This window comes from Cannabis sativa, chromosome 8 (assembly GCF_029168945.1).
Source record: "Cannabis sativa cultivar Pink pepper isolate KNU-18-1 chromosome 8, ASM2916894v1, whole genome shotgun sequence".
NCBI lineage: Eukaryota > Viridiplantae > Streptophyta > Magnoliopsida > Rosales > Cannabaceae > Cannabis > Cannabis sativa.
The window spans coordinates 26,409,285-26,481,373 of record NC_083608.1 but is presented as its reverse complement, the minus strand read 5'-3'; the positions used below and the strand labels follow the sequence as shown (position 1 = coordinate 26,481,373).

At 31.9% G+C, this 72,089-nt stretch overlaps 6 protein-coding genes across 34 annotated transcripts in view; 2 read left to right on the top strand and 4 right to left on the bottom strand.

The window, feature by feature from the left end:
- Positions 1-10,542: 10,542 nt before the first annotated feature.
- LOC115699569 (homologous-pairing protein 2 homolog) lies at positions 10,543-13,036 on the top strand. Its single transcript, XM_061102671.1, is given in 4 exon segments — positions 10,543-11,471; positions 11,574-11,596; positions 11,598-11,620; positions 11,623-13,036. Coding segments are annotated over 4 exon segments (606 nt in total). The 5' UTR covers positions 10,543-11,126; the 3' UTR covers positions 11,838-13,036.
- LOC115699568 (uncharacterized) lies at positions 12,582-14,861 on the bottom strand. Its single transcript, XM_030627045.2, has 5 exons — positions 14,272-14,861; positions 14,087-14,190; positions 13,819-13,990; positions 13,562-13,684; positions 12,582-13,434 (listed from the first exon to the last, which is right to left on the bottom strand). The coding sequence occupies exons 1-5, from the start codon at positions 14,458-14,460 to the stop codon at positions 12,784-12,786; spliced, it is 1,239 nt and encodes a 412-aa protein (XP_030482905.1). The 5' UTR covers positions 14,461-14,861; the 3' UTR covers positions 12,582-12,783.
- Positions 14,862-28,951: 14,090 nt separating this feature from the next.
- On the bottom strand, positions 28,952-38,894 carry LOC115699467 (uncharacterized). 5 transcript variants are annotated; one of them, XR_004008370.2, is made up of 16 exons: positions 38,337-38,801; positions 36,657-37,840; positions 36,377-36,558; positions 35,688-35,884; positions 35,495-35,563; positions 35,224-35,293; positions 33,966-34,122; positions 33,524-33,815; positions 33,329-33,443; positions 33,069-33,232; positions 32,740-32,814; positions 32,216-32,623; positions 31,739-31,792; positions 31,053-31,102; positions 30,907-30,935; positions 28,952-29,076 (listed from the first exon to the last, which is right to left on the bottom strand). XR_004008370.2 is itself a non-coding variant. In XM_030626893.2 (12 exons), the coding sequence occupies exons 1-12, from the start codon at positions 38,697-38,699 to the stop codon at positions 32,435-32,437; spliced, it is 3,057 nt and encodes a 1,018-aa protein (XP_030482753.2). In that variant the 5' UTR covers positions 38,700-38,801; the 3' UTR covers positions 32,035-32,434. The 5 variants fall into 5 exon arrangements, 1 of the variants encoding a protein (XP_030482753.2); XR_004008369.2 differs by lacking the exon at positions 28,952-29,076 and adding an exon at positions 29,078-30,594; XR_004008368.2 differs by having other exon boundaries at positions 28,952-30,935; positions 38,337-38,894.
- An 8,367-nt stretch (positions 38,895-47,261) lies between these two features.
- On the top strand, positions 47,262-53,290 carry LOC115700058 (uncharacterized). Its single transcript, XM_061103285.1, has 5 exons — positions 47,262-47,541; positions 47,731-47,988; positions 51,693-52,438; positions 52,603-52,660; positions 52,875-53,290. Exons 1-5 carry the CDS (start codon positions 47,262-47,264, stop codon positions 53,288-53,290), a joined length of 1,758 nt encoding a protein of 585 aa, XP_060959268.1.
- A 2,677-nt stretch (positions 53,291-55,967) lies between these two features.
- On the bottom strand, positions 55,968-58,603 carry LOC115701558 (uncharacterized). Of its 6 annotated transcripts, XR_009684086.1 has the most exons (6): positions 58,034-58,603; positions 57,859-57,940; positions 57,069-57,230; positions 56,412-56,495; positions 56,208-56,289; positions 56,052-56,109 (listed from the first exon to the last, which is right to left on the bottom strand). XR_009684086.1 is itself a non-coding variant. In XM_030629375.2 (5 exons), the coding sequence occupies exons 1-4, from the start codon at positions 58,169-58,171 to the stop codon at positions 56,449-56,451; spliced, it is 429 nt and encodes a 142-aa protein (XP_030485235.1). In that variant the 5' UTR covers positions 58,172-58,603; the 3' UTR covers positions 55,968-56,289; positions 56,412-56,448. The 6 variants fall into 6 exon arrangements, 4 of the variants coding, with proteins under 4 accessions (XP_030485235.1, XP_030485236.1, XP_060958635.1 ...); XM_030629375.2 differs by having other exon boundaries at positions 55,968-56,289; XM_030629376.2 differs by having other exon boundaries at positions 55,968-56,289; positions 57,069-57,224.
- A 10,208-nt stretch (positions 58,604-68,811) lies between these two features.
- The window catches only part of LOC115701333 (uncharacterized), a 4,347-nt gene continuing 1,069 nt past the window's right edge, over positions 68,812-72,089 (bottom strand). Inside the window, exons 1-6 of one of the 20 annotated variants that reach the window (XM_030629100.2) lie at positions 71,468-71,528; positions 71,112-71,197; positions 70,890-71,012; positions 69,995-70,798; positions 69,660-69,873; positions 68,812-69,554 (exon numbers count right to left, since the gene is read on the bottom strand). In XM_030629100.2, the coding sequence (XP_030484960.2) occupies positions 69,025-69,554; positions 69,660-69,873; positions 69,995-70,798; positions 70,890-71,009 (1,668 nt within the window). In that variant the 5' untranslated portion in view covers positions 71,010-71,012; positions 71,112-71,197; positions 71,468-71,528 and the 3' untranslated portion in view covers positions 68,812-69,024. Of the gene's footprint in view, positions 69,874-69,994; positions 70,799-70,889; positions 71,030-71,111; positions 71,198-71,467; positions 71,535-72,089 lie in introns of those variants that run through there. The other 19 variants (XM_030629098.2, XM_061102659.1, XM_030629096.2 and 16 more) reach the window with 19 other exon arrangements.

Sequence of the window (72,089 nt, the reverse complement as noted above, 5' to 3'; positions counted from 1 at the left end):
ATGTATTAAGAATTATAGATATATGATCATTTGATATGGAAATTAAGATCATACAACAAGATGGAACAAATATATGGTCTTGGAGTACCATCATTGTTACAAACGAAAATTTATATTATCATTAATGTGTTATGTTCATATCTACTTGAAATGTTAAATTTTAGTATGAACAAAGTTGTGTACACACATGAATGATACAATTAGGTTGATCAAGGCTAATGTTCCACGAACCCCTCATCTATAATTTAGAAGTCCATACATACTCTGGAAGAGTTATAGAAAATATATGATCAAAGATTGTATATGATGATATTTTAAAAGTGATAGCAATAATCTTATGAGATCTATTATCACCAAAAGAATTATGGATCATATGTGCATGAGGGGGAGACATATTCATGTTGCACTCTTTTTCCCTTAGTTCAGGTTTTGTCCCACTGGGTTTTCCTGTCAAGGTTTTTAACGAGGCAACTTGCAAATAATTATGAATATGAAATATATATATTGTACTCTTTTTCCCTAGCTCAGATTTTTTCCCACTGGGTTTTTCTGGCAAGGTTTTTAACGAGGCAACTATAAATCATGTTAACATACTTGTATTTTATGAAGCAAGTAGAAAATGTGTGTGAGTGAGCTCATTGACATAGTATATTCGGGAAACATATGGATTGCACTCAATAAAGAAGTATCAACCCAAGCAATTCTCTATGGATAATATTGCTTGCATCGCTCAACTAAAAGGATGGTACATTGAAGGAGATAGAGTTAGAACACATTTCACGAAATTCTTCTTTATACGCTTCAAGAAAATACATATTGGTGTTCAACATATTTAATCAAGTGTCAATCTTGTAAACTTATTCACAAATTTATTACCAACATCAACATTTGAGAAGACGGCAGACAAGATCGAAATTCGTCGATTAGAAGATCTCCACAAATGCCTAAATGAGGGGGAGTTAGTTTACACTATACTCTTTTTCCTTTGATCAAGTTTTCAGCAAGATTTTTAATAAGGCAGTTATTATGGACATCCAAGGGGGAGTGTTATAAATATTAATAATTATATGGATGTCCAAATCTTTTATTTATTACCATTAATTGTAATCAATATTCTTCTTTTTCTTAGTTTCCCTTTTTCTTAGTTTCTTAATATCTCACTCTTGTATTTGTATAAATAGGAATTCACCCCATTGGAATAAACAACTCAGAAATTCTCATTCACTTTCTCTTTCTCTCTTCATCTTCTTCTTCTTTCTTCTCATCTACTTTATATTATTTTATATTATTTTATAACAATAAGTTTTACTTAATTCCCACATTACCCCCTCATTCAAATCTGACTCCTCTCTCTCTCTTTTCCCTCTCTTTCTCTCTTTCTCTCTTTGTCTCGCATACCCTCAAACGCACGCACACCGGACACAGACGGAGACCGCCCACACCCGTCCACGCAAGCCGCCCACACCTGACCACCCCCACCGTCCACACAGCCGACTGCCCCCACCATCGGGCCCATCAAACCCAACACACCAAAAAAAAAGAGAGAACAACACATAGGCATCGGTCCCCATCGGACCCACTATCGGAATCATCAGACCCTACACAATTATTTTTTGAAAAATCACTCAACACAATTGGGCCCCATCGGACCCAGCATCGGGTGCCATCGAACCCAATGAGAAAATCCAACACAAGCATCAGACCCCATCGAGTCCCCATCGAACCCATCGGGTTTTCGTCTTCCCCAACCCATTCGCATGAGCATCGGACCTACATCGGGCTTGCATCGGACTGCATCGAGCCCAGTAGTTCGGTCGAGATGGGTTCGTGCTGGAGGAGGTGGATCGGCGTGGGTTTTCGTTGTGGTCAGTTTTCGTGGTGGTCACGGCGATCGAACGGTGCGGTGGTTACGACGATCGAGTGGTGCGGTGGAGGAGGTGGATCGGCGTAGGTTTTGTGTGGTGGAGGAGGTGGCTCGGCGTGGAGGCTTTGTGGGTTTTGGGTTTGATTTTAGAGAGTAAAGAGGAAGAGAGAGAGAGAGAGAGAGAGAGAGAGAGAGAGAGAGAGAGAGAGAGAGAGAGAGAGAGAGAGAGAGAGAGAGAGAGAGAGAGAGAGAGAGAGAGAGAGAGAGAGAGAGGTTGAGAAAAATGGGAGGACTATTTTAGGGTTTAGGAAAAACTATACCCATTTTTTCAATAGCTATAACTATTAGTTTAGGGAATAAATTTAGGTATAAAAGATGCATAAAAAATCAAATTTCCCTTTATATATAGTGATGGCCTTTTAAGTTACTTTCCAAGTTTACTCACTATGTGGAAGAAATATAACAATTTATGCCTATGAATGAGGAGAGTCAAATATTTTTTTTTTTATAAACAGCTCGCGCTTCGCGGCGGATGTTTAAAAATATTTTAAATTATATATATAAAATAAATCATAACTTTTATTTAATGATAACTAAATAATAAATTGTATAAATTTTAATCTAATATTCATATAATTTTGTATGAAAAATTAGGTGTGTACAAACGAACTGATCCAACTAACTAATAATAATAATAATAACAACGTGTGATAGTATATATATTGTGTGTTTTAATAATAATAATAATAATAATAATAATAATAATAATAATAATAATAATAATAATAATAATAATAATGTGTGATAGTATATACATAGTGTGTTTTTTTAAAAAAAAAATTACTAAAATAATATAAAATTATTAATTTATGGATTTATGTTCTAATAAAATATTAAAGATGAGAAAATTAAGGAGAGAAGAGAAAAATAGTTTATTAAAATAATAGTAAAATATCAATTTATAAATTTATACTCTAATAAAATATTAAAAATGAGAGAATTAAGGAGAGAAGAGAAAATTAATAGTAAATAACTCGGGCTTCGCGGCGGATGTTTGAGAAATTTTAAATTATATATATGAAATAAATTATATTTTTATTTAATGACAACTAAGTTATAAATTGTATCAAATTTAATCTAATTTTGTATGAAATATTAGGTGTACAAATGGACCGATCCAACTCGTATTTACTAAATCTTGTTATTATAATAGAAGCCGGACACAATCTGTATAGCAATATGTTAGGCTTGACCCCTCGAATTTGTTGGAAATATTTTACCAGGATCTAGATTTACTAACAAGTATGTTGATTAACATCCTAAATATGAATTCTCTAAAACAATAAAATAAACACATAAGGGTTTAAGAAAACCTTACATTGATTGCAGCAGAATATAATGACTCCTTCCGTTCAAGATCTCTAGCCCTTGATTCCTTTATGTAGCAGAGCGCATTATCAAGATCTGAACCTGGATCTCTTTCTCTCCTTCGGGTTTGGTTACCACCATCTTACTCAATATGTGAGTACTTGACTTGCTATATGTGGGCACGTCACTCATCACTATGGGTTCGAATATGGTGAAGAACAATGAAGGAGGCTGAAATCAATAAAAGAAGGAACTCTCTCATCTAGGTTGAAGAATAGTCAAGTTGACATTAGTTGGATGAGTGAGGATATCGTGTTCCTTTTATAGTGTTTCAACTAGGGCTTAGGGCTGAATTATATGGATTAAAAAAGAATAAAATATTGGGCAAAAATCACTTCATGGCCGTACACAATAATTGACCATTCTCTAGTTACAATTTTGCCACTTTATTTCAACAACTTATTCTTCTTTCAATAATACCATATTTTCTAATTCAATCCTATAAATGCCAAAACTATTTATTTAATAATAATTAATTATCAAATAAAATTGTTATTTATATAATTTATTAATTAGACCATACAAAGTCTCTTAATTAACAAATTGACCCCAAAACCTCTTTTCTTCACAATTAAGCACTTGCTTTAGTGAAAATTCATAAAAAAGACATAGTCTAATTTTAGAATTATAATTGATTAATTAAAATCAATTACTACTTTTTCCAGCGAGATGTGGCCATCTCGATATGACTAATATGTCCTCTCCCTCTACAGGAGGAGGTTGTAATCTTTGGTTGCCCGGGTTATTGGGCAGATTTGGCTAGTTTTGTCCATTACCTTGTCGTCTTACATACTATTGAAAATAATCGCACGAGATAAGACTCTCTATCTCGTCTTTCAACTAACGAAATTCTTCCGTTGTATGCCCTATGTCCTTATGAAATCGGTAGAATTTTATTGTATCTCTTTTGTGTGTCGCATGTCTCATTGGCTTAGGCTTACAAAATGCAACCCTATGCTCATTTGAGAGAAAAATGTTCTTTCGAGTTTCATTAAGCTCAGTATAAACAGTATAATTCGGCACATACTTATCGTGCTTTTTTTGTTTCTTCTTATCTTTGGCTGATTCTCTAGAGTCATCTTTTCTCTTGGTGTTAGAGCCACCTGGATGGTCAGCCTTTGTCGAGACAGTGCTTGCTGCGACAGTGCTGGGTTTACTTCCCAAGCCAGTCTTTAACAATTTCATCTCGTTCCTCGCTTCCTCTTTCCGTACGAACACTTGAGTTCTTTCATTTAACTCATTGATGTTTCTCACCTGGCAACCTTGTAAGTCATCCCATAGCTCGTCTCCAGCTATTTAGAGGTCAGTCGTGATCCCTGCTTGAAGAGCAGTAAGTTGAATATTGTCGTTCAAGTTTCTAACTTTAGCGTCGGCAGTACTGAAACGACTTAAGTAAGCCTTAAGTGACTCACCAGGTTGTTGCTTTACGTTAGTAAGGGATGATGCTTCAGGTCGTCTATCTCTTGTTGCCTGAAATTGTTTCTTGAAATCCTTAGACAGTTGTTCCCAAGAAGTAATTGAATGATGGGTAAACTTATTGAACCAGCTACTCGATGCCCTAGTCAACGAGCTAGCGAATATGATACAACGTAAGTTATTTGAGACATTGTTGACTCGCATTATGGTATTAAAATTGTTGAGGTGAGCGACTGGGTCTGAAGTCCCATTGTACAGCGAGACGTGAGGGTTTTTGAATCCCTGGGGAAATTCATAGTTCATAATGTCTGGATGGAAAGGCTCGGGTTCTTCATCTGAGTCATAACCAGGCAGTTTCCCATATTCCCCATCTTGGTATCTCCGGAATTTATTTTCTAACTTGATGATTCGCAATTGGATTGGATCCTCTTGTTTTCGATTAGCATTGAGTTGTTGGTGTAAATTAGGTGCATTTTGATCTAAGTGCTCGCGTAAATCGGGTTGTCTCTGATTTAAACATTCACGAAGATCTGGATGTCTTCGTTCATGGCTGCTCATAGACCTTGTATTTGAGTAACTCTCAGATTGATAGCTCCTCGTATTACTAATACTTTCTCGATCATCATTATGGCGAGGTCTATCTCCTCCTCGTGTATGCCTTTGTGACTGTGCTCTCAGGATCTTGTATGTCCCGAGCTAGAACTTTCCTCATCCTGCACAGGCCTTCTCCTTCGGGAATGGTTAGATACACCCCCCACTGGGGTACGTGTACGCCTCCTCCCTATCAATTCAAGAAGAACGATGGGGGTGTCTCGGTGGTAACCCACTTGTCCTGGGTTTTGTCTCAGGATTTCTCTCGTTATTACAAGGGATCTCCTGTTCCCTAGTTCTGGGCTGCCTTATGTCTCGTTTCTACGAGAAGATTCTGGCACGTAATTATTTTCATTCCCCTGATTCGTAAATCCTTGGGGTCTTTGAGGTACTCCTCAACGAGGTGCTTGATTATTCTTTTGTTCGTCTTTTGGAACATCCCTAGTTTCCTCAGGTTGCTCCTCTTGGGTGTTCTAGGGATTTTCTTGATTTGTTTCCTGTCTCCTGATTCTTAAACCTTAAGGTCTACCTCGTGGGCTTCTCACTCTAGGATCAGGTTGGTTATATGCATTGTTTCCTTGAGTCACCCTGGCTGCATCTGCCTCTCTTTCCAATTCAGCATTTTGTTGGTTGGACTCGGTCAGACGTTGCCGGAGTTTTCGATTTTCCAATTCAACTAACGGTATATACCTAGTGGGATCATAAGCATCCTCATTCCTAGGTACATAGCCAGTATTAGTATTAGTTTCCTCATTCCCAGTTTTTGAGTTTTGATCGTGACCACGTTGGTGTTAGAAATTATTTTACCAGGATCTTAGATCTACTCACAAGTATGTTGATTAACAACCTAAATATGAACTTTCTAAAATGATGAAATAAACACATATAAAGTTTAGTAAACCTTACATTGGGTGCAACAGAATATAATGACTCCTTCCGTTCAGATATCTAGCCATTGATTCCTTTCTGTAGCAGAGCATTATCAATATCTGAACCTGGATCTCTTTCTCTGATTCTTTAGTGCTGAAACTCCTTCTTGCTGAAAGTCTTTCTTCACGATCTTCCTCACTATGATTGAGGTATCACTTGCTGTGTGTGGGCACTACTCTAACACTAAGAATTTCAAAATCTTTAGGAAGAAGAGAGAGAGGGAGTGGTCGGCCAAAGATAGGGAAAGAGAGAGGCTCAATTTTTTCTGACTGAAAAAGTAGAAAATTTAAGTGTATATTTCCAGTAGCCTTCACTATCTATTTATAGCATTCCACTAGGGTTAGGTTTGAATTATTTGGCATTAAAATAATGAAAATATCATAGGATGATTCCTATAAAAGTGGCCGGCCATGCAATGTGGATTTGGGCCTCACTTTTTGCAATTTTGCAGTTTTCTCAATTCTGCATCTGATTTTCTCAAAAATGCCAATTTTTCAAATTCAACCATTTAAATGTCAATTCTAACTATTTAATAACTATAAATAATTATTAAATAATATTTTCATTTATCATATTTATTAATTGAACCATACAAAGTATCATAATTAACAAATATGCCCCTAAAACACTTTCTTTACAATTTCGCCCTTACTTAGTGAAAAATTCACAAATAGACATAGTCTAATTTGAGAATTATAATTGATTAATCAAAACCAATTATATGAGTCTTACAAGCAATATTATCTCAACTAGTGGGGGGACCATGGGTCTATATAACCGAGCTTCCAATAAGTCGATCAAGAATAGGGGTGTTCACAAAGTATCCAATCTAATCCAATCTGCACGATCCAATCCAATCCAATCTGCAAAATGCGGATATTCGCACTTGTGCGGATTGGATTGGATTGAAAAATCTAAAATCCGCACTTGTGCGGATTGGATGTTGTTTGACCTCAAAAAGTAACCGATCCAATCCAATCCGCACTTAATTATATATATTTTTAAAAAATTATAATATGTAATATATACTAATTAAAAAAAGACACAAACTTCTAATTTCTTAATCTTTTTTAGTAATATATTGAGTTGGTGCATTTTATTTATTTTGTAATAAAAAACACAAGAAAAATAATTCTTATTAACATAGACACATACACATAAAGTTTAAATATATATATACTAACTTATTTATTTTAGTAATTAGATACATATATATTTTAGTGTAAATCTAAATAAGTATATATACATTGATATATATGTATATTGATTTAATTTGTATATAAATAGAGATGGAAATAGATTATTATTGGAGATTAAGCAACAATAGTCTTTTTTTAATTTTTTTTTCTATGAAATATTAAATAATTTATTATTAAAAAAATAACTGGTCCAAAATAACCGATCCAATCCGCACTATTGCAGATTGGATTGGATTGGATTTAAACTCTTATGCGGATCGGATTGGATCCAAAATATGAAATCCGCACTTAGTGGGGATTGGATGTTGTTTGACCAAAAAAGTGCGGATTGGATCGGATGAGCACCCCTAATCAAGAATTTATAACCTAAATTTACTGACTTATTCATTCTTCGTTGAATCTACGCATAGAACTTAGAATTGCACTCTCAGTATATAGAATGCTCTATATGTTCCACCATATAGACCCATCATTAGTTATCCATTGTTATAATCCTAATTTGATCAATGATCCTCTATATGAATGATCTACACTGTAAAGGGATTAGATTACCGTTACACCCTACAATGTATTTAATCCTTAAAAAACTTAACCCCATATAAATGATATTTCAACTTATGTTAAATGAGATCTCCACCATTTATTTTCGTTTGGTCAAGCTCGAAGGAGATCATCCTTTACTTACTATTCGCTAGATAGAAGCTATAGATTCCATGTTTATGTTAGCGCTCCCACTCAATTGCACTACCGTGTTCCCAAAATGTACGTATCACCCTGACCTAAAAGTAGGCTTAACTAAAAAATCAAAGAACACGAATAGCCTCTTGAGATTGAGCCTAATCATAACAGGATTAAGATCATTTGATCTAGGATCAACTAGGCGATATTGACTTGAATAGATATTACGGTAAGTTTAATAAATCTAAGTCAAAGTTCAATATCGGTCCCTTCCGATGCATACTCCATGCATCCAACCTGAGCTTTACTTTAACCAATGTTCTGGAAAGAACATAGCATTTCTCCAAATGCAAGTAAACTCTTGTTGTAGATTATCATATCAGTAAAACCCTGTGTCTGATAAATCTAGGAAACTTTATTCACATAGTCATGTTTACTTTCCAATGTGTTGACAGCACAATAAACATGATCAAGTATGTGAAAAGGGTTTCAGATGAATTCATACATTATATACATATAATCATGAAATAAATCATGTGAACCATGCAACATTAAATGTTATTTCTGATCTATATTTATAAATAAATCTGATTATATTGAAATGAGTTTTATTTAGGGCATAAAACCCAACAGTTGGCTTCTTCTTGAACGTGTTCAACATGTTGTTCCTGAAGTAGGTGGCCTCTGTGAACCCATTGGTTCTCTCCCAGGACGACGATTAGTCTCTTCAGGATGACTATTATCGTTTTGATTATCATCAGTCATGGACAAAGTTTTTCTTGGTTAGGAGGGATTTTTTTGAGCTTTTATAACGTAGGCTCTCAATGAAAGTACCAAACTATTAACGCAGATTTTCGTTAACGATTAATGAGCCTATTTCATAATTAAACACAAATATAAGAAATTTAATAAGTAGAATAATGAGAATGACACCAAGTTTTTTACGTAGTTTTAATTGCAGTTAACTCTGCATTGTCCATGAGTCTATCTTATTCAAGATATTTCTGGATACAAGATTACAGTTTGTGATCTCTCTCTCAAAGATTTTTCGTACCTTTTTCTATAGAATTTACTCCTATTTATAGGAATATAGGTTGGCAGTTATTTATATTTGAATTTGAATTACATATAACTGTTTTCACGAAACGTAAGCTTTGACCACATTCCATTTTAACACGTGTAGAACTATAAATCTGCATAACCGTTTATCATTCTTATCTTCAAGGTAGTGGATGCTGACGTGGGATAAGAGCATCTCGCTAGAGGCATCTCCCTTTGTACATAGATGACCAATAATGACTTGGTATATTCATATGTCTTCCAGTAATGGCATGAGCACCAATGTATTGAGCAAACTTAAGAAATGCTCTTTGACCATAAGGCCTCACAGACTGGACAATCATGTCCTACATGCTCCCAAGTTGTTACACTTAATTATTATAATGTGGATTATACGCTAAGTGTTTCAATTAACAACCGATTCGCCTCGTCAATACTTCCTTACATGTAGTGAGGTAGATGTCTCGCTATGCATTGTCCGTAGTTCCCTTGAGATTATGTCTTTCGATGCAAGATAGTTTCTCATCAATACATGAATTGATAGTTTGTGTATCCTTGTCTCGCCTAAGACTACACAGTCAGCGAGTTATGAATATACTCTATTAATTCTATATTTAATGAGTTATTTTATTTTGTATTTAATGACATAATCGTTATTATATCTGATGGTTCATATTGCATGAGATTGACACGTGTCACTTTTTGAAGTACAACTGAATTTCGGGTATAACAGTATGTGTGTTACTTTGCAGATGTAGATACATATAATTATCTTTTTGACACATTTTTTAAAATAGAATGATAAAATTTTTCATTTTTTATTGACATGACATGCACTAATTAAAAGATATTCATATATTAATTATATATTACCTATCATACCCTCTTTGAAATATAAAATTTTATTATTTCTATTATTAATGTAACTATTTATTTAACTTTTAAAACATAAATTATCATTTTAACTATCACTAGTCAAAAAGAAAATGAGAAAAGAATAAAGTTGTAACAACAAATTTCATGAAAAAAAAATAAGACTAATTAAGATTTTTTTCCTCTGAACTTTGACATTTACCAAATCATGCCTCCTGAACTTTTAAGGTCGTTAAAAATGCCCCTTAAACTATTGAGATTGTTGAATTTAAGGACTTTGGTCCAATTTTGATAAAAAAAATTCTAACATGGATGAAAGTTTATGGGACATGATTTAGTACATATCAAAGTTCGAAAAACATGATTTGGTAGATATCAAAGTCTGGGGAGCATGGTTTAGCACATATATAATCACTGAAACAGTAAAATTAAATGAAATTAGACAAAAGTCCTTAAATCTAACAATCTCAATAGTTCAGGAAAAATTTTAACGGCCAAAAAAGTTCAGAGGACATAATTTGGTACATGTTGAAGTTCGGGGGAAAAAAATCTTAATTAGCCAAAAAAAAAATAATATAATAGTACAAAAAGATAAATCAAGTTTTCAAAACTAAGTAAAAGAAATCGTAATACAAAAACATATTAAGGAGTTGATATTATTTTACTTATTGAAATTAGGTCAATATTTTGTTATTTTTCAGTTAATTTCTAATTATTTTTTTGTTGTTTACAGTTGTTATCATATTTTTTTTGTTAAGTTGTTGTAAGATTGTTTTTTATTTTACTGGAACACTATATTTTTATAATTTTAAAATTTTAACACATTATTTTTATAAACTTAAAACATTAAAAATATTAAAATCTACGTGTCTCAATATTTTTATAAAATTTCTATATCTTCCATAACGAAGCTACAATAAAATCTCGTCAATATGGAGAAAAGAATCATTTGTTTTGTTTTTTTTTTTTTTTACTTTCTTTCTAAACAAACAGAACACAAATTTCCCTTTTCATATTAGTCTTCTTTTTTTCTCGTGGTTAAGCTCAACTAAGCTTCTTTGGCAAGCCATGGCCGCTTAATTCACAAAATGTACGTGGCTGATGCTTTACAAAAGTTCAGTCTCAAGAAGGCTTCAATACAAAAAGCCCTGGATATTGATAATCTGGCTGATGGTGGGCCGCTTTCCTTCAAGGAGTATGGTAAGCACAAGATTTATCTTGCTGGCCAAGACCAATTCGATGTCCCAAATAGCGAAGAGCTTACTCAGATGAAGGAAGAAAATGCTAGGTTGCATAAACAGCTTGAGGAACAAAAGAAATCCATTGGCGATGTTGAAGGAGGTAACCCCTTCCATTCTCTAGAAATCAAAAGTTTGCAGTCAAATTTGACACTGGAACAAATACGTGCAAAGGAAGCCAAACTAAGAATGGAGGTTGATTGAATTATACTATTCCTTGAATTGGAATTTGTTTCACGAAAGAGTTAGAAAATTTCTTTGATTTTAACTTGGGGAGATTTTGTAACGATATGTTAGGTCAAAGAAATGGAGGACAAACTGGAAATTACGTGGTGGAATTACATTGGCGAAGGCAGAAGATCTGTTGAAAAATTGTACACTGACAAAATAAGTCAATGGAGAAAGCGTAGAAGGATGTTTAAAGATTTGTGGGGTGCTATTATTGAGAACTTACCAAAGAATCTCAAGGAATTCAAGGTGTTATTTTCAGTCCATTCAAGGGTCTCTGGTTTGACTTTTGAGAATGTGTTTTGCAATGAAGAATTTGGTAATAATAAATAGAGAGGTGGTAAAATTTGTTGGAAGAACTTGAATATGATGAAGTGTTAGAATTTGAGGATAATATGGATGGGTTCCATCTCAAAACCAATTGCCACTCATTCACTTTATATATGACAATTTATTTCCACAAACGCGGAACTAACTTTAATGTGAAAACGTTGACGTGAGTTTACAGTCATTCGGTGAGCTTCTACAATGTGGTTAGAAGAGGCAGCGAGGCCAGTCGATTTTTGTTTTGTCTTATCTTAGCTAATTACACAAAATACATATGGTTCTTTTCTTGCTTTTTTCACTAGTGAAAAATGCAGATTCTGCGTTCTATTAACTTGTATATTGGAGTTTCAGAATCCAATATGGTTTAACCATTTATGTATGTTAGAGGCTAAACTGCTACATGACTCATGAAAATAGCTTACCATTTATGTATATTTAAGGTTAAACCTTTACAGTAAGGTTAAATTGTATATAGTATGTACAACAGTTTATCCAATTCAAAGTTTCGTAAACGATTAATTGAGGTATAGCAGTTTCATGAATCATGAAGCAACTACTTGTTTTCAGTATTCTAAAGAAAAAATAGCTATTTTTAGTTTAGATATGCCTTGCGTATGGTTATATTGGTTTAGTTTGTGGAAGAGAATTTGAGAAATGGTAACACTTAAAGCTATTTCCAGTACATGTGAATTTAATTGGTAATATTAGTCCTGGGTCACAGAGAATGTACACAACTTAGAAACCTTCCAATTTGAAACACTTCCAACTTCATTATAAAAGCTCAAAGCACAAAGATAACGCTTTCAAAAGGCAATATACATCGAACAGCTCAATAAGTGAAAGTAAAAGAAGAAACAAAACAAAACAAAACAAAACTATGAAGGGAATATACTTATGTTATCACCACACTAGCAAAATTCATATGCATATGAAGACTGTATCAGGAAAAGCCTCAATACCCTCGCACTCGTCTAGTTCTCACCGATAATGGCCCTCTCTCTAAGTTTAAGCGCATTGTACTCCCAGTCTCGGAGCTCTCAGCTTCATGTTCCATGGAGTTCTGTTGAGCTGAGTCGACCACCAGACCTGCTTGAAATCTTGAAGGAATTTGCAATTTAGATGGAACCTTACTATTGTTTCCAGATATTGTCTCATTGTCATCCTCATCAAAAACAACATCCTTCTCTGAAAGATTGCCTCGGGTTATCTTCTCTGAACTCGAAGAAGACTGTGAACTCAATTCAGCGGATTGATTTTCAACTGGAGTCTTCTCTTCTTCTGAATCAGATTCAATTTTCATGGACTTGTTTTTGCGAGCTGACTTTCCTTGTCGACTTACAGGACTATCCTGATTATCTGAATCGTGTCCCGATCTTGAAAGTTCAACTGCTGCTCTTGCAGCCGCTGCTGCATAAGCTGCAGACTCAAAAGCTGCCTGAGCTGCATCAGCAACATCTCTGTATTTCTTCTTTCCCTTAGTCGAACCATTGTTTTCGATCTCTTCTGGCATGAAGTGCAAACTATCCCCTGACCCGGTTCCACCTGAACTCGAAGAAGATGGGTTTGGTGGTGGTTGGCGTTGGTTCTTTTGTACATCCAACTCCTTCATTCATCACAAGAGGAGAAAGCAACAAGTTGATGAGTAAGTTAATAAAATTTTCAAACAAATTGCATCACTGTCTGTCAGTATCAATGTCACACACAATTTTAATCTTTGCTTATAGCTTTACCTGAGTGGGAGAAGAAATAGGTTCCTCAAGTTGCAGAGCAATGCTATTTTCAGCAGCAATTTCTTTAACCAACTTCATTCTGCTCTCTAAGGTTGGCTGCCTGGTTGATAGCTTTTGTATCAACTACAAAAACCCAGTGAGTAAAAACATTAATAACACCATAATTGTCAAAAATGAAAATTGCAATATCAGCTACATTCATGCGGCTATACTATGCCATGTCAGTAATTTTATATTGTATAGTGTGTGTATAGTACCGTAAGATTAACACCGCAGTTGTTGCGTAATTCAATAGCACGAGCAGTGAATTCCTTGCCGAAATGAGATGTGAGAACCCCACGAATCTCTTGGAGCTCTGGAAAATCCCCACATCTTGAAGCTGCATAAAGCAAGCCTGATGTTGCCTCTCTCAATTCTTCAGGACACACTCTACACCACCCAACAAAAAAAAAAATTAGAGATTGATCGATCATATATAGATATTATAAATTTCAAATATATACAAACAAAAAGAAAAGGACAAACCTTTCATGTTCAATCAGATGAATTCTTTCAACCAAAAGGTTGCAGTAGCCCTCTATCATGTCATACACATCTAACATATTCTGCTCCTTGATCACATGCTCCGCCTGTCAATGTTATGAAACACAGAAAATCAAAATCTGGGTCTGAACCAAAAACCAAAAATACAGAGGTCACATCAAACTTACCCGAAGAAGAGCTCGGTCATGGTGGCCCTGTTGGAGGAGGTGAACGGCATCAGAGCGGGCTTGGGAGCACCTGACTTGACGCTGGTTTTTGAGAACAGCAAGGCGAGAGATGGCTAGACTCACCAAAGGCTTGAACTTTGAGGTCTTGATCAAACTTCTACCCAACAAAGAGTTAATCTTGCTTTTCATCTTTAACCCAACCAAATACTATATTTCTTTCCTGTATATTTGGATGAGTAACAACAACCCAAATGGAAAGAATAGTACGTACTAGTTTATGAGGATGTTCTGGAAGAAGAGCAGGACTCCGAAGAGAGAGAGAGACAAATGAGTCTGGCCATTTGTACCTTTTTATTATGTCACAACAGATGAACTAATAATTATTATTTGGGTCGACAATTAAGATTTTGTGTTCATGGAGCATATGGAAATTTTAGTATTATTTTCTTTCTTAATGACTAAGTCTTTGTGTTACCGAGTAAGCTAACGCGGCTGGGCTAACAACTTCGTGGAAATTGAGAGAGAGAATATTACATAAAACACAAAACACTGTTTCAATTCTTAAAAAGAAAAATGACTGTTTTCACACTCTATTCGGTTCCGTTGGCATTTTACAATTTTGTTTACATTATTTTAATTAATTACAAAATATGTGCAAAAAAAAAAAAAACTTATTATTATTTTCTCATACATTTTTATATATAATTAAAACTTTTTTTCAATTTTTATTATAATATATATGGTAATAATGATTGATTGTTATATACATGGTAATATTTGCTATCTTTATTTTTATGTTTACGATTATAATAAACATACCAATAATATAAAACATTTTATATATGTGTTTATTTTATTTTCTATTAATTAAACATACTAATTTAATAAACAAAATAAATAATATTCACGTAGGTTTATTTTATGTTATGTTTATTTTTTAGTAATTTTTTAGAAAATAAATAATTTATATAAAAAAAATTGTTTATCTTTATCTTTTTTTTTTTGTTTATTATGTCATGTTTATTTTTTCTAATTAAATAATTTTAGGAGTTTATAAAGTTATGTTTGTTTATTTATTTTTTGATGTAAAAATTATACTTCAATAGAAAATTCGTTCACTAACTCATTAGAAAATAATCAATATATAGAAACAATAGAAAGAAAATATACTAATAGACTATGTCTATTTTTATGTTTACAATTATAATAAACATACTAATAATATAAAATACTTTATATATATATTTTTATTTATTAAACATACTAATTTAATAAACAATATAATAAGATTCACATATGTTTATTATATCACTCTATGTGTCATGTTTATTTTTTGTAATTTTAAGTATTGATTTATAATTATATACATCAATGTTTATAATTTTGATATTGTATTTATTAAAACAAATCTTATTAAATTATAATAATTCATCCTAAAATAGATAATAAATTTTTATTTTTTAATAAAAAAAATATTTAACTTGTTTATTTTTATAAAATTGTTTAATTAACTTTATAAAATTGTTTATTTTGAGTTTTAATAAACATATTGTTTTATTTAATGATTAAAATGTATGGTTTCATGTAATAAGTTTTCAAGATGTATAAATTTTTAAAATAATTTTTTTTTTTTGCACATTTTTTGTAATTATATTATTTTTGTTGTACAATTATGAAAAAAAAAACCCTTTTGTTTATTTTAAAGGCAAACGGTCTACGAGCTTTATTTGTTTTGGTGCGTGTGTTAATAAACTACCAATAAAAATAGAATTCTTCTCAATTTATTATAAAATAAAACAAAGAATTTCCTTCTTGTAGAGATGACAATACCCGTCTCGACCACAATTTTTTTTTTTTTTTAATAAAAAGTTAATTAAAACAAAAAGCATTTATTAAAATATCAATCTGCTAATACGAACTGTCATCCTAAATTTTATTCACTATCATTTCTAAAGTGGTTTTAAAATGAGTTTGAAGGAGGAAAAAATTAAGTTTCAAATTTTATTTTAGGATTATTTTACAAATACACAAAAATAACAAAAAAAATTACCAAAATACGGTTTTACGGAATTTTAAATATTTTTACGATTTTTTTGATTTTATGTAAAGAAAATATGGTCTTTTTATGTTGTACTCTTGTTAATTTGTTGTTGATTTTATGTTATCTATATGTTATTTTTTGTTGTTATTTTCTTGTTATTTTTATGTATTTTTTTTATTATTTTCGTATAGTTTCTATAAAAAATCGTAAAAATATATATATATAAAAAAAATTAAAACATAGAAATATAATTTTTTTTTTAAAAAAAAAAATGTATTTTTATGTAATTTTGTCTTTTATTTTTACATCAAAATCTAGGGACATCCTAAAGTTCAGTTAAAACATAAAGTGGGATGACCTATTTATTTATTTGGGACCATTAGATTTTTGGTGAATTTAAATAAATGGTCTAGATTTTATTTTAAATAGTCAAATAATTTATGAGTATCTTATAATTAAGGTATTCATGTCATTTGAGTTGGTGTACTTATAACCGAAGGAAAAAATATTCTTTCTCATTTTCTTTATCTTAATTTTTTTTTGGGTGATTCTACAATGCACCCCAAGGAATGTACTGATGCACCCTTAACTTGTTTCGGCATCCAGAAAAATTTTTTAGTCTAATTTTTTTTCATATTCATGTACTTATAGCTATTTAAGATATCTTACAAAATTTTGAAAAATTCAGAATAATTTACAATATAGAAAACAATGTTCAAACAGTCTATTTTATACGCGTATAAAATAAAATAGTCACGCGTGCAACACACTGTTTGAACATAATTTTCAGCGTGTTAAACTTTTTCAAATTTCTTAAAATTTTGCAGGATGTCTTAAATAACTATAACGTACATAACCATGACAAAAAATTTGACTAAAAAATTATTTCGGATGCTAAAATAGATAGGGGTGCATCAATATATTCATTTTGAGGGGGTGGATTGTAGAATTTTCCATTCTTTTTCATTCAAATAAAAAATTGAAAAATAACTTTCTCTATTACAAAAGGAAAAAAACTCTCAAATTCAAAAAAAAAAAAAAATTGTTGGTGGTTGTTTTCAAAAAAAAAAAAACTTCCCTTTCCTCCAAAAGTAAATAAAAATAAAAATAAAATCATTTAATAAATTTATGTACTCAAACATAATAGTTAGTGTTTTTATTTTTATATTTTAAAATAGTTTTTTTTTTATATTTATATATATATATATATAATTTTACGGAAAGCCACATAACAACTAATAGAGAAATTTAAATCTCAACTCAAATCCACATAGCAAACTACATAAAATCTAGCGGAGCAACTAAAACCGTAAAAATAAAAAATTGTATTTGAAGTGATTACCCAACACAATATTATGTTTAATTTAATTAAAATTATTTAATAAATAAATTTTTGTAGAAAAAAATCATGTTACTATTGCTTTTTTAATACAATAATATTATGTTTTAAATTAACTAATAATAATTATTTAATAAATTTATGTAAAAAAAAACTAATAGTATGTTTAATTTAATTAAAATAATTTATTTTATAAATTTATGTAGACAATTTTGATAATCCTGTCGTCTTTTTAATGTAATAATACTATGTTTAAATTAATTAAAAAACTAATAATATGTTTAATTTAAATAAAAATAATAATTTCATAAACTTTTTTTTTGTTTGATCAAGAATAATAGTTCTATTAATCAAACAAGCCATTCACAACCAAATAGCGAAAACTCCCACAACTTTACACCAATACTTACAATTTTCTTGCATTTCTAAGAACAACCCACTACAACAATAATGGTTTATACCAACGCCACTATTACCAACGCCAAAAAGTCCTCATTAAAAATGGTACTATCAATAACGACACTTACCTGTCGTTGGGACAACTATTATTATTTTTTTAAAAAAAAAAAATTATCATCAATAACGACAATGTCGTTATTGAAAATACTTCAATAACGACATTGTCGTTGTGAAAAGTTTTGTATAATTTGAAAAATGGCCGTTGTAAAAGGGCGGTAATTTTCCCTCTTATTTCAGCTCCCAACGACAATGTCGTTGGTCTATGTCGTTGGGAACTTCTTTGTATATAAAAAAAAATTGCAGCGAGCCTTCCTCATTTCTCAGCCAAAACTAAAAACCCTAACCCATTTTTCCTCTCTATCCAGCCACCTTCAACCCATTCAACCCTAACCCTAACCCATTCAACCCTCCGCTTGAAGCTACGTCCGGCCACCACCATCGTCCACCTGAAGTCGCGCGTCAGCTCAGCCCAAGACTGGTCTCTCCTCACTTTGAACCTCCGTCAGCCCACCGCCACCGGCGGCGATTTTTGAGGTATACCCTCATTTGTAATATGTATATATATTGTTTTATATTTATATATGTATTTATAAATATGTAGATAAATTTTGTTGTTTAGATGTTTGTAATATTTATTTTAAATATATGTTTAAATATATATGTATTTGAGTTATATGTATGTGTTTTTAATAATGTATGTATTGTTTTAAGTGATTGTAATTTTTTTTTTCTTTTTAATATAGATGTGTATAATCTGAAAATAGTATGTGTGTTTGTATTTGTTTTTTTGTTATTTTTTGTATTGTAATAAATTTTTGATTTACTTTGAAACTTTGTAATATTTAAAAATGTGTAATGTATTTTAAAGTTGTAAAGATTGTATAAATCAGGTTTAAAATTTTTTGGGTATAGTGTAAAATATAAATGTTATGCTGTCCAATTTTTTTAAAAATTTCATATAGTAAAAAAAATTAGGTTAATTTAATAAATTAGTAATTTTTTTTATAAAAAATATTAAAGTGGTATTTAAAAAGAAAAATTATAAGGTAATAATTATTTATAAAAATTAATAAAATTAATGTTAAAATTAAGTAATTTAAGTAAATGAAATTTGTATTTTGTTTAAAAAAATAATAATAAATAATTAAATATTTAATAAATAACTTTTATTTATTTTTTGAATCAATAAATAACTTTTATTAGTTGAGAATAGATAATTAATAATTAAATAAGTAATGAATTTAACATTAAATAAATTCTTACAATAAAAAATATTAAGAAATAATTATATTAATAAAAAATATAATATTTTATTAAATAAAAATAATTTAAATAAAAGGATTTCGTTAAAATTTTGAGATAATAAAAATTTTGTTATTTTAATAATTTATAATAAGTTAATAGTTTGTTATAAAACTAGTAACAAGTTATTTTTTAAATGGACAATTATTTAAATTAATATTTATTTAACAAAATTAGTGAAATAAATCCTAAAATTAAGTAATTGAATTTAAAAGATTTTTTGTATATTTATAAAAAATAATAATAAATAATTAAATAATTATAAATAACTTTAATTAGTTGAATATAAATAATTAATAATTGAATAAGTGATAAATTTTATAATTAATAAATTCTTGTAATAAAAAAAATTAACAAATAATTTGATAAATACTATAATATTTAATGTAAGTATAGTTTAAAATAAAAGTTAAAAAAGGTTTCATAAAATGACGTAAATGAAATTTGTATTTTGTTTAAAAAATAATAATAAATAATTAAATATTTAATAGATAACTTTTTTTTTTGAATCAATAAATAATTAATCTCAGATGATGACCACCTCGCAAATGCCGCCAATGTCGTCATTGATAATAATATCAATAACGACAATGTCGTTGTTGATGCACTCAGATGTAAAAAATAAATAAATAAATAAATATTATTCCCAACGACTTTGTCGTTGTTGATAATTTTTATTCCCAACGACTTAAAAAGTCGTTGTTGATAATGGTTTTTCCCAACGAAGTATTCCCAACGACTTCTTACTTGCCTTCTTCAATACATTGGGGAAGAATGGTCTCTATTGTAGAACTTGATTTTCCCATGAAGCTCTTGAAATGAGACAAAAAGTGGTGAACAACTTTTGAGTAATCCTCAACTACTTGTCCCTGTTCATTGACGAAAGAAGCAATCCTGTTAGTATCTCTTCTATTCTTAATGCGTACATTGAAGTAAGTAGAATTCTAGTCCCCAAACTTGATCCAGTCAACCTTGCTCTTTTGTTTAAGTAGGCTGCCATAAAGATTGCTACATTTCAGCTTCTTCTCTCTAGCTTGATTTAGTTCCATCTGTAAAATAAGAGAATGAGGGTCAAGTTGAAGAGCAAGGTGAGCCTTGTTGTATGTTTCCCAAGCCAACTCAAAATCCATCTTGACATTTTCAAAATAGAAAGAGTTAAAGTTTCTCAATAGTGGTTGTAACCTTCTTAACTTGTAACTTAAGGTTGCCAAGTTTCCTCCCTTAGCATCTTTCCTCCATGATTCAAGAACCTTCTCTTTAAATTCACTATGGTGGACCACATGTTGAAAAATTTAAATAGCATATATCCCAAGTTTCTCAATTTTAACTGCTTAATCACACAAAAACAATGATCTGAGACATCCTCCTACTGGGAAAAAGCTTTCGTGTTAGGATGGAGATCTAGCCATTCCTCATTTTTAAAGACCCAGTCAATCTTCGAGTAGATTCTCTCTCCTTTGTCTTGATTACTAGTCCACGTGAATTGAGATCCACTTCTCTTCATTTCATCAGCTAAACCAAGAGCCAACAATTGGTTAGCATCTTTTAATTCCCCAACACTAACCGATTTCCCACCAGTTCTGTCACTGTAACCAATTTTTGTTTTTAAAATTTTATTTTTGAAAAGTAAAAAATGTGTTCCATAACCAATTTTGTTTTTTAATTTTAAAAATAGAAAATAAAAGTGCGCTCCGTAAATTTTATTTTTATTTTTATTTTTTGATTTTATTTAAGATGGGCTTGGGATTGGGGTTTGGAGTTTGGGTTCGAGGCCAAGTCTGGGTCCGGGTTCGGGGTCTAGGACAGGGGTAGGGGTCGAGATCTGGGGTCCGAGCTTGGGTCGGGGTTTGGGTCTGGCTTAAAGGTTGGAGTCCAGGTTCGACTTAGGGTCTGGGTCCGGGGTTTAGACCGAGGTCAGGGTTCGGGTCTGGGGTCTGGGTCCGAAATTAGGTCCAAGCTGGGGTTCTGGTCTGGGGTCCTAGTCCAAGTCTAAGGTTGGGGTCTGGGTCAGGGTCAGGGCCAAGGTCTGTGTTTGGGGTTGGAGTTAGGGTTTGGGTTCGGATCCGGGCTGGGGTTCTGGTCCAGGTGTTAAGGTTCAAGTTGAGGTCGGAATCCAAAATATTGATTAAGTAAAAAAAACTGTTTAAAAAAATTAAAAGTAACTTTTTTTTTTTGTTTTTAAAATTTTGATTCTTAATTAAAAAAATTAAAAAACAAAAACAATTTTCTAGAACATATATTTAGAAAATATTTTTATTTTTCTAATTAAAAAATAAAAAATTAATTAAAAAAGTATTCTCAAATGTACTCTAAATTTATAAATTTTATTTACAAGTGTTTAAATTAATTTTTTTTTGTGAATAATACAGTATGTGTAAATTATTATCAAACTATATATAAAAGTAAATGAAATTATAAAATAGGCAAAAAAGAATTATATTTTATAGTACTTAGTTTATATCCAAAAAAAAAAAAATAGTTAGTTTATATATAGCAATTTTTCTCCTTTAATGACAAGTTTACTACACATTATTTAAAATTGGAACAAAGTAATGAAGAAATATAACGGAATAAATAAAGAATAATCGGAATCAATATTTGTAATATGTTGTTTACTAAAACTGTTTAGAAATGGAATGATAGTGATTTATCTTGTTTACTTTATCAGCAAACGTAATCAGAATGTTTAAATTGACTAAATTACCCTTTTGAGTTAAACTATAATATATGGTAGTTATTTTGTAAGACATATAAAATTGTCATTATAAATTTAATATTAAAAATAAAATAAAAATAAATAAATTTTATTACCCTTAATGACATTCCTTACAAAATTAATGGAAAAGTTCTCCTTTTTTTTTTTCTTATTTAATTAATTTCTCTATTTCTTAAATTTAATAAATTAATTAAACAAATGTAAATGAAAAATTTTCTTTCCATTAATTCTCATTGTTTATTCCAATATTTAAAAATGTGTGTTCTGTCTGATTTTTTTTATTTTTTGGAAACCCAGAAAAAAGTGTTCAGTCTGATCTAATACACTCCTTCCTTATTCTGAAAAGAGAAAAAAAAGTTTTGTTACAGGAAATAAAGCTCAACTGATTCAACTTTTGACAAAACAATATGGGTTTCCCGATACTGATCATTATGGTGAAAGCGATATGGTTTGGTAACCCATCATAATCCATTATATTAATTAAGAACCAACTTTACTTTTCAATTATATTAAAATTTGTACGTACACACATTTAAGAAACTTAACTAAAACAAAAGTGGTAAGAAAATATAGATAGATATCAATCATAGCATTATTACGAACAATAGCTAACTTGTATTGTACGATATCAGGGAAAAAAGGAACCAGCTTGGTTGGACCACCGACTACTTTCAGGTGGTAATTGCCGCGAACATTCAGTAAAAATAATACAACACAATCATAAAAGAGAAATGTAATTATTTTTTTTTTGAAATGTAATTAAAAGATCATATTTCTAACTTTATTTCAAATTTTATAGAAAGTTAATGTTTTTTTTTTTAAATAATAAAACAAATATTCTTTTTTATTTTTTAATACCTAAAATGCTTTTCATTATATAAAAGGTATTATATGTTTTATTCCTTTAATAAAAATTATAAAAAACAATAAATCAAAAGCTCTTTATTGAATTTTTGTCAACTATTTTTTCATTATATAAAAGGTATTATATATTTTATTCTTTTACATTTTGCTGCTGTTGTTGTTTTCTAATATGTTATTTAACCATATAATTAATTTTTTATTAATATATCATATGATATACAAATAATATATCTTAAATCAATATACATATATCACAAACTTAAACTAATATACTATTAAATGAATTGTTTTCCACAATATACAGTAGCATACAAAAATTATATATCACAATCATAAGTAGATATACCATAGTCAAAAATTAATATACTACCAGCATAGTGAAAAAAAAAATTATACAAAAAACTTAATTTAATATTCCACAAGTTTTTCTTTTCTTGTTCTTTCCTTCATGAAATACCAATGAACATAAAATCAATATACCTCAGTCAAATATAACTATACCTCATACTTAAATTAATATTTAATAGTTTTTTTTCATTATATCCTTCACAATATACATATCACATACAAACGATATACCTTAGACCAATATAAATATACCATAAACTTAAACTAATATACTATTAAATGATTTTTTTCCACGATATATAATAGCATATAAAAATTATATTCTGCAATCATAAGCAGAAATACTATAGTGAAAAATTAATATACCACCAATATAGTAGAAAATATATATATACTAAAAACTTAATTTAATATTCCACATGTTTTTTTTTTCTTTTTCTTTCCTTCATGATATACTAATGAACATAAAGACAATATTTCCTATGAAATATAACTATACCTCAAACTTAAACTAATATTCCATATTTTTAAATTTCCGTCTTTCGTTCATTATATACCATAGCACATTAAAATAATATACTATAATCTTAAACTAATATACTACCTTTCAGTTATTTCAAAATATATATATACTACCTTTAAGTTTTTTTTAATATATTATTGCACATAAAAACGATATACTATTGTGAAATATAACTATACCTCAAACTTAAACTAATATTCCATATTTTTTAATTTCCGTCTTTCGTTCATTATATACCATAGCACATTAAAATAATATACTACAATCTTAAACTAATATACTACCTTTCAGTTATTTCAAAATATATATATACTACCTTTCAGTTTTTTTTAATGTATTATTGCACATAAAAACGATATACTATTGTGCAAAATAACTATACCAAACACTTAATTATTCAAGGTTATAATTGTAATTTTATCATCAAATTTTTAACTAAAAGGACATTTTGTTAATTTTTTTAAAAAAGGGACATTTATTAACTTAATTGTTAGATTTAGGACCATTTTGCATCTTGGCCCATCATAAAACTTATACCTAAGCCTCTTTTCTCTTTTATGCAATACGTATTTATGTTGGAATTTCTTACAAACTAAGTGAATTTTCGATGAAATTGCCGCGAACATTCACTAAAACCAGTTTCTTGATGAAAGAACTAGTTTCTTAATAATTTCTTCCGGTGATTTTTCTGACAACAATGTCAATTCCGACGACTTTTTTAGAATTTGCTGTCAATGTCGAAAAAGTCGTAGGAGTAGTTGCCGGTGTTAGAAAAAGTCGTCGGAGTTCCTGCCGATGTCAAAAAGTCGTCGGAATTGGCATTGTCGCTAATGAAACCAGTTTCTTAGTGATTTTTTTGGTGACAATGTCAATTCCGACGACTTTTCTAGCACCAGTAGCAACTCTGACGATTTTTCCGACACCGACAGCTACTCTAACGATTTTTTCGGTGCCGGCAGCAAACTCCGGTAACTTTTCCAATACCAGCAACAAATAAAACTGCCTAAACAAATATAAATATTAAATATGGGCTTTGAAAACCTAATTTATATGACATATCAAATACTATAAAAATATCTAAAAGCAAAAAATACCATACAAATTGGTCAAACTTAAAAGTGTCATATTCAAGTAAACAACTTTTAAAATCCTACATTGAATATAATTTCCTCTTTTGTTATATGATAGTAGGGGTGTTCATAAAATAGTCGATCCAATCTAATTCGCACGATCCAATCCAATTCAATCCGCAAAGGGCAGATTGGATCTAAAATAGTGCGGATTGGATTGAATGAACACTCCTATATGATAGTGTATATTATTGTTATTAGAATATTATATGAATTTTTAAAAATTTGTAAATAATTTATAGTATCACTAGTGTAATGGATTGCTCTTATTGAAATATTAAAAAAAAATTGAAAGATCCGTAAAAATAGAATCAGCCCACCATGAATTACAAGTGTCTTTGATAAAGTAATTTTTATTTTTATTTATAATTTCTTTTTTTAATTTTTATTGGTCCATTTGACTTTCCTATGCCATAAGGTAAGAAGATGGAGGCGTACACCAGATTTCCCCTACATATATATTACCAGATTTCCCCTACATATATATTGATACCAGGGAATCTTCATGTAACACATATTTTGATTAAACATATATATAATATAATAAACAAAAAAGCAAAACTAGTAAAACTTATTCTTGATCTTGTATAGTGTTCTAATATATAAAAAAAATTGATAAAAAAATAATTAATTTTTTTTTCTTGTTACATTGGAATGGTCATTCCTTCCTTTTTAAAATGGAATAGTCATTCCACCAAAATGGTGGAAAGAGCATTCCATTGGAATGCCATTCCAATACTTTAAAATGCAACCAAACAAAGGAATGGAATGAAAATTGTTTCCTTTCCATTCCATTCCATTTCATTACCTCCAACCAAACGCTACCTAAAAGTCTTTGGACATGGAATCACACTACATTATCTTAGTAGGAGGATTTTTTCAACTCATTATTATTTAGATGACACTAGTGATTAATTTATCATAATATGTTCAAGAAAGGAACTTTAAAATAAAACTAAAAAATAAAGTTAATCTAACCATTCATATGAATAATAATAACTTATTAAAATTATAAAAATAAGATAAGAAACTTTGCAATAAATATTATATATAATAATTTTTTTTTTTTTAAAAAAAAAAACATCTATATATGATGGCTCATATATACACGTCTATAACCTTTCAAACAAAAATTATTATATATAATATTTATTAATTAATTAATTATTTAACCTAACTATACAATATAAATTAAATTTTTTTATAAAATACTCTAAAATCACATATAAACAACAATAATAATAATTAATTGAACCTATTTATTTATTTATCTCTCAACAATCGATCCAATATACCTGTATTCACCTATTTAGTTTTTGGTAGATTCATTTGTCTTTTCGTACATTTTTTCTTCAATGATTAGAGGTATGAGATTGATCTCTAATTATTTATGTCAAATAAATATCATAATCTTTATCAGGTACTTATATATTACCTTAAAAAAAATTGTATACATGAATATAATAATTAGTAAATTATTGTTAAATAATAATGATAATTATATATTTCATATATTTTTTTTCGTAATTATTTTTCACTTTCAATTTTATTTTACTCTTGTTGCATGTGGCGAAAGAAACAACAATAAAAGATGTTACATGCACTATAAAAGAGTCATTCTCTTCTTTTATTTTATTGGCTTCACTAACAGATATTTTTTTTTTTTCTATTTCTATTTTTTTTTTATGGTTTTCTTCTTGGTTGGCTAATAATCTTTGTAAAATTTTGTACTCTATAAATTTATTCATAAGAAGCAGCATATAATTCACATTGAGCATTGTATTAGACCAATTGAATAAACAAGTTTAGTAGGGTGTATTTGTGTGTATTATATTATATTGGTCATCATACATATAATTCATCTTTACAACTTTTTATTTATAATTCTTTTTCACTTACATATATTTGTCATATAATAGAACTTTATGACACAATTTGAGACTATTTTGTTATATATATTTTTTTGCTAAGACATGGAATATATCATTCACATAGTGAAACAAATGTTTGTTGGAGTTTTTGCTAACTATTTATTTTTTTTCAAGAAAAATAAGCCTTCAAAATATCAATAGCAACTATATATTAATTTTTTTTAAGAAATATATTATTAATATTAAAAATTGAAAATATCTATTAATGATTTTTTTTTTTAATAAAACCCTAATTTTTGAAAAATCCTTTTAAATTCAAACTCATAAAATATCACATGTTTATTATTAAAAAATATATTTATAAAAAAATAACTAACTTACAAAAAATATCCATAAACTAAATATACATGCTATAGAAATTATAATTTTTTAAAAAAAAAAAAAAAAACTAAAAATTATAACTTAAAATAAACTAATCATGCAAAAACTATAATTTAAAAATGTTAACATTACTAAAAAAAAAACCTATTAAAAATAAATTAATGAAGTATATTAAAAATAAAATAAAAAATGATGTTTTCTTATAATATTAATCAAATTAATCAAATATATTTTTACATACAAAAAATTAAAGTATCAAATATTACTATTATTTATGTATATATGTACATAACATTAAAGAATAAAACGATGACATTACAAATTATCTATTATTTTTTATAATTTTTAATTATAACTTGTCTAATTTAATTAGGATAAGTTAAAAAATACATATAATTTATATTGTATTATATTGAATGATAATTTTTATTATTAAAAAATTGTTTGATGAAATCATATATTCAAATAATTTAATAAGAAAACTTGATTACAACAAATATTTGCGACAGATGCAGTGACGACAACTTTAAATGTTTGATGAAATCATATATTCAAATATTTTAATAAGAAAACTTAATTGGAACAAATATTTGTAGCATAATTGAGGACTATAATTGATATGCAATAATGACAAAAACTTCAAAAGTAATAATCAATAAAATGAGAAGACAACACTTTTGAAATCATATAGTTACTTTTTTATAGATTTATCAATTTATTTTTTAAAATTTCTATTGTGTAAAAATTCTTCAATTTTTTATATATTTTTTCCTATAACACTTAAAGATATTTCTATTTTAGGATGAATTTTTCACAATATTAATTATTTATCTAAGTAAAAGATTATAAAAATTTAATAGCCTAATTACCATATTAATAAAAAATTTAATAAAAATATCAAAATACAAAATTTGATATTATTTTATAACTAAATTATCATGACTAAATAAACTATAAGAAATGCGATTTGTTTTTTAATTTTATATAAAATAAAAATTGTTTTTGATTTTATATAAAATAAAAATTATTAAAACAAAATTCTTTAAAAATTTTGAGTTTATAAATAAAATATTCCTAAATTTAAATAAATATATATATATAAAGAACACTTCTTAATGGGTATTACCCATGAATGGTTACTAAACAAATTTAACTATAAATATTAATTTTAAAAATATTAAACCGTCGAATTTTGATTTAATAACGAATAATGAAATCACAAATTTGAATTTCTATACTTAATTTAACTATTTAATTAAAAAAATATCTCTATTTACACTATATCAAAAATATGTTCATATAAAAATATTTAACTCAAACCCAACTTTTTCTTTTCTTATTTTTCTTGCTACAAAACTTTTTTTTTTAAATTTTTTTTACCGATGGGACAATCTCAGTCTATATAATATAAAAATAAGAGATTTTTTTAATTAGATAGAAAAATTAAAAATAAAAACTCAAAATTTTTTAATTTTATCTATTTATATGTAATACCCATCAAGAGTGTAAATTAACTACTTTTATATGTAATTAATATTTATTTTCAATTCGATCCACACAAGTGCGGAGTTAACGAATTGAATCATGCAAATTGAATTAAATATTTTATGAACAAAATAATCCACTTTGTTTTTTAAATTCATTTCTTATTTATTTTTTTGGTTGAAAAAATCACATTAAACAAATATGATAAAAAAATAACTACAATAAATAAATATAATAATAATTAGTACCATATTATTTATTTACAATTTTGTTAAGTATAAGGAAAAAAATATATTTCAAAGAACTAATCGAAATATTTTGTACCAAAATTGTAACTACGCTCCACCTGAAATTTGATTTATCATTGGTATTGATTAAAATAATAAGAGTACTTCGAATTAAGACAAAATACCAATATACGTATTAAAATACAAGATCTAATAAAATCTCTCTTTACAGGCCATCTGCAATGGGGCGGCAAAAACCTATATGTTGTTATTTTTCCCTCAAAATGCTCCACACTGGGAAAGCCAACCTATTTTCATAAAACTCTACCGTGTCTAGACTACGGTATATATTTTTTTAATAATTAAATAATATATTTTAATACTTAGTAATATAACTTATTAGATTTGATAAATATTTAATATTAAAATATTCTTATTATATTAATAAAATAATACAATAATTAAACAAAATTTTAGTGTAATTTTTAGTTTTGTAGTTAGAATTGAAAAAAAAAAATAGTGATGAATGATGGCCTTATAACCATATTTCCTTTCATATATTATAAAAGTACACATTAAAGAAAAGGGGCAAACTCGAGCAAATTTCGAAAAAGAAATAAAAACTAAATTATACTAAACTAAGTCCAGCCTATTAAGTGCATCTAGAAAACAAACGAGGGATTCCAGTTTCCCAAGCCCATATGAAGAATGAATTTCTTAGTCACTTATTTTGAGAAATGTAAGCAGCAAAACGATAATTTCAAACACGAACATCCATATCTACAAAAACTCATCACATAAAAGAAAGAAGGGAGACTCCGCATTACACGACCTTTAAGAAATGCACTTAAATGTTGAATTCCTAAGAACTTTTCCACCCAAGATCATCTTTTATTATAAATTGTAAAGATCATAGTCAGCAGATAAATCCAGCCTAGCAGCCACTAACAATATATACATCAGCTATGTAACTCAGCTTCAAGTCAGATTTCTGATTCTTAATTATTTATTTTCAAGGCTAAAATTCTTTTCTGATTATTTGATAAAATGAAATCACTACAATGCTATTCACTTAAAAAGGCGGATTTGATCATATAACCACATCTAATTTATATCTCCCTCTAATACCTATACCTTCAACGGGATGAGAAAAAAAAACACTTGGCAACTTAGGTTTCATTTAAATAGCAAAAAAGAAAAATAAAAAAAACCTGCTCAGTAAAGTACATAATCTATTGACAACCACAGAAATGACTCACTGCTCACTTATTTTGTATGTTTATGTCAATCTTGCTTAAATAATACATGAGTTTCCCCTTTTTTAAAAAGAATAATACATGAGTTACTTACCTTTCTTAATACTTGATGATCAGTTGAACACTAATTTTGTTTTTTAATTTATAAAAAGTTGCTCATTGCTATGTAGGTCCCGTATAATAAATCGAATCCCAGACGCCATGGGAGTAAACCTAGTAGGCTCTCTTTTTTTCAAAAAAAAAAAATAAGGATACCCAGCAGGCCCAACACATCCAAGGTCCTAGGAGACAACTGAACATTTTTTGTAGTTGCCGGGGTTCTAACCTTGGGAGTCTGCCTATGTCAGACCTAACTCAAGGACTTGCCGCTACACCAATACCCTGGGAGCAACCTAGAAGCTTAATAGGCAAAAAGAAATACATATTGCTAGATAGGTCTATATGAAGATCAAATATGTAAACCAAGAGTTTGACCCACTCTATCTATCCCTCCTGGTTTTCTCTACTCACCAAATCACCTACTAAAAATTGAATACACAGTTTGTAAACCTTAGCTTTCTATATCTCCTCATGCTAGATCGATAATAAAATCTATTACACACAGTAGGATATACTTAAGAACCTTTTCTATGCTACTTCACATCACACTTCAATTCAAAATAATGAATGAAGAATTATGGTTGAAAAACTTACAAAGTGTTGCACGCACATGGGGCCATATCCTAACAAGAACAAAAAAAAAGAATCAAGTCAACATATATTTTCCAAGGAAGCGTTAAAAACGACAACCACGTGAAGTAATATAATAGATAAATGACAAGGTTGAAAAGCAAACTTACCACTAAACTCAAACATCCTTGCAGCAGCCACACGCCTCCAATGCACGTGCCTCCAAATTGAAACACCATATGGGGATCAGAATCAGATGTAATGCACTTTCATTAGGAGATGTACTTGAGCAAAGGCGGGGGCAAAAAATAAAGATGCAAAAAAACAACTGATACTAACATCTAAAATTTGAAGATAGGAAAATCAAGTTTATCGAGAGAGAAACTAAAAGGTAAAATATTAACGGAACTGAAAAATCTAATGGCCACTATCTGCAACATATTTACTCAACAAACATATTCTAGGATAAAGATGCAAGTAATTACTCAAAAACTACCTAATGAACTAAAAAAGCACACACATTTAAAGAACTACCAGTGGAACAAGCCATAGAAAAAATACATAAAAAGGAAGAAAATATCTTAGGGCTTCAACTTCTATAGGCGAAGAAAGTATGGCTAGATCAGAACAAATAAAGAACAGGAAACATAATATATCTAATATCAATAGTGCCACTATAATCTCCCAATAAACAAACCAAGGTACCTTCTAAAGAGGAAGAAAATATCTTAGGGCTTCAACTTCTATAGGCCAAGAAACTGTTGCTAGATCAGAACAAACAAAGAACAGGAAAGATAATAATAATATCTACTATCAATGGTGCCACTATAATCTCCCAATAAACAAACCAAGGTACCTTCTTTAAAGCATCTAAGGACTGAAGGGTTGCCCAAAAGCAGCAGAAGACATCCTGAATGAAAGATTAAATTAGATTTCCCAGAACCCAAATTATTATTATTCAAAATAAAAGAATGAGCAAATTCAGTAATATAGAGTTGGACAATGGCACAGCAAACCTTCTAATTATAGGATATGTGCCCACATACCAGATACAACACAAAAGAAATGACCATCCAACATAAGAATCATATAACGATGGCGATGAGCAAATAAAATAAAATAAAGAATTGAGGACAAAAACAAACCCCACAATTTTGTCAGGAGTAAAAATTTACCAGCTCAAGGGAATTAATATATGGAACAGATCAATGTTCAAACTACAGATAAAATTATGGAAGTAAATAAATTCATAGTAGAGACAATGAATTTTGACATCAGCTATCATTAATGGGGGTTACAAGGGAAAAGAATCGCCTTCGGCTAGTTGTCTTACAATAGAAACAGTACACTCCACTGAAAGAACCAGCCAAAATGAGTACTCCTCAACCAAACATCAACCGTTTTGACTTCAGTAATCCCAAGCTGTGTCAAGCTCTCATGCCATCATAGAGAAGACATAATGTCCAATGATTAGATATGAACATAAATTAGGACATAATCAACAAATATCTAGCTGAACAGGAATCTTGAGTGAGAAAATCAGCAACAGGTTTCACTTGCCAGTGATGAATGGATGGCTCAGTGCCTGTGACACAGTCAACCTCTTATCTGGATCCAAAACAAACATTTTATCAAGAAGATCTTTAAAGTCGGCCAACATCTTTGGATCCTCACCAGGAGAACCCAAAATGATTGACCCAATATCTTTTGGCTTTATGTTGAGAATCAATCGCTTGATAGTCTGCAAAGGGAAAACCCAACTTAAACATGGAAGAGAAAAATGTTTTATAAAGTACACTTTTTACAAGTAATGTACCACTCCAAAAAATACAACATATATCAAAGAGCAAAATATACCTTTTTGGTAACGGGATCCTCTTCTGTAGCATGAAAGTTCAGATCTTGATCAAAATGTTGATCAGTAAAACCTCCCTGGAAAAAAAAAAATAGTAAAGAGATGTAAGAAACTCAAGACTATCTTGGCATATTATAGTCCATCTCAACTCCTCTCTAACTTGACAAAAAAATCATTATGGTGTCAACTCAGCAAATAGTCATACAGCATTTAATAATTTGATTTTTTGAAAGACAAATGTAAAATTTAAAGGTGGGGCAGCAAGCAGGGAAATAAGGTACTATTCAAACAGAGTATTCAATTCATCTCAAATATTTAAACATAATAATACCTTCCGTAGCATCTTTTTCGGAAAAGGGCCTTTCAATTCCATGTGAAGTCGTAGCATGTCATTATTTGTAGCACCTGGAAAAAGAACCTTTCCTGTATAAAGCTCATATAAACAGCATCCTACAGACCAGATATCCAGTGGATGATCATAAGGCAGCCCAAGAACTGAAAAAGAGACATCAAGAAACAAATCAGCTTTACAGCTTTACCAAAAAATATTCTCTCAAATAATCAAAAATTCCTGTTCAAAAGTTAACTCACTAATTTCAGGAGCACGATAAAAACGGCTAACAAGGTAAGGTGTGATTTCATTTTTGCCAGCAAACATAGCATTACCAAAATCACAAAGTTTCAGCACATTTTTTGCTTCATTTACCTGAAGAAAAGAAAAAAGTAAGGCAAAAGAAACAATACGTATCAATTAAAATAATAATAAATAAAAGAAACAAAGCTTACCAGCATATTGTCAGGTTTGATATCACAATGAAGAACACCACAATTTTTTAGATGCTTCAAAGCAATAAAAAGCTGCTTGGCATAGGCTCTAACAGCAGTCAGCTTGAGACCAATATTGCGTCCAAACTTCTTTAAAACCTCACGCAGATTCATATGAAGAGATTCAAAAACTAGACAAAGATGATTTCGGTATTTGAAATTTGATAAAAAACGAACACAATGACGCTTATTATCTGGATCTTGACCAACTAATTTCTTTAATATGACCAGCTCTGTCAGACCAGCCTTGTACCTGTGTATAAGAAGAGAACAGCAAAGTTTTTAAGGAACTATAATAAAACTCTTCTCTAATTGTGACAGCAGCAATCAATCTTGGTGAGATGGCATCAGAAATGAATCCAATGAAAACTAAATCAGGATAAGGTGCACCATAATCACTTACATAGTATCATTACTGCGTATTATTTTTATTGCCACTTCTTCTGGTTCACCATTACTAGCCTTAGCATTTTTTGCTCTAACTACAGTTGAAAAGACACCTTTGCCATGGGCTGCAGTAATCTCATATCTACCATCAAGTAATTCTCCAAATCTGTAGCCTGAAAATGATGATCAAATTACTGAAGGAATACAACAGCATGCAGAAAGAAAATGTATGCTTATATTTAGTCCCTTGTATTATCTTAATACTTATTTTAATAATCCAAAATAGTTTGCAATTGATCACTATTTTCAATATTATCAAAATAACATTTATCTGAAATACTTAGGGAGCGTTGGATATGAGGAGTTCAAAATAATCTATTTATAGGAAATACTATGAAGAAGAATGTGATTATAGGGTTACTTGTAAACTGTATTTGGCTGTGCAAGAGAATATTTAATTAGATTTTCATTAATTGAATATTATGGCCATTGTTATGATGTTTCAAATTATGTTTTCGTTCTCATTTTGGCCTTCCGTTAGATTTTATTGAACTATAACATTTATTCATGATCATTCAAATAATAAAAAAAATTTATATAAAAAATAATTTAACAAAATATGATAAAGTATATGTAATTGACAGCTCAAATTAATTAATCTCAAATATGATGAGGTTTATAATTACCAATTTATTTTTTATTTTTTTAACAAATAATAATTTTACTTTTCATGTATAATTAACAAAAAAATATTTAATATATAATAAATAATTATTATATTTTTTTAATTTTTTTACAATAACAAATAAGATTCTTTTGTTTGATTTTTAACCAAGCAATGTAATTCAATTAACTTCAGCAAAAAAAAAATGTAATTCAATTAACAGTATTTGATTAAAAATTTCTCTTGCACAACTAAACACAATTAACAAGTTTTCTAACAATCATATTCTACTTCATAACATTCCATCTAATCAGACTATTTGAAAACCTTATGCCAAATACCCCCTTAAAAGATTCCCAGATGAATATTTTGGTCATTCAAAAATAGTGTTAGCCAACATCAAGTCCAACGTATACATTCTTAATGTGTTGATATAATTCAACACTTAAACAAGACACAAGGTGACATTCCAAACAATGAAATGATAACTAAGGCAGCCGTATAAAGGCTTCACAATGAACAAACAAGTCTAACGAAATATATAGAGGGAAAAAACGCTATTTTTAAAAAAGAGCAAGATTTAATTGGACTGGATAGATTAAATACTTACTGTAGTATCCCTCAGCATCATCCCAATTATCATGAAGACCACTCCTTTCAACCCGCACACCACCTTTGCCCTAAAAAAGATGGTGAACAAACTATGTAAGATAGTCAAAACTTACTAATTATCTGCTTAGTTCTCTCATACAGAACCTGAATAAGCCATACATAATTGGAAATTAATTATTTAAAAAAACAAACTATTTAAAGCCAGCCATAGTTAAAAACACTACATTTAAAACATCCACGAAAAATAAAAAATTATATAACATGCTTACAGTTTTTCGAACTCCAGTTGGCGTCTCGCCGAAAATATCGTCACAAAACATTCCATCTGATCTCTCACTCTGCACAGAGTCAAATAATTGGAATATGCATATTAAAAAAAACAATTGATTTGAAAGCACAAATTAACAGCAAGCTATACTTATCACTACTGTTACAGGTATTGATAAGGGGAGAAAAGACAACCTTTGGAGAACCCTCTCCAAGTTCCCCATCAACAAAGTTGCCACCAGATGTAACAACTCCATTGGGAGGTGATTTCCCCAGAGTAAATGACAGTTCAGCACCAAAGATATCAGTGCCATTAGCTCTACCATCCACACTTTCTTGACGAATGTTGGAAAGGGCTGTTGATGGACCTGGATGATCTGCAGCCTCTTTATCTGGTGAACGTACAGATAGTGGGATTGAAACGTGCAATGAGATAACAGTCATCCACAATTAAATGCCAATAAGTATTAAGAAAATAAAAAGTCAGCAGTGAGCAGATATGTTATAAGGAGAAGATAAATGGATGCAACTGTAGGCAGCTCTAGCTCATATATATCAGTGCTACTGTTTTAAAAACAAAACAATTTTCTTTTCCTTTAAAAAAGTAATAATCATAAACAGAAGGGCTTCCATACAAAATACCAAAACAAAAGCCCTACACAGGTCGTACTCAAAAATCATACTTAGGCCCAAAAATGAAAAATGTTAAGACGATGAAAAGAATGCAATATCTAAAGGTTCTAAGAGGAAGAGATGACTTATCCACAGGATAATCATGTTGCAATTTGTACTGGCTTAATTAGTAGAAAAATCATGCATAAGTCACACTCAGAGATCCTATATGTCTTTATGACCTTAAAGCATAAACCGGTAAAGGTAAGTACCTTTCTCCACATCTGTTTCAGCCTTCAACTCAGTTTGCTGCTGTAATGGCTGAATCTTGTACTTTTCTAAGATTGCTTGCCTTCGTCTCCGACTCTCCTCCTTAATTCTGTTGAGATCTTCCTCTTCTTCAGCAAGTTGCAGTGTGGTCTCATCTTCATAGTCGTCTTGTCCATCTTCATCTCTGCAGCCATAAGATAAACATCCAAGGCATTTTAAAAATAATAAAAAAAAAAGTGTTATTTTGCATGCCCAAACATACTTTATAACACTAACACATACCTCTTAAATGAGTTGTTACCTCCATTTTTTAAACTGTTGGCCATTTCTGAATCAACTTTCTCAACTTTGTCTTTTATATAATCCTTTTCATCATGTCTAGAGCTCCTGGAATGTCTGTATCTATCCCGTTCACCATAATTTTCTTCAAAACTTTCATATTTGTCCCTGCCCTTATCTCTATTCCCATCATCGCGCTTCTCCTGATTCCGCTCCATAATCCTATCAGTGTACCTGTCTCTTTCCCTCTCACTATCTCTACCTCTATCAACAATTCCGCTCCTATCTCTTTCTCTTCGCTTTTCCCTCTCCATGTCTCTGTCTCTACTTCTATCTCTTCCCCTATCCCTTCTCCTATCCCTTTCCAAGTCCCCATCTCTATTTCTTTCTCGTTCTTTCTCTCTTCTTCGATCCCTGTCTATCTCTCTGTCTCTGCTCCTTGCCCTTTCTTTCTCCCTTTTTCGATCTCTTTCAACCTCCCTCTCCCTACTCCCCTCTCTAGTCTTCCTCTCTCGGCTGTGACGCCTGTCATCCACTCCAACATATCTGCTACTATAACCTGTACTTTGTTCCCTGTCATCATCTCTCTCAAGTTCTTTAACATCTTGACCTCGACCAGTCCTCTCACCATTATAAGTGTACGCAGTATCTCTTTTATCAGTGTGTCTCCATTTAGAGAGGGCATCCTCTTCCATTACACTACGAGAACGAGACCTCTCTCTTCCACGGTCATATGACCTTGATCTTCCTCTACGATATATTTCATCACGGCAGCTATCATGTGAAGGTGAATTCTTCATGGTCTTGCTATTTCGGTCAACATCCATATTCACACCATCATAGAATACTTTTTTCTCATCACTCCTTTTCAAAGGGGACCCAGATTCTCTACCTCGTCTACTTTCCTCTTTATGAGACCGGGACTTCAATGCTCCATTAACACCATTGCCCGACTTACGTGTGGCAACTAATTCATCTCTAGGATCATCTCGAGGATCACTAGTCAAATCTCTATGCAAACTAGCCTTACTTCGATGAGTTTCATCTACTTTTCCCCGTAACATAGGACCCAACTTGTCAGCAGCCTGATCCTTCGATGATCTAGAATTTCTAGCAATGCTCCCTTTAGCCTCTTTTACTAGCATACTTGCTTCAGAATAAGGAGAGCCATTGTCATTGTCATATCCCTGCTTAGTAATACAAAAGGGTAATTAAGTCCACAAATTCACAGCACAGAGACCAAAACAAGACAAATAAACAAGTTAGTTAATATGCAAGAGATAAAACATGTAACCAGCTCTTACAAATTAACTGTAAGCCATCAGTCTTCATTGTTTGAAACGCCTAAAGTAACTTCTTTTGCAATTCACTCAAGTTCGTCTAGTGCAAGCAGGTTGTTAGATATGAATTGACACAATGACTCTGACTCAGATAATCTAACAAGCTCTCACCAAACAAAATTGATCATAAATAAATTCGATAAAAGCCACAGAAAGAATCAGATAAACTCCCTTTTGGCCACTGAGAAAACTATCCACGAAAAACTCTTCCAAAACGTCGAATGTAATTCGAACCAAAGCACCCACAGTAATCATACTAATTTGCAAAATTTTCTCAACGGCCAAAAGAAAGAAAATATAAAGCTTTTAAGAAATTAAGCACATAGGATGGTTCAGAACAGACCAGATTTCGTTTATCCGATTGATATCCGACGGCTTCAATTTCACCAGACTCAACATCAGACTCCGCTGTCTTCTCCGCAACTCCATCAACAGCGCCAGTGCGACCTCCCTCCTCATCAAGAATTTCCCCTTCTTCCACATCGTCATCGGACCGGGAATTCTCAATCACAACGGGAGGAGTAAGAGGAATTCTATCATCATCGACGGCAGATTTTGTCTCCTCTCCGCGCTTTCGGCTGCTGTGGCGATGGCGGTGGTGGCTGCGGTGATGGTGGCGATGCTTGTGACGCTTCAAAGACTTCTCCTCGTCGGAGGAAGAGGACGACCGACGGTGCTTGTGCGAGCCCTGGGCTTCGCTGGCCATGATCTTCTTGATAGACGAAATCTAGGGTTAGGGTTCTCTTCTTCCTTGTAGTATCGGGGATGAGTTTCGTTAACGAGAGAAATCATAAGTGAGAAAGTGAATTAAGTAAAGACGAAGTCTACCCAATGAACACGTGTCAGCCAAGATTATTCCTCTTTTTTTTTTATTTTTTTCATTTTCATCTCATAATTTTACAAATATAATTTGAAATATATCTTATTTATTTCTTTATTTTTTTTTTCAAGAATACCATATTTATATTGTTTTCATTTCGAAATATTGTTTTCAATTTTTAAAAATAATTGTTTTTTTTAACATATTATATTTTATATTTTTCTTATATATTCAGATCCTAAACCCGAAACCAAACCAGAACCCGAACTCGATGGGTTCATATCATGGTATAAAAATATTAATTTTTTTAGTAAGAAAAAATCTAAAAATAATTTTAAAAAATTTGTACCAAATACTATTAAATTTTTAAAATGATAAAAAACTATAAACTATTCTCACTTTTGAAAACACAATTCTAAAAACTGAAAACATAACCAAATATGCTCAAATATTTCCAAAATTATAGATGACAACACTTTAAAGTCAAAAAAAAAATGACTCTTGATGTAACACCCTAACAATTAAGCACGCTACGACAACTGATAATAAAATCCTAATCCCGCTAAATTGGGATTACTATAAGGGTAAGATCGGAAAATTTAAACGTTAACTGTAATGGAATGAAAATATAACTTGTAACAATTTTTAACTTTATAAACCAACCAAAAAGTTACATGACATGGGATCTCGTAAAAACCTTCACAAAATATTACAAGTTAATTTACGTGTCGACATAAGCGGCGAAATTCGAGATTACAAAATACATTCACTGATAGACCTCAACCCGCTTGGTTTAGTGTGGCCCGAACATGTGCAAGCACCGCCAAGCTCTCGCACTCATGGCTGATCACAGACTGATTTACCCTTTCCTGCACAGTAGAGCACCCGTAAGCCAAGCCTAGCAAGACTGTATAAATATCAATAATCACAATATCCATTTCACATATATAATGATGTCATTACACTTATTGTCTATTTGACATAGACCTGCGTGTTACGCTCACACGTCAATTTACGTCTATGTGGCATAGACCCACGTGTTACGTTTACACGTCTATTTACAATAAGGCCTTAGAATAGTTCATCTCGGTTCTAGTTACCAAGTCCAACCAAATTATGCCTTGAACGCATAATTCTTTAAATCAATATATAAAGCATGGCATAGCATTTAAAGATCAATAATCACTTGGGTAATAATCCTAGGCTATATAGTCGCTCACTTTAAGTTAATAACCCTAATCATGGTTCTTAATTAATCACAATTATAATATTCAACATGAGCGCCACCACGCTTAACTCTACGTGCTAACTACTGTCTTACTTGATATCCCGAATACATAGAGATTCTAAATTCTCAGGTGCTCCTAACCAAGTGCCAGTAATCCTAGCCACAATTTTTGGGATTCAAAAATAGGGTTAATCCCTAAGTCTATTTCCACATATTTATAAAATTAGCATTCAAATACAAATAAACATATAGAGCTCGGAACGAGCTTTCCAATGATATGCGGAACACCCAAATTGCAGTCCGCAGCACCTGGGTTGAAAACTCAGGATTTCACAAGGGCAGGCCGCGGGGCCCAGTGAGTGGGGTCGCGATGCCTGGGTTCCAAACCCAGAAATCCTATTCTAGCCACACGAACTCAAGCCCAAAAGTTACATCAACTCAATCAAAAGCATGCTTAAACTCCAAATTCAATTCCACAATTTATAACCATCACAACAAGGAACTAAAAGCACAAAATGTTGGGTTTTATGCCCTAAATAAAACTTATTTCAATATAATCAGATTTACTTATTAATAAAGATCAGAAATAATATTTATTGTTGCATGGTTCACATGATTTATTTCATGATTATTTATATAATGTATGAATTCTATTTAAGTCCAGAACATATCAATTTGTTAGTGATTATAGTGTTGTCAACACAATGTTATATAATCTTAATTATATGTTCGAAAGTTTATTCCCTGATTTGTCAGTTCACTGGATTTAGACTGACATGATAATTAGCGATATGTATTCTTACACCTTGGATAAGTGTTATGTCCTTTCTAGGACATTGGCAAAGTTTACCAGCATCGGATGTGTGTAGTATACATCAGAAGGGACCGATATTGAACTTTGATTAGATATATTAAAATTTACCGTAATATCTATTCAATTCAATATCAGTCGTTGATCCTAGATCAAATGATCTTAATCCTGATATGTTTAGGTTCGATCTCAAGAGTATTATACATGTTCTTTGATTTGTTAGTTAAGCCTACTTTTGGGTCAGGGTGATACGTACATTTTGGGAACATGATAGTATAATTGAGTGGGAGCGCTAACATAAATATGGAATCTATAACTTCTATAGGAATTTAGAAGTGAAACGATGATATCTTCGAGCTTGGCTAAACAGAGATAAATGGTGGAGATCTCATTTCACTTCGCTGAAATATCATTTATACGGAGCTAAGTGTTTTAAGGATAAAATACATTGAAGGTGTAATGGTAACTTAGTGCCTATTCAATGTAGATCATCTATTAGAGGGTCATTGATCAAATTAGGATTATAACAATGGATAACTAATGACGTATCTATATCGTGGAACATATAGAGCGTTCTATATACTGAGAGTGCAATTCTAAGTTCTATTCGTGGATTCAACGAAGAATTAATAAGTTAGTGAATTTAAGATATAAATTCTTGATCTGCTTATTGGAAGCTCGGATATATAGACCCATGATCCCCATACTAGTTGAGACCATACTGCTTGTAAGACTCAGTTAATTGATTTTGATTAATCAATTATAATTCTAAAGTTAGACTATGTCTAGTTTATGAATTTTCACTAAGCAAGGGCGAAATTGTAAAGAAAATAGATTCTAGGTTTATTGATTAATTAAGAGACTTTATATGTCTAATTAATAAATATATTAAATGATAATATTATTTAATAATTAATTTTAGTTATTAAATAATTAGAATTGACATTTAAATGGTTGAATTGGAAAATAGGCGTTTTTGAGAAAATGAGATGCAGAAATGATAAAACAGCAAAATTGCATAAGTGAGACCCATTATCCAAAACCCAGGCCGGCCACTATTGTAGGCTTTTATCATTTACTTTTTCATTATTTTAATGCCAAATAATTCTAACTTAAACCTAGGTGGTTACCTATAAATAGATAGTGATGGCTCTCATTCAAACTTAACTTTGTCAAATGAAATTTGAGCCTCCTATTCTTTTCTCTATAGGCCGAACCACTTCCCTTCTCTTTTCTTCTCTAAATTTCGAAATCCTTGAGTGAATGAGTGAGTGCCCACACACATCAAGTGGTATCTCAATCATAGTGTGTAAGACTGTGGAAAATCAACCAACAAGAAGGAGAATCACCATCAAAGGAAGGAGAGAAAGAGATCCAGGTTCAGATCTTGGTGATGCTCTGCTACAGAAAGGAATCAAGGGCTAGAGATCTGAACGGAAGGAGTCATTATATTCGCTGCACCCAATGTAAGGTTTCCTAAACTTTATATGTGTTTATTTCATTGTTTTAGAATTCATATTAGGATGTTAATGAAACATACTTGTTTGTAAATCTAAATCCTGGTAAAATATATCCAACACAAAACTCTAGCTTAAACAACATTCCAGTATGCAATATCACAACAACTCAAGAAGAGTTAACAACATCAAAAGTCTAGAGCTTAAAATCACCAAAACACAACTCCACATAATTAAGCATCACCTCCAAAGTTTCATACAACTTTTCAGCAAGGAAATATCAAGCATAAACTCAAATTCACACATCCAAATCTCAATCTAAGCTTTCCAACAATCATAGTATTAACTAGGGTTCCTAATTAGCAAGAAAGTTCAGCTAAAACATCACAAATTCAATTCAATTCACATACATGCATTTCAAGAATAGTAGCACATAAAAGCATGTTTCTTCAACTTCAAATGCAGCAACAAAAACCCAAGATTAAAGTGGTAGAAAGACTACCTCAAGCTCCTCTCAAATTTAAGCACCAAAACCACCAAATTCCAAGCTTGAGTCAAGGTAATTTTTCAAAAAAATCAAAAAGTTGAAGAGATGATAAATGGAGAGAGAGAGAGAGGGGGGTCAGCTGTGTACAATAAAACTAGAAAAATGAATTTTTCTTTTTGCCAAAATTCCACTTTATTGAAAATTAAACAAATGGTCAAAAGACTAAAATGCCCTTATGGCCAACATATCACATAAGCATGCATTCAAGGATAAATTTGCCATTCTTCACATACCACATTTAAATAAATTTTCAGATTATTCAATTATCAATAAAATCCGAAAACAAAATCCCAAAAATGTATTTCGGTCCTGAACTCAGTTCGGCCCGAGATACCCGATTGTGACTATATCGCGCCGACTTGTCAGAAAATACATACAAAAGAACAAAAAAAGTATACTATATAATAATATAGTCCATAAGCACGTTATAACATTAATATTACAATTTTACCCTTCTCGGGTCAAAATTACGAAAAATACCCCTAGCTCACCAACGGGGTCTTAACATATCATTAACCAGTATAATTCACATATATTAAATTATATCATAATATAATTCCACATAAATACATGTATAACTAGTTAGGGTTTGTTAATCCTGTTAACTCAAACTTTTAGATCTCCTTGTTTTGATGGTTAACAAATATTTGATTATTATTTGTTACTAATGATTTGTTGATTTTGTAGCAAAATTAAAAGAGAAAATAAATCTTTCATGATAAATTGGTATTTTTACCAAACTTTTGAAAGCAACCCAAAATGGATTCAACAAGCATATCAAGAGCAAAAGATTCATCAAGGGATCAACAATTCAAGACCCTATTCAAAAGAGGTCTTCAAAAGCCCAAAGTCAAAAGTCAACCCGAAAGTCAAAGTCAAAGTCAAAAGTCAACTCTCGGGAAAAGTCAACATGGGATCAAAAACATGTAAATCAAGCTAGGAGGCTCATCTACATCAAGACTACTCAAAATCAAATGGTATAAATTTACTTTAGTCTTGTTAAAGTGATTTGCATAGCACACTAAGTTTTATAAATTTAAATTTTGGCCTATTCACTAACTTGTGCAACAAGTTTTCTCACACGATAGTTCAAAAAAAAAATTGATTGAATTTATAAATCACATTTTGTTTAACTAAGGGAACAAAGTTGGAATTTCGAAATTCGGATAATCGAGTAAGAAGTTATGCGCGTTTTAGTCCCAAAAAATGGCATTTTTGCCTCTGTTAGCCCATCCAGATTCCGGATGTCATCAATCCAAAATTCCGATTCCCATCCAGAATTCCGGTTCACGGTTGAATTTGTCTCGGGAAACGCGCTAACGGCTATAAACGACTATTTTTCTCTTAAACACTATATAAACTCGATTTTTCTTTCAAAAAGCAAGTTGGTTGAGCATTTATTTCAAATATCTAACCTATCTAAGTGAGATTAAAGAGCTTCCAAGTTTGAAATCCAACAAACACTTTTCACACACTTTGAGCCAAAATTTGTGTTTATTCATCTTGAGTGTGCTTGCTTTTCACTCTAGGTTTCCATTGTATCATCATATTTCTAGAGTGATTTTGCTTGTAATATCAAACACATTTTCATATTGTGATTGAGGTGAGGTTGGCACCGATATTGTAAACAACCCGGTTATAGTGAGATTGGCACTTCAACAATCCGAGAAAGAGGTTAGTAGTCCTCGGGAGTGCGAAACTATTGTAAGAGGTTTGGAAATACCTTGGTGAAAATTTCCCGGTTGTAAGGGTTAGTCAAGCCCGTTAACTTGGCTCGATATTGGAACTCAAAGCTAGGTCCATAGCTTTGAAGACCAAGGACGTAGGTGGCATAGCTCTACCGAACCTTGTAAAAATCGAGAGTTTGCATTTTCTAATCCTTACTCTTTACTTTACAAGTTTGATTATTTGTCATAATATATTGCTTGCCATATTACTTGCTTTTATTTGATTAAGTGACTAATTGCTTGATTTTGTGTTAAAAGTTTTAATTTACCGAAATTAGTTTAAATTCCCAATTCACCACCCTCTTGGGAACATATCTTGGGCTAACAAATCTGATTCCTTAATCTTTGAGTATTACAATTATCCCCTCATTATAGAAATTTCGTCCTGAAATTTACTTGAACAACTCTAAATATTTCGGATGCATATCCGTCTCGAGTTCCCAGGTTGCCTCTTCCACTTTACTGTTCCTCCATAACATTTTTATCAGTGCAATTGTCCTGTTTCTCAAGAATTTTTCTCTTTTATCAAGTACTTGCACTGGTTGTTCCTCGTATGATAGATCTGGCTAGAGTTCTAATGCTTCATAGCTCATAATATGGGACGGGTCTGAGACATACTTCTGAAGCATCGAAACATGAAACACGTCATGTACAGTTGCCAGCGCTAGGGGCATAGCCAACCAATATGCTACTTGCCCTATCCTCTCAAGGATTTTTAAAGGTCCGATGAACCTCGTGCTAAGTTTTTCTTTCTTACCAAAGCGTTTAATGCCCTTCATAGGCGATATTCAGAGAAATACCATATCCTCGATCTGAAATCAACATCCCGACACTTTGGATCTGCATAACTCTTTTGTCTACTCTGAGCCGCGAGCATTCACACTAATTATATCAACTGCCTCACTTGTTCTCTGAACAGCTTCGACACCTAAGAACTTTCTTTCACCTACTTCATCCCAATGAATAGATGATCTGTATTTTCTTCCATATAATAGTTCATAAAGAGCCATCCTGATTGTTGCCTGATAGTTGTTGTTGTACGAGAACTCGATCAGGGGAAGGTAATTTACCCATGATCCTTCAAAGTTCAACACACATGCCTGTAGCATGTCTTTTAAAATTTGAATGGTCCTCTCAGACTGTCCATCCGTCTGAGGATGAAATGTTGTGTTGAATTTCAATTGAGTACCCATGGCTCGATGTAGGCTCTCCCAGAATCTTGATGTGAACTTCAGATCCCTATCAGAAACAATGGACTTTGGGACACCATGAAAATGAACAATTTCTCTAACATACAATTTTGCATATTGATCAATGGATAAGTTTGTCTGAATAGGTAAAAAGTACGTTGACTTTGTAAACCTATCAATTATGACCCACACAGAGTCGTATTGTCTCGTAGTCTTGGGCAATCTAACCACGAGGTCCATGGCAATGTCTTCCCATTTCCATTCCGGAAGATTCAGTGGCTGCAGTGCCTTTGGTGTTCGGCCTTCACTTGCTGACAAGTTAAACACTTTGCAACATATTCAGCTATATCATTTTTCATTCCAGGCCACCAAAACATGGCCTTAAGATCTTGGTACATCTTTGTTGTTCCCGGATGAACTGAGTAAGGAGTTGTATGAGACTCATTCAAGATTTCTCTTTTAATGTCATCATCCATAGGCACACAAACACGATTCATAAACCGTAGCATTCCCGTGTCATCCATTGTAAAATCACTAATCCTTCCAATCGAAACCCTATCTCAGGATTTCACTAACTCTGGATTTTGCAAGTGTGCTACTTTAATTTTCTCTAGAAGAGTAGATTACATGGTAATATTAGCCAAATGCCCCACAATGAACTCAATCTTAGCTCGGGTCATCTCATCTGCTAACTGCCTGGAGATTTGCTTCACAATATTCATCTGACTCTGTCCTTTCCTACTCAAGGCATCAACTACAATGTTGGCCTTTCCAGGATGATAAAGAATCTCACAATCGTAATTCTTTACCAATTATAGCCAACGCCTTTGTCTCATTTTTGGGTCTTTTTGGTGAAGAAGTACTTCAGACTTTTATGATCAGTGTATACCTCACATTTCTTGCCATATAAGTAATGCCGCCAAATTTTTAGTCCAAATACTACTGCTGCGAGTTCTAAGTCATGTGTAGGGTACCTCTGCTCGTACTCATTTAATTGTCGAGAAGCATAAGCTATTACCTTTCCAGCTTGCATAAGAACACAGCCCAGACTCTGTCTCGAGGCGTCACAATAAATAACAAACTTTTCCTTATCTAAAGGAAGAGTTAACACTACAGCAGTAATTAAGCGCTGCTTTAACTCTTGAAAACTTTTCTCACACCGATCAATCTAAACAAACTTCAAGTTCTTTCAGGTCAGCTCCGTTAGGGGTAATACAATCTTTGAAAAACCCTCAACGAACTGACGATAATACCCAGCTAAACCCAAAAAGCTTCTATTCCTCTTTGGATTCGTTTACATGATCTAGGTCTCCAATACTGGGGAAACAAAAGCCTTAATGCTTTAGTTAGTACTGTTGGGAACCAATCATGGTAGACCAACATACTAAAGATCGTACTAGGGTTCAATTTGCTCGAATCCTTGTAGAGATGGATATCTCAGATGATCCCCTAAAATCCCTGTAATATGTCAATGAGTTTGGGCAGCTTATGGAACAATCTATTGACTATGAGTGGCTACTTGTTAAATGTAAAAATTGTACTGGGTTTGGCCATATTACAGTTAATTGTCGAAAGGATACTCTGAAGAAAAAAGCCTTGAATCCTAAGAAACAACAACCTAATCTGCAACAAGTTGCAGCAACTAAAATAGGGGAAGTTCAGATGGCTGCGAGTTCTAAGGAGCCTTCCCAGGTTCCTAAAAGTGTTGATATTAACATAGACAAATCTTGGCATACCCCAAAGAAGACTGAACAGGGGAAAGTGATTGGTAAGTAGAGCTCTAATCTAGTTGAAGTTCAAGCTGGAATAATTTTAGTGCTCTGTAGGAACAAAATGATGGTGAGGTTTTAGATCTGGTTCAAGAAGATTAGAACAAACAAGTTTAGGTTTTATCTCATTTACCTTATGGATAGTTGCAATATTTCTAGTTGGAATGTTAGATGTATTAATAATAAAGATAAGCAAGATGTCGTTGCTCAATTTTGCCAAGTTAATAAGATAGGAGTAGAAGCTTTGTTGGAAATTAAGCTTAAAGGAAATAAGATCAAAGAGATGTTTGATTCTAAAATGTCAAATTGGAACTACTATACTAGTGCCACGATTGAAGGTAGATTATTGATATACTGGAGGAAGAACTATGCTAGAATGATAGTCACTACTGAATCCCCCAAGTTTGTGTTGGGAACATTAAACCAGGATCTAAATTTACTAGCAAGTATGTTGGTTAACATCCTAAATATGAATTCTCTAAAACAATGAAATAAGCACATAAGGGTTTAAGAAAACCTTACATTGGTTGCAGCGGAATATAATGACTCCTTCCGTTTAAGATCTCTAGCCCTCGATTCCTTTCTGTAGCAGAGCATTATCAAGATCTGAACCTGGATCTCTTTCTCTCCTTCGGGTTTGGTTACCACCGTCTTACTCACTATGATTGAGTACTTGACTTGCTATGTGTGGGCATGGCACTCACTCACTATAGGCCGAAGTAAGAAGAACAATGAAGGAGGTGAGAAAACACTAAGGAAGGAACTCTCTCATCAAGGTTTGGTTGAATAGTCAGGTTAACAAACGTTGGATGAGTGAGAGTATCATGTTCCTTTTATAACGTTTCAACTAGGTCTTAGGGTTGAATTATATGGATTAAAAGAGAATAAAATATTGGGCAAAAAAATCAACCTTGGCCGTACAAGATAGTGGACCTCTTTCTAGTTAGATTTTTGCCACTTTATTTCAACCACTTATTCTTCCTTTCAATAATACCATATTTTCCAATTCAATCCTATAAATGCCAAAACTATTTATTTAATAATTATAATTAATTACTAAATAAAATTGTCATTTATGTAATTTATTAATTAGACAATACAAAGTCTATTAATTAACAAATTGACCCTAAAACCTCTTTTCTTCACAATTAAGTCCTTGCTTAATGAAAATTCATAAATAAGACATAGTCTAATTTTAGAATTATAATTAATTAACTAAAATCAATTAACTGAGTCTGTAAGCAGTATTATCTCAACTAGTGAGGGGATCATGGACCTATATAACCGAGCTTTCAATAAGTAGATCTAGAATTCACCAAGTAAATACTTAACTTATTAATTCCTCATTGAACCACTATAGAACTTGGAATTGAATACACTCTCAGTTATATAGAACGCTCTATATGTACCACAATATAGATACGTTATGATTATTTATTGTTACAATCCTAATAGTCAAGGATCCTCTATAGATGATCTACACTGAATAAAGACAAATTTACCGTTCTACCCTTCAATGTATTTTATCCATAAAACACTTAGCTACCTATAAATGATACTTCAATAAACTAATATAATTACTTAAATGAGGCCTCAATCATTTATCTCTATTCAGCCAAGCTCGAAGGAGATCATCGTTTTGTTGGAAATTATTTTACCAGGATCTTAGATCTACTCACAAGTATGTTTATTAACATCCTAAATATGAACTTTCTAAAACGATAAATTAAACACATATAAAGTTTAAGAAACCTTACATTGGGTGCAGCGGAATTAAATGACTCCTTCCGTTCAGATCTCTAACCCTTGATTCCTTTCTGTAGCAGAGTATTATCAAGATCTGAACCTGGATCTTCTTCTCTGAATCATTGATGCTGAATCTCCTTTGCTGATGATCTTTCTTCACGATCTTCCTCACTATGATTGAGGTATTGCTTGATGTGTGTGGGCACTACTCTAATCACTAAGAGAGGTTCGAAATATGAAGGAAGAATAGAGAGAGAGAGTGGCGGCTAGAGAAGAGAGTGGAGGCTTAGGTTTTTCTGATTCAGAAAGTGTAATTTTCCTGAAGCCTTCACTATCTATTTATAGCATTCCACTAGGGTTATATTTGAATTATATGACATTAAAATAATGAAAAAATCAATTTAAAAAGATAAAATAGGTGGCCGGCCCTGGCTAGGTGGACTGGGCCTTGATTTTTGCAATTTTGCAATTTTAACACCTTTTGTATCTGATTTTCTCAAAAATGTCAATTTCCTAATTCAATCATTTAAATGCCAATTCTAACTAATTAATAACTATAAATAATTATTAAATAATATTGTCATTTATCATATTTATTAATTGAACCATACAAAGTATCATAATTAACAAATATGCCCCTATTAACTCTTTCTTTACAATTTCGACCTTACTTAGTGAAAATTTCACAAATAGACATAGTCTAATTCGTGAATTATAATTGATTAATCAAAACCAATTACATGAGTCTTACAAGCAACATTATCTCAACTAGTGGGGGGACCATGGGTCTATATAACCGAGCTTCCAATAAGTAGATCAAGAATTTAGCACTAAAATTCACTAACTTATTAATTCTTCGTTGAATCCACGCATAGAACTTAGAATTGCACTCTCAGTATATAGAATGCTCTATATGTTCCACCATATAGACACATCATTAGTTATCCATTGTTATAATCCTAATTTGATCAATGATCCTCTATATGAATGATCTACACAGTAAAGGGATTAAATTACCGTAACACCCTACTATGTATTTTATCCTTAAAACACTTGACCCCGTATAAATGATATTTCAGCTTATGTGAAATGAGATCTCCACCATTTATTTTCGTTTGGTCAAGCTCGAAGGAGATCATCCTTTGCTTACTATTTGCCAGATAGAAGTTATAGATTCCATGTTTATGCTAGCGCTCCCACTCAATTGCACTACCGTGTTCCCAAAATGTACGTATCACCCTGACCTAAAAGTAGGCTTAACTAACAAATCAAAGAACACGAATAGCCTTTCAAGATTGAGCCTAATCATAACAGGATTAAGATCATTTGATCTAGGATCAACTTGGCGATATTGACTTGAATAGATTTTACGGTAAGTTTAATTAAATCTAAATCAAAGTTCAATATCGGTCCCTTCCGATGCATACTCCATGCATCCAACCTGAGCTTTACTTTAACCAATGTTCTGGAAAGAACATAGTATTTCTCCAAATACAAGTAAACTCTTGTTGTAGATTATCATATCAGTAAAACCCTGTGTCTGATAAATCTAGGAAACTTTATTCACATAGTCATGTTTACTTTCCAATGTGATGACAGCACAATAAACATGATCAAGTATGTGAAAAGGGTTTAAGATGAATTTATAAATCAATTAGACAAGCAATTGATAAAGTGAACCAAAACATACACAAATGAATGAAAAATACTTCTGTTTCTTTATTGATGTTGAATAAAATGGATTACATTGAAATGGAGTTTTATTTAGGGCATAAAACCTAACACGTTTCACTTCTATGTCCAGATAGAAGTTATAGATTCCATATCTATGATTAGCGCTCCCACTCAATTGTACTATCATGTTCACAAAATGTACGTATCACCCAGACCAAAAAGTAGGCTCAACTAACAAATCAAAGAACACAAATAACACTCTTGAGATCGAACCTAACCATGTCAAGATTAAGATCCATAGACCTAAGATCAACCATTGATATTGACTTAGAAAGATATAACGGTAAGTTTAGGATATCTTATCTAAGATCCATATCAGTCCCTTCCAATGTATACTTCATACATCCGATACTAGTAAACTTTGCCAATGCCCTAGAAAGGACATAACACTTATCCAAGGTGTAAGTATACCTATCACTGATTATCATGCCAATCTAAATCCAGTGAACTGACAAATCAAGGAATTAAACTTTTGAACATATAATCATGATTATAATCCACTGTGCTGACGATACTATAATCATGAACAAATACATATGTTCTGGACTTAATAGAATTTATACATTAAATATAATCATGAAATAAATCATGTGAACCATGCAACATAAAATGCAGATTTTGATCTTTATTGATTAGTAAATCTGATTATATTGAAATGAGTTTTATTTAGGACACAAAACCCAACAGTTTGTGCATTGTTATGTCAAATTAGCTAGTTGTGAGTATGGTTTCTGTGCAACTTTTGTTTATGGGATCAATACCATAGATAAAAGAAAGAGCCTTTGGGAGGATCTTCTTAAACTCAAGATGGTTGTGAAACCGTGGGTAGTGCTTGGAGATTTCAATGCCATCATTAATATAGATGATCGAGTTGGGGGAAACTCTATTACTTTCAATGACACTCATGATGCATCTATGTGGCTTGCTACTGCCAATGTTGAAGTCATCCCTAGAGCTGGTTCTTCTTTTACTTGGTCTAATAACCAAGATGGAACAAGTAGAATTTATTCTAAGATAGACCATGTGTTTGCTAATGAGGATTGGCTTGATGAGTTTCCTAATGTTGAAGCCTTGTTTAGATGGGAGACCATATTTGACCATTGCTCATGTATTGTTAGAAGTGTCATTTCAAACAAGATTGGTTTTAAACCTTTCAAATACTATAATTTCTGGAGTTCTCATCCTGAGTTCAAAGAAACGGTGCTCATTAGTTGGAAGAAACCAATTACTGCTAAGGGTCTTCAAGCTATATATCTCAAGTTGATGAGATTAAAGCATTGTCTTAGAAAGTTTATTCATAATCTCATTGGTGATATAGGGAAGAAGTTTCAAGAGGCAAAGTCAGATTTTATTGAACCTAGAATGCAAGCTCAAGCTCATCTTAAAGAAGCCAGATTCCTTGATAAAGAAAAGAAGGTTGCTGCAACTTTTCTTATATAGAAAAAATGTATATCAGTTTTTGAAGACAAAGAAGTAAGGTAAATTGGCTCCACAAAGGTGATGAAAACTCACCCTTTTTTCATGCTTGTTTAAAGAAAAGAAAATTGGAAAACAATATCACTAATTACACTAATGAGCAGGGAGAAATTGTTGATAATTACTTGGAGGTGGTGAATCATTTTGTCTCTCATTTTCAAGGTATCATGGGAACAAGAAATTTGGTTTCTATGGGATTAAATACTGCCTATTTTGATCATGGAACTAAGCTAGAATTATGTCAACAACTGGGGCTTTTAAAACCTTTCTCATAAAGGAAATCAAGGCAATTTTTTTCAGCATACCAGAGGTTAAATCCCCGAGAGGTGATGGGTTTGGTTTGGTTTTTTTTTTTAAAAACTTTGGCCTGACATAGGAGCTGAAATATGTTTTGTTGTCAAGGATTTATTCATCTCTGGTTCTATGCCTAAAGAGCTTCACTCAGCTCTTATTTCTCTAGTTCCAAAGATTGAGAATCCTTCAAGAGCAGGGGACTTCAGACCTATTGCTTGTTGCTCTACAATCTACAAGTGTAATTCTAAGCTCTTATGTACCAGACTTGTTGTGGTGCTCCCTAGATTGATTAATCAAAACAAGGGTGCATTCATTCAAGATAGATCTATTGCCCACAATGTGATGATTCTCCAAGACTTGCTGAAAAACTATAACAGGAAAAACATTTCCCCAAGATGCTCCATTAAAATTGACATAAGCAAGGCTTATGACAATGTTAGTTGGGATTTTTTGGAGCAATTGTTGGTTGCCTACAACTTTCCCCAGAAATTTATTTAGTGTATTATGGTTTGCTTAAGAGCAACCTCCTACTCGAGTGTTATGAATGGTAGGATCCAACGCAAATTCAAAGGAGAGAAAGGGTTAAGATAAGGTGACCCAATCTCACCTTTGCTTTTTGTTCTTATGATGGAATATCTATCGAGAAGGCTTCTTATGGCAGCAGACAACTCTCCCTATAGATTCCATCCGATGTGTAAGGGTTTAAAAATTATTAACCTTTGCTTTGCAGATGATCTTATTTTGTTCAGTAAAGGAACTAAATCCTCGATCATGGAGCTAAACACACTCTTGATGAGTCCAGCATAGTTTCAGGTTTGCACTTCTAAAAGATGTTCAATTAGTTGAATGTTCTTTTCCTCTCAAATACCTTGTTGTTCCCTTGAGGCCTACTAAATGGAGCTAAGGATTGTGGCATCATCATCAAGAAGATAAAATAAAGACTGCATACTTGGTCAAGTAGGCATCTTTCTTTTGCAGGCAAAGTGCAACTGATCCACTCAGTCTTACTTGGTCTCCGAAATTATTAGATGAACATTTTTGTTCTTCCACATAGTATCACAAAAGAGATAGAAAAGCCGTGTAGAGAATTTCTTTGGGGAATGATTGGAAACATGAGTAAGATTCACATTACTTCTTGGGATAAGGTTTGTCTCCCTCAAACTTATGATGGGCTTGGCTTTAAAGATGGGATAAAATGAAACCAGACTATTCTAGCAAAGTACATATGGGCTATATCCACTAAATAAGACCTTCTTTAGGTCAAGTGGGTGGATAGTGTCTACTCAAAATCTGTTTGCTTCTAGGCCTATGATCTTAAACCTGATGTTAACTGGTATTGGCGTAAACTATGCCACTTAAGGAAGAAATTTGAGAGAGTTGAAATCATTAAGACAGGATCCACCAATCGATTCAAAACCAACTGGTTGTATAACAGTAGGTTGGATCAAACTCCGGTCAGTTATAATAAGGCTGTTTGGAGTTCTCTTACTGTTCATAAACACAGGTTTATTCTTTGGCAAGTGATGAACTCTCACCTTCTCACTAGGGATAAGATGTCTCGATTTCAAACTATATTGAACTCGATGAATTGTCCTATGTGTGAAAAGGTTGAAGAGTGTCATGAGCACCTATTTTTCTCTTGTGTTGTGTCTAGAAATTTTGGATGAGATTTTTCTTAGACGAGTTAGAATGGCTGTCTGATTGATTAATCTAGCTGGTATAACTGGATTGTTTTGGCTGGTCTTTCTTGGATTCATAAGATCAACATCATCATTTTGGCAGTAGTGATCTACAATATTTGACTTAACAGAAACAGATGTATTTTTAATGGGTATTCTAGATCTCTTTGGTATTGTAAACTATGTAAAGAATATTTTAAAGTTTAGATTACAAACTGTAAACAGTAGAAATATGACCAAACAGGAAAAAGACTACCTAGTAAGATTATGTAATAGGTAGTTTTAGTTTTATTTTTTGGCTGGTCAGTCTAGGTTGGCTGGTCTGATTGAATTTGTTTGTATTTGGCTCTGTTGATTAATGAAGTTTTTCCTTCTTAATTAAAAAAAGAAAAAAAGAAAAACAAGGTTTTAATTTTTTGTTTTAATTGTATTGGTTTTTGTTTTCTAATAATTATTATTGTTTTTTTTTTCCTTGATAGTAATGTGTATTGGTCATATGATAAGAAAAACAATAATAGCTAAAAAAAACTAAAGAAAGTGATTGACACACAAAAAACGGGGAGAAAGAGATGATAGTAGTTTGACTTTGATTAAAGTATCAATCATGTATATACAATGTGATTTTTATTTAAGAGCATGTGCAATGAAGATGTAAATAAGTGGTGTAAAGTTAAAATATAATTTATTTAACAAAAAGTATGCCATAATAGTGTGCCAAAAAGTGATGTACATTTGGCACATAGTAAATTTTGTGCCAAATTTGATACAACATTTGCTATGATGTAAAATTTACATCACAATAAATGCACTACTTTTTTATTTACATTTGTATTATTTGTATTATTTTATTAGTATAATTAACTATAGCGTTAAATTATAAAGCATTTATATTATTATTTTATTGTCTTACATATTAAAATAATAATAAAATTAATAACAAAGTTATTAGTTTTATTTTTTTTAATAAAAACATTAATTAGATATTAAATTTTACATCAAAATTTTGTAATTATGTATTGGAGCACAATGCTAAAATTTAATGTAAATCTACCATAAAATTACTTTTTATGCTAAATATAGCGCAGTTTTTACATCCCCCATTAAAAATGATAAAAAAACATACGCTTATTGAAATTGCACCGCTATTTCAATAAATAAAATAGAAAAAAACTTTCTCACAACTAATTTTCTCCTAATTAAAATGAATGAAAATCCTCTAAATGAAATACATGAATAAAACACATAAACATATGATGTGTATACATTATTCTTATGCAAATATTAACACTTGATAAGGTGCCATATGCATCAACACTAGCTAACACAAGGTCTATCCATACATTAGTTTGCTCTACATCTTCTATAAAATCAAAAAAAGAAATGGGAAGTTGAATATACTAAGTGTTCCACAAACACCACCATTGAATTTGATGTTAAAGATTTATGCATAATAATATTAGGCTGCTATCATGGGCCTTTGATCCATTTCTTCATTAGATTGTTCAAGCTCTTGGATTTCAAGAATTTCAACCCTACGATTCATTTTCTTTCTCAGCTTTATAGCCACATCTGCAGGTCTAAATCTTCCACAGACAATTATTCTGTAGTGCTCCTTCTCAATCAGATGTGACTCTACTTCTTCAACATTTTAAAAATATATACAACCAAAAAAATATATATAAATAAATAAAGGGTATTTTTAAATGGTGTTATAATGACATTTAATTGGTGCTAACCTTTCATGTTTAGAATGGCTCTTCTAGCTCTCTTGCAACATGCGTTGCAGTCAATATTCAGCCTCATCACCATGCAACAATACTGCAAATTGGCAACAATAAAAGAAAAACAAAAATCTGTTGTAAGATTTATTTGTTTTTTTGTATAAATAATAAGATTTGAGAGTTTTGATTGTGACAAAAAGAAAAAGAAAAAGAGCCTGCCTTTGTCATGAAGTTGTAATAGAAAGAGCTCTAAAAATCAATGATTAGTTTGATTTTGATTTGATACAAACGGGTGATGAAAAGCTACAAAAAAAGAAAAGGGATTTATTGAACTTAATGAGAATATTTGTCTTTGAAAATATGGTCTATGCTTTTTTGGATTGTTAGGTGGAAATTGTTCCCCTTCATTTTGGAATCTAATTCTTATTAACGTAGGTCAATAAAAGAGGTTGTTGTTTGTAGAGATTAGACAATACTACATATAGCTTATTTATAATCCATCCTTTAACTTCAATACTAAACTTTCTCATGATGTTCCCTTAGATGAGGGCAAAGGAGAAGCATTACTACATTTATCAACTTCTTTCTATATGTGGTAACATCTCTTTTTCTTGACCCTAAAGTCTGCCTTAACATTACACAAAATCCAAGCCATCTCTATTTTTCTACATATATATTTGAACACACACACACAAACAGAATCACTACTAGCCTAAGACCCCTTCCCAAAAAAAAAGCTCACATCTATACTGAATTATCTGAGAATCAGATTCATATACATGGCCAAAAAGGCAATTAACATAAGTAGAAATTATCAGGGTAAGTTGAGGTTTTTTTTTTTCCTTTTTTTTTTTACAAATTCCTAATATCAACCACCTGTGGAAGACTTGAAGATCCTTCTGAGCAGTGCCATTTTGTTTAAAGAGTTTCTGTGTAGGGCAGGGACTTGGCGACCTGGTACTTTGGAAACATTCATGGGATATCTACAAGTGAGTGTAACCTTCTTGTCCAATACATTCACCACAACAGACTCTGTCTCTACCAAAAACACAAATAATTCCATTTCAATGCATGAAAAAGAGTAATATGATAAGAGTACATAATTTCTTATTCTTTTTTAGTTCAGAAAATTGCATAATTCCAATTCATGACTTGTTATAACAAACAGAAAAGTCCCTATCAGCACAAAAAGTTCAGTAAGTCATTATATAATTAAAATAAGGACAATACTAACAACGTCAAAGACAGCTGCACAGGCAAGCTGTACACAGTAAAATTGAGCAATTGTTTTGTATGTATATAATATCGTCATTGGTATGCTCAGTACATTTTATACTAATTCAAAAGGCAAAGCCATAAGGAAAGATAAGTTCTATCTTATCTTTTCATCTTTGGAGGATGAAAGAACATGTATATTATTCATATGATTATGTGTAATGTGTGGGCAAGAAAACTTCCTCCATGAAAATGGAGATTGACCAAATCACTGTTTAAAAAATCAGGTTACTTAAATAAAAATAAAGGGTTAAGCCAGTAAAAATGCATGAGTTTGAAAAACCAACCACTAAATTATTCTACTTAAACAAACACCCAAATGATCTTTAAGCTAAGTAAAGATAAACAAAGAAGAAGAAGAAGAAAAGTTGCAGAGAAATCTGAGTCTCACCACTCATTCTTGACATTATTTCAGCAATTCTCTTCTGACATTCACTGCATCCAATATCGGCATTTAGAACAATTTCCTGAACCTGGTTTTACCAAAGTCAAACAAACTCTCCAGCCATATAAACAATAGACAAAGAAAAAAGTAAAAAACAGAGAGAGAGAGAGAGAGTACTAACAAGAGGTAAGGAGAGAGATTCAATAGAAGCAAGACTACTGGTTCCATGAACCAACAATCTCTCAGATGACTTTTTTGTGATACCAATTACTGGTGGGAGCTGCTTCTTCTTCTTAGGCCGATCATCGAAGAAAGCCATAATCACCTACCAACAAGCTAATGTAGAAAAAAATAAACCCCTTTTAAATATTAAACAGGAACAAGTAGTAAGTAAGGTACAACGTAAAAATCCCATTCGGTAAAGAATGAAGCTTAAGGAAAAAGATCTAAGAACAAGAACAACAGCTCCTTCTGTACTGAAAGAGCAATCCCATCTTTTCTTTTTCAGTGTTTTTTTTTTTATTTATTTTTTTTCCAAGTATGGAGTTTTAGGAAAGTGAAAAGGGACTTTGGCCTTGTTGAAAGAGATTCTCCTATGCTTTTTCACAAATGGGTAGTAGCCAAACCCCACATGTAATGCTTGGTCACTTTCTATTCTTCTACATAATTATTCCGTCGAGGTTGCTTCTAAGACTAAATCCTTTCTTATCAAAGAGTTTTTAGTTCATTTAATCTCCCATGTCATTATCTCAACCTAACAAATTGTAATTATTTATTAATTATATAAAGAGTTTAGGTAGTTGGAGCAGTAAAACTTGATGACATTAACCCATCCCAGTTAATAAAAGAAAAATGTTACAGGGATAATATCATTATTGGGCAATTAAGTATTAGGTCACATATAATTTAATATAATAGTTTGTAGAGAGTATCACTAGTCATGTCAAGAAGGTGCTAACCACCACTGGTGCTTAATAGCAATGCACTTACTAAAATAATGGAGTCATTTGTTTTCAGAGTTTTTTGGTGGGCTTGACTTAGTTCTTGCTAAAAACGCTCCTTCATCACCATAAATAATTATATGTTTAACGGTAGCAGTTTCAAAAGAGCTTATCTAATTTGTTATCCAAACCAATGAAAGTTACAAAACTCATAATGTATGTCTACATCACTGAAATAGTCATGTTACCGTTAGAAAGACATTTGGTCACTATGCCTAATAAACTAATAATAGCAACAATAATAATAGTCAGCAAATAATTGTCCTCCTGTTCAATTAGAAAAATAGTCTCACGTTATACTTATGCAAAGTATATATAAGTTCCAAAACCAAATAATATCTAGTTAATACTATTTTGGATATTAATTGGTTGGACTCTTCGTTTTTAAGAAGAAAAAATAGTGATTTTGTTCTTCAACTTTCGAAAATTATTAGTGATGTTAAAAAATTTCTCTCAACTAGTAATTTATGGAACTTCTATTAAATTTTATTAGACTTTCATTAAATAATTAATTATTTTACTTTCAAAATATGATTCCTATTATATTTTACTATCTAAACTTTTACTACTATCATACAGTAACTTTTGGACTTCTGTTAAATAAACGAAGCTTAATTTGATAATTATAAAAATTTGAAGGATAAAATATGATGGTGGTAATTGTTTGATAGGTAAAATTACAAATTACTTAACAGAAATCTTATAATGAAAAGTATTTAGCATTAATAATAATTTAGCAAAAAATTGCATGGATAAAATTTTGGTCAAATATTTTTTCAAATGATTAAATCTATATTTTTGCCTAAAACACATTGGAGGAGCTATGACAAAATACAAAAATGAGTAAAGATAATTTTAATCATCATTTGTTTGGAAAAAAAAAACAAAACACAAACAAAAACTTAAATATATACAATAAGTAAAAAGTAAAAATTAGTATAAATGCCAATTACTAACATATATAGAAGAATAGATGCTAAGCACAAGAATAGGAATTCACCTTATTAGAATAAATTACTGAAAAAATTCACTCTCTCATTCTATTCTTCTCTTTCTTTTCTCTCTTATTTTATTTTTTTCAAAGGCTAGATGGACCTTATTTGAGACGAAGTGACCATAGGCGGGTTGGAGAGTGATGTTTTTGGAGGTTGTTGTTGTGGTAAGTGTTGATGTTGTTGGAATGGCGTTGATGTTGATGACTAGCGGTAGTGTAACTTCTAGATCAATAGGCGGAATAACAAATCCATGGAGGTCTCCTTCTCCTCCTTGAGAGCGTTGCTCGAGTGAAGCAGGCTTAGCTTGCCTTCCTTTCGAATTGGGGAGGAGTCTGACGCTTAGTTGTCATAAAAATACCCTTCTTGTGGAAAATTGGTCCATCCAAGCTCTCGTCCGAGACGGCGGTGGTCTTCGAATTCTCTTGGGTAATCCCCTCCATGACCAAACAAGTGAAGCCTACGCCAAGGCTTGATGTTCAGGATGACCTATGTGAGTTGCACCACTCCCGGACACAACCAGTTCCTGAGAGGCCTTCCAAGTTATGATAGGAGTTTTCTCTGTCCTAGCGAAGCTTGAGAACTGAAAGCCTTCGTGGATGCCTTCACAAGAGGGGATATTTCCTGAACCCCTGAGGAAGAGGAAGTAGACGGAGGTCTTGGTTTACGAGTTTTGAAGGCCCTAGCCTTAACCTTCCCTTTTCCCTTGGTGCCCTCTTTCTGGGCAAGGCTTTTTATGATCTTGTCACTTAGAGATCTCATCATTTTTGCTTCTGGAGTGTATGCAAACATATCAATCAAATGATGAGCAAGAAACCTTCAAAACAACGAAATTAAATCAAGGATGACATACAACAACATAGTTTAATAATGTATATGTGTGGGTGCAACCATTTATTTAGTGAGCAACCATAAGGTTCCCCACGGGCAAAGAGGACTATGTCATCCCAATCAATGAAGTTGTCATATTCTCTAAAGTTGGGGAAAGACATAGTCATGAAAGGGTCCATTCTAATAGTTTCTGGAGATGACTCTGGGTTATTAAGAATCCTAACAATTTCATCTATCCTGTCTAGGAAGTCCTTCTCGGGGTACTTAAGATGATCTAAGTTTAAGAAATATCTATCAAATTCCCCTTGATCCATTCGAGACATGCGATAAAGGCTGGGGGTACGGAGTACACGGAAGGGTTTGTTACCTCTTCCAAAAGTGCTGGCTCTCCCGAGACACCCCCATTCAGACACGCTACAACATATCTCTCCAAAATTTCTTCCTCCCCTGTCAAGGAATTTGGGTGGCAAAGCATCCAATAACCTTCCAGGAGCTTATCCTCTTTGGTGGCCTCCGTGATAATCTTAGCCAAATCACGAGCTATCACCTCCTTGACCTTTTTCAAAGCTTGACTTTGGCCCCAACCACTGACATTATCGATGTTTTAGAAACTAGCAATTAGTCTATGTTCACGGAGCAACTTGGTGGTGACCAAACCTTCAACTTATAGTTGTGCTTCAGTAAAGGCCTTGTATTGGGATACTTTCTTGGTCATTTCCTCAATTTCAGTGTTCCAAGGTACAAGCTCTGCCAAAAAAGAGAAGTGAAAAAGCCCAATTAGCACTTAAACCAGAATAAAAAAGATTTTGAAAGAGAGAAAGACCAAAACAGTGAGTGTAAAAATATTCACCTGGGATTTGGAAGCGAAGTTGAAGGTAGGCACCCTCTTTATTATGAAACTAGTGGAGAAGAACCAGTATTCTTAGAGGTCATGGGAACGTTGGGTATGGCTGGTAGGAAAATAAGAATCTGAATACCTTTTTAGCTTGTAGAACCCCACCTTCTTACAGTTGGTTATCATTGGTTGAGGCTTCACACAATAAAAGTACAGAATCTCCTCCAGGGGGCACCTCGAACTTATGAATTTTTCAAAAGATATACCATTCGGTTAAGAGCTTGTAAGTCAGAGGTATTAATTGGAAAGGCGCTATCCCAATCTGCGCAACAAACTCTAAAAAGTAAGTCCTCATGGGAAGATGTGACCTGCTTGTATATGGGCCCAACTCCAAGCGCTGAACCCGTCAGTGCTCACGAAAGTAGATTCTCCCGCGGTAGAAAATCTGTGCCACATTAGTCCCGGAATGTTGCGCATTCAAGCTTCAGTGGCATATAGCTTAGCATGCCATACGACCTAAAGTAGTTTTCTTTCTGATCCATTTCCCAAATGAAGTCATTGAACTAAGATGTGGGAGGCGGTGTCTTAACCTTCCCTTTTCCTTTGGATTTAATGACTACCCGGATGGAGCAGCCTCCAAGAGTAGCAGCCGGATTTTCTTCAATTTCCATTGCATCGAGATGGAATTCTTGGTTCAAATCCATCACTGAAAAAATAAAGAGAAAAGAAAAGCCAAGCAATTAGACACCTAATATCTAAATGACAAAGTGGGCATCAGGGAAAGCCTCCTCTATAATTTCTTGGAAAGGTCCCTGCCGGACCCATAATTCCTAAAAGCTTGTCTATGCAGGCAACTCGAAGTAACAAGTGAGGAACGCAGGGAAATATACCAAAACAAAATTGAAAGCAAATTCTAAAAAATTAAGTCCATTCGGAGTCCTAAAAAATCTAAATAGGCGCACAAAAGATGAACATGCATAGTACTCACTCAAAAGTTCATCCTGCCTGGTCTAAACCCTAATTCTAGAATCATAAAAACATGCAAGTGCCTACGAAGTTCAGACGTCAATGTCCTAACATCCAGACGATCTCAACACTCTCCCAGATAAGAAATTTCAAAAGGACCCTATCCTAGCAATGAAAATTCTACGGACACCATTTTACCATTCACACATATCAAAGTTTTGAGACCTAGCTTGAACTAAGCATTTCTATCATGGATACAAAATAACAAGGTTCAACAGAGCGTCAGAATACTTACTTAATATATGAGTGGGGAATGAAAGGTTGTTGTGGAAATTTACCAAGGAGTTGTTAACCTAACCAATCATGCGATCAAAGCCAGCTTGAACGTCGAAACCTTCGTCTGGCTTGGGGTGGAGTAGTTCGGGTTTATTGACTCTGTGTTTAGAAATCAGGCTACACGAAGATTCAGGAATTATTAAATCAAGCAATCAAAAATCTCTTGCATTCACCACTGAAGAATGGCAAGGTTAAAGTTTTTTCCTAAAAAAATGGGGTTTTTGTTTGAAGTTTGAAGTTTAAAGGAAAATGATGTCAAAAGTCTAAGATGGTGAAAAAAGAAAAAAAAAATGGGTTTTATGAACCTATACTTCAACCCAAAATCCTAACAATTTGAAATGGATGGTCCAGATTCTCTTTCCAAAAGTACAATTTGATCCCACGAATGAGAAGTTAAGAAGATGGCATTTAAAACTTGCTCAGTGTATTTATTAATCATCATTGCCTGCCTCGAGTATTGTACGCATTAAAGAGGGATCATTTCAATCGACCTACTATCATTGCAACTTTTTTCAAGAAAAGCACCCCATACACGCGCGTCTTATCAACAAATGCATTATAGGCACCGCATATGTGCCACACTCATGGTACCTTCAATTTTTAGTCCTTTAATTAATGACAACTCAAGGGACATCCGTGATCCTACTAGTCACCACGTGTCAAAAACTTATCTGGAAGAGATGGAAGAAGACTGCAAGCTCTCGCAACTCAAAGAGTCCCGAAAGCTTGGGGGTAAATATTATCTCTGTTTTTGAATATGTGACACGTGGCATATAAAGGAACAGATAAGCTCATAATTTTACAAATTAAAATCCCCTACTAAAGGCCTAGTCACGAAGAAGCTTCACAGAATTGGGAGACAAGTCAAGACTAAGAGATAAGTGGAAGTCTACCTCGCCTTATCCTTGCTTCCCGGACACGGAATACCTATTACCACTCTAGGACCCGGAGTGTGTTTGGATTTTATGCCCTAAACAAAATTCATTTCAATATAATCTGATTTATTGTCAATAGAAGATTAGAAGTCATTTATGTTTACATGTATTATTCATGTTTATGGTTTAATATACAATTTCTGTGAAATCCAAAATATATAGTTATTCACAATTATAGTGATGTCAACACAGTAGAAGGTAATTGTGATTATATGTTTCAAAAGTTAGTGTCCCATGAGTCATCAGTGCACTGGATTTACACTGATGTGATAGTCAACGATAAAGTTTAATTATACCTTGAATAAGTGTTATGTTCTTTCCAGGACATTGGCAAAGTATGCTAGTATCGAATATACGGAGTATACATTGGACTGAGACTGATATTGATCTTGGTAAAGATATTATAATCCTACCGTTGTATCTTTCTGAGTTAATATCACTAGTAGATCAAAAGATCTTAATCCTGATATGGTTAAGTTCGATCTCAAGAGTGTTATTTATGTTCTTTGAGTTGTTCGTTGAAGCTCGTACGGGTAAACACATACATCTTGGGAACATGATAGTAAAATTGAGTGGGAGTGGTAATCATAGATATGGAATCTGTAGCTTCTATCTGGACATAGAAGTGAAATGATGATTTCCTTTGAGCTTGGCTTAACAGAGATAAATGGAAGAGCTCTTATTTCAGTAATTATATTAGTTTACTGAAATATCATTTTTAGAAAGCTAAGTATTTTAAGGATTTTAAGGATAAAATACATTAAGGGGTGAAACGGTAAATTTATCTCTACTCGATGTAAATACCTTATAGAGGATCTTTGATTATTGGGATTAGAACAATGGATAATTTCATAGCGTATCTATATCGTGGAACATATAGAGTGCTCTATATAATTAAGAGTGCAATTCCAAATATGTAGTGGTGCAAGGAGGAATTAATAAGTTAGGGAATTTAGTTAGTAAATTCTAGATCTGCTTATTGGAGGCTTGATTATATAGGCCCATGGTCCCCACACTAGTTGAGATAATACTGCTTGTAAGACTCATTTAATTAATTTTAATTAATCAATTATAATTCTAAAATTAGACTATGTCTTATTTATGAATTTTCACTAAACAAGGGCTTAATTATGAATAAAAAAGTTTTTAGGGTTTATTTATTAATTGAGAGACTTTGTTAAGTCTAATTAATAAATAAATTAAATGGCAATTTTATTTGATAATTAATTTTAATTATTAAATAAATAGTTTTGACATTTAAAGGATTGAAATTGGAGAATATGACATTTGTGAAAGTAAGGATAAATTATTGAATGAAATGGAAAAATTATAATAAGTGGGGCCCACATCCTATGGCCGGCCACTTAAGGTGTATTTAGCCATTTATTTATCATTTTTTTTAATGCTATATAATTCAAACCTAAACCTAGAAAGATTCCTATAAATAGATAGTGATAGACTCAAAAATTGACAAATATAACATAAGTCTTTCAGTCAAATTTGTCAAAGTCTTTTCTCTCTCTCTCTCTCTCTCTCTCTCTCTCTCTCTCTCTCTCTCTCTCTCTCTCTCTCTCTCTCTCTCTCTCTCTCTTCAATTTTTGAGCCTCATAGTGATAGAGTAAATACCCACACATAACAAGTCAAGTACTCAATCATAGTGTGTAAGACTGTGAAAAATCGAAACACTTGAAGGAGAATCGAGCTTAGATCTTGATAATACTCTGGGACAGAAAAGAATAAGGGTTAGAGATCTGAGTGGAAGGAGACACTTAATTCTGCTGCAATCAATGTAAGGTGTCTTGAACTTTATATGTCTTTAAACTCCATTCTTTTTAGAAGATTCATATTTAGAATGTTAAACAACATACATGGTAGTAAATTTAGATCCTGGTAAAATAATCCCCAACAGAGTGGCCCTTACTCAGAGTCTACCCAATTGATACTCAGATGGGTACTCGAAGGGTCTATCGCGGACACTAACTGCCCAGGAGTATCGAGGACATCTACCTTGGATGCATCCCAGATCACCCATCAACGGTTATGCTTTTTTGACACAGAATCAGATCTTGTCTCTGAGCCAGAACTTGGTAGTGCCCGCACCTCACATACCTTTTTGCCAGACGATTATTCTAAGCATTTACTTTTAAAGGTTGAAACTTTTGGCAACACGTGTTCACTACGTACAATGGTCCCCAATAGTCCAGCTGTTACACGCGCGAGCACAATTATTTCTAAGGGGCCCTATAGTCATCTCTCATTTGCATGTAATTTACCCCATTAGTAGGCTTTTGGCGAAAACTCTAGGCGAGTCATGGGTATGTCCATACCCACCCTTAGCGTATAAATACCCTTCTAATTTCATACGAAGGGGGGATCACAACCTAAATACCCGAAGCTCTGCCAATATTGTTCTAAGCTTTCTTCTTCTTTAAGAGAAATCAGGGACAGAGAGTTAGGGTTTCTTGCAAAATATTATAAACACATCAAACACACCATTAGAGGCTAATAGACTGATTCGTGGACTAAGGTTAATTAATACCTAAACCACGTAAAAATTTCCATATCATTTATTTTTGTATGTTACTATTTTTTAGCTCCTAAATATTTATTTTCTAAAAATCTCGATAAATATTTGTATATATAAATATATAATAAATATATTTTTTTATATTTTTTTCCTAACACTTTTTCACTCTCTCACAAACTTTTATTTTATTATTTTTTATTATATTTCTTTCTATCTTTTATTACTATTCACACTCAAATTATTTTATACTATTTTTCTATAATTAATCACTTTTATATAAAAAAAAAATCTTAATTAATTTCTTTTAACCTTTACTAAAATATGATTCTTTTACTTTCACACTTTTTCTCATACTTTTTTAACACTCTTACTCTATCTTACATAGGGGTGTTCATATAATCCGCAATCCGTGGTTCCAAACCTCAACCAATCCTGACCAAACTATTTGAGATCGGACCAAATGAATCCGGTGTGAATGATTTGATCAATTCAGACCGTTTTAAATTTTTTGGTTTGGTCACGGTTTTAGAAATCTAAGTAGTGGTTCAAATCAAACCAATTTGTATAATTATTATATATATACTTAATATATTTTGAGAGATAAAATATTAATATTTGGAAACAACTTTAAGTAAAATATTGATATTGAGTTTATATTGTCACGATAATAATTTTTTATTGTTACTTATGTACTATAAACTTATTAAAAGTAAAAAAAAATACCGAAAAATGAACAATTATTATAAAAAAAAAAATTAGAACAACTACGAAATACAAACCATGGTTCGAACCAAACCAATTTGTTGTTGAGTGGTTTAGTTTGATCATTTTATTGGTTTGGTTTGATTTTGAATTTATAAAAAACCATAATAGTGGTTTGTTGTAAAAAAATTGAAAATTCGGACCAAATCAATCTGTGAACACCCCTGATTCTTACAAAAAAAAATTAGGATCACTCTTCCTATATCTTTCTCTCTTTTACATGATCAATAAAAATAGTATTTTTTTTAAATGTTTTGTAGTTTATTCGGAGTTGATTTATGAATAATTTGCACATTTTAACAAAGTTGTTGTCTTGTTATTTTTTTAATTGATTTATAGTTGTCTTTTTATTATTTTATAGTTTTTTTGTGTTGTTGTTTAGGTATTTTATAGTTGTTTTTATGTATTTTTTTTTTGTACAGTTATTGTTTAGTTTATGTACATTTTTTATGGTGTAATTTTTCTGAAATATTTTTTTATTCAACAGTTAACTTTTAGTTATTTTTTCATTTATATTTTTTAGAAGTTTTTATACCATATATTGAAATTTTTAACTTTTTTTCTTTTTTACGGTGGGGTGAATTTTTTTAAAAAATATTATATTTTTTTTAAAAAAAAAAATACTGTGTAAGTTTTATACTGTGTACTGTGTTAAGTTTTCACTGTTGTTCTACGGTTATCTTTTAGTTGTTCTACAGTAATTTTGTAAAAAATTCCATGTAGTAGTAAAATTGTAAATTTTTGCTTAAAATCCAGTATTTTTATAATAACTCCTATTTTTATGGTGTATATTTTTTAGTTTCTTTAAAACAATATTTTTGGTTGTATGTGTGTTACTTTGTAGTTTAAATACATATATTGAGTTTATTTTTTTGACATATTTTATTAAATACAATGATAAGATTTTTTTTCATTTTTTTTTCTAATTGACACAATGTGTATTGATATATTAATTATATATTACACATTATTTCATATGCCCATATTTTAAAATCATCATTTTATTATTTCTATTATTAATATAATTATTTATTTTTTATTTTAACGCTCACTAACTTAGAAAGAAAAGAGAAAAAACATTGAAAGTATATAATAAATTTCATAAAAAAAAATAAATTAAATTATGAAAACTAAATAAAAAAAATATAATTTAAATATTATTTTACATATTGCAATTATATTATTTTTTAAATTATTTTAAATTTTAATTTTAAAGTATTCTTGTAATTTTTTTAATTTTATTTTTTTTAAAATTATTTTTATATTCTTGTAATTTTAAAACTTGAAACACACAATTTTTTTAAAATTTGATAAAAGAAAAATGTAAAAAAATAAGTGCGAGCAAAAATGATAAAAAAAATACCATACGTAAGATCCCCATTTATATTTCATAGATTTCAATGCAAATAAAAAGACAAAAACGATATGACGTCACATTAGTTGCCACCGATCTTTAATAATAATAATAATAGTCAAATGGGAATCTAAGCTTAAGTCTACGATCCAACTCAGCAAGCTACGTTACAATACTCAGATAACGTCTACGAATAAGTACAAGTTGGCCACCGCCTAGTCGCCTACTACTAAGCTACGCATACTCCACGAATCTTCGTACCAAGTCTACGACGGCAACCTCTGTTACTATTACGAAACTTTTAAATTGGACATAACTAAATCACAAAATTACGACAAGCCGACGGTACAGTTTACACAATTTACCTTGCATATTTTTTTTAAAAGAAATACTCAAATGAAAAAATTGAACTATTTTGGCTGTGAGAACAAAATAAAGACTCGATTGCCACAAAGTATAACTTTTTTTTTTCTCTTACATGTTATTGGTAAGTGAGCTACATGAGACTAGGAGGGACCGTGGTCGCATCGAACAGATGCAAGGCAGGGTCGTGTATTCTAAAAGAGAATAGAAAAAGTGGAAAATTTAGTTAGGAAAGAAAAGAAAGAGAGAGATCCTAGTACTTACAAACTCTCACCTAGACATAACCAAACTAGTAAGATGTGGGACAACAGAGGAGGAGGTGAAGAGAGAATCCCCCACGTACTTACAGTTCTCATGATCACGTTTCATCGAGGTTGAAATCACGTATCTTTCCCGAGTGCGAGTTGGAAATACACCAGCATCAAATCGATGCAATTTTTGGGAAGAACAACCACTGACTCGTCGTCTTTTCTTGGATGACTTCCACTTCAATTTGGAAAACACATTATCCTTTGATAGATCTAAAACTATATTGAGATCTTTATCCTTCCTATAATCTTTGTCACTTTCAGGACCTGAATCCTTGTACTGATTTTCAACTTTTCCAGATGTTTTGTTTTCGTATTGTGTAACTTGGGCAGAAACATGATCGGACATTTGTGTGACTCTCTTAAATTCTAAACTGGAACTTACAACAGGCACAAGATCTGCCCTTTCCTTCATCTGAATCCACTGATTTCCTAACCATTCTTGAGAATGTCTCAATTCAAGACGGCTAAAAAAAGACTCCTGCTTTTCAGCTGCAAAGGTAAAGTAAAGACATTGAAATATATTAACACCAAAAATAGATAAGAAAAGGGGAAAAAACTGTGTACTAACTACTTTCCAAGAGAAATCATGCATACCTGGAAAAAATACATGAAATTCATCATCAGACACACGGATCACGATGCCTTCCCACCAACCATCATGCCGCCATACATCCACAACAGTCCCAACATGAACTACCCATGAAACTCGACCTTTATTGGGCTGCGGGGCAGGACGAACAACTGCTCTTCCATCCATACGAAAACCCAAGTGATCAGGACAAGCAACCTTAGAAGACAGCACCCATTCCTATAAACCACACCCAAAAAGATATACAAGTAAGTTGACTAATACAAGCTAACCCGAAGTTCAAAAATAAATGTTGCAAACAATAAAATTTTGAGATGCTACAAACTACAATAACACATACCTCAAGCTTATTGGCCTCATCAGAAGCATCTTGGATATCCACATATCGCACCTTCACTTTATCTTTGTGTTTCTTAATAATAGAGGCTCTAAACCAACATCCCCTGATACCACTATCTTGGGAGAGCACTTCAACCTCAGAACCTACTTCATACAACTGTGAAGAGTTATCCTTAGTTACTTTCGTAGACAACGTTGAAAAATATTTTCCTCCATCCATATCACATGTTTCATTTCCACAGTTGAAATCAATCCCACTTTTAACTAAATTACGTGGCTCCAAATATACAGCACTAGTCAGCTCTCTTCTCTCAGTGCATTGCCTCTTTTTAGGCCTTACACCAATAGCAGGAGCATTTTCTTCCAAAAGAGAATCATTAGATTGTTGAGAAATATCATAGTCCTTTAAAGAAACAGAATACATGTATCTGAGTATATCCTGTTTCCAATAACCTTTAACTTGAGTTATGTCAAAAGGCGTAACATCATCATCTTCAAATTGTTTGCGGCAGACAAATGGTTCCAATTGTGTGTGTCTTGCCTCATTCTGAAACTTCTCGTAATGAAGGGGGCTGAGAACAGTAGCTAATCCATCTATGCACTCAATATTTAGATCTTGAAGACAGAGAGAAAAGAAAATTTCCCTGTCATTATAATTTTGAGGCAAAACAATACCAACCTCATCAATTTTGTGATACCAACGTACCACAACAATCTTGCTGCCTCTAGATTCTTCATACATATCTTCCAAGTAAGCAACAAGACGTTTATCCTCTTCCGCCAAAACATAAACAAAGTCATGAACCTGAAGAGATTGAAGGGACAGCAGAACATTAACACAGTGGACTAAATATTAACATACAAAAAAATATCTAAAACAAAGAAACTTCACTCACAGATATTCTAACACCATTACACTGAAAAGACTGATAATGCTTCCGCTTTTTTCTGCTTGACAATGGTGAACCCAACCATTGAAAATCATTAGCACAATGGCCCACCTTCCGTAATTGCATCTCCTGTGGAACATCCCCTACTATTGAAAATTTACAAAAAGGAAAAAGTAAAATCATAATTTAAGACTGTAATATAAGAGTAGATAAACAACACAATCATACCTTACAAGATTCAACATCCAACTTGCATGCATTTCTACAGTCCAAAGTACCCACGTCTAGATGAGAAGATTTGTTGGTTGAGGAATCTGAAGAGTGCATAAAATTTATTAGAAAAATACATTGCGTACAGATTTAGTAATACCAAAAGGAATGACTTCGTAACAAGAAAAATCTTATCATACATTTAAATTTATATATTTGACCAGATAACAGGATAACCAATATAAGTAAGACAAAGTTATACAATATAAGCTTGCAAAACAAGATAAAACATATGTATCCAGATAGCAAGGATTTCTTTCAACAAAGATCATTAACAAAAAAAACACAATAAGTTGGCCATGAAGGATCTTGACCTAGAAAATTTGAGGGCTTAAGGATTCCGATGCTCTCAACCGGCTCTTTACAATTTAATAAACAATCCTGCAGCCCAAAGCATAGTCAGTTAACAGAAACAGGATCACTAGAAATCCATAGGTCAAGTGAGAAATTGCAGAGACTGACACGAGGATAAAGAGAAGAAACCGAACTAGGCTATGATCCCAGAAAGAATTCTCGTCTAAAGTAAAAGCAAAAACTGTTGAAGGAGTGGGGAAATAGAAACATGATTAAAATCATGCGACGTTTATGTTCTCAAATCTATCAATGGGATTCCCAGGGGAAATTAAGATAGAAGCTAATAATATTAAGGAATTTCAGGACCAACAGATCTGAAAGATAAAAGAAGAAGAAAGAATAAGAAAAACATTGCTCACAGAGTCAACGAAACCCTTCATCGAAATAATGAGGGCCAAGAGTCACCTGGGTGGATTTCGCAACCGATTTAACGGTGAAAATATATAGACATGGACGAAAAGTTATCGAACTTTAAAAAGAGGGGAACAGACTAGGCCAACACACAGAAGAGAAGAGAAAACAATATGTATTCAAACGCCAGTATAACAATACATCAGCCTAAACCAAATCAAATCTGGAAAT

Coding starts and splice junctions, on each gene's coding strand:
- LOC115699568 (XM_030627045.2), bottom strand. CDS start 14,460: ATGAAAAGCAAGATTAACTCTTTGTTGGGTAGAAGTTTGATCAAGACC. Junction 14,191..14,271: donor ATGACCGAGCTCTTCTTCGG/GTAAGTTTGATG, acceptor TAACATTGACAG/GCGGAGCATGTGATCAAGGA. Junction 13,435..13,561: donor CTATTTCTTCTCCCACTCAG/GTAAAGCTATAA, acceptor TGATGAATGAAG/GAGTTGGATGTACAAAAGAA.
- LOC115699467 (XM_030626893.2), bottom strand. CDS start 38,699: ATGGCCAGCGAAGCCCAGGGCTCGCACAAGCACCGTCGGTCGTCCTCT. Junction 35,564..35,687: donor TTGGAGAGGGTTCTCCAAAG/GTTGTCTTTTCT, acceptor GACTCTGTGCAG/AGTGAGAGATCAGATGGAAT. Junction 33,816..33,965: donor ATACGCAGTAATGATACTAT/GTAAGTGATTAT, acceptor TCTTATACACAG/GTACAAGGCTGGTCTGACAG.
- LOC115700058 (XM_061103285.1), top strand. CDS start 47,262: ATGGAACAATCTATTGACTATGAGTGGCTACTTGTTAAATGTAAAAAT. Junction 47,542..47,730: donor TGAACAGGGGAAAGTGATTG/GTAAGTAGAGCT, acceptor TTAATAATAAAG/ATAAGCAAGATGTCGTTGCT. Junction 47,989..51,692: donor GGATCTAAATTTACTAGCAA/GTATGTTGGTTA, acceptor AGTTTTATTTAG/GACACAAAACCCAACAGTTT.
- LOC115701558 (XM_030629375.2), bottom strand. CDS start 58,171: ATGGCTTTCTTCGATGATCGGCCTAAGAAGAAGAAGCAGCTCCCACCA. Junction 57,941..58,033: donor AATCTCTCTCCTTACCTCTT/GTTAGTACTCTC, acceptor TGGTAAAACCAG/GTTCAGGAAATTGTTCTAAA. Junction 56,496..57,068: donor GATCTTCAAGTCTTCCACAG/GTGGTTGATATT, acceptor CTTTTTTTGTAG/CTTTTCATCACCCGTTTGTA.